Genomic DNA, 72,089 nt, shown 5'->3' on the forward strand with positions numbered 1-72,089 from the left:
GACAAAATGTTCCAGATTTGATGAAAAACATTAACTTACAGTGCCAAGAAACTCAACAAATTTCAAGATAGATGTCTGAAATTCTATCTCCCAATATCTCACTCTATGACTCTAGGAAATTTATTTCATCATTTTCTTTCAGAAAGGGATATGTGGTCTGATTTCTCAGTTAGTCAGTCATTTTTGCTACATATTCAAGGCGTGACACTTCTGAAGTGGGTTTTATCATACCCTCCTTATTATTACCCATCCCAGTCCCTTGATCTCTTAACCCTCACTGTCTTCTCCACTATCCTAGAAACAGGAACATTGTTCTTTAAGTTTGTTTAGGGACAGGAATGATGTGGAACTTTAAAAAAGTTGAACATGAGAAAGAACTAGAGATGAAATATTTAAAGAAAAATAAGAGTTCATATTGCTTTCTGTGGTTTATGGTGCTTAAGTAAGTTTTCCTTTTCTTTTTCCTGAGAATTGAGCAAGACATGCTGCCTAGATGGTCAGAAGAGGTAATTTATGCATCATATTCAGTGAGTTTAACTCTGGACTTGAGTCATTGGCTTGTTCAGAATTCACTAGAGATTCAGTTATGTTCCCATTGAGACACACTCACCTGACCACTGGTGCTTAGGAAGAAAAGGGAATCTTTTTCTTAATCCTGGGTTGCTCATTGTCTCAGGGACACCTGGGGATTGGATATATACAAGAAGGCAGCCCCACTGGAGCAGTGCTAGGGAGGGCTGGGCTGAAGAAAGCTGGGTCCTCCTCACTTACTCCTATGCATTCATTCGATCCAGCAACTATATGATGAGAAAAATCTATTCTCTCAAATGGGACAAATACCTCTGTTGTCTCTAGAGGGTGCTCAGAAACCACCGATCCAGACACAAGCAGCTTCAGCACCTAAAGTGAAGAACACTGAAGATCCCAGGAAGGAATAGTGCAAAGAAGGAGAAGAGAGAGCTATGAAATAACAGAATACAGAGCAAAATCCCCCTGCCTTTCAGGAAAGAATCAGCCATCACGGATTCTCTGGCTTGGGCCACAGTATTGCAACCAGCATTTGGACTTCATCTTCCAGTATCTTTGGGGACAGAACTTAATCTGTGCATTCCACAGCGTCAGGTGTCAGTGGTTTAGCAGCATATGAGAATGAAGCGAAGCAAATATAACTTCAATTAAATGTGCATCAATTTTGTATGTCACTCTGTTCAAAGTGCTTTACCACACATTATATCTTGCCCTGCAGCAATGCAACAGAATAAATTAAATTTTACTACATACATTTTATAGATGTGAAAGTTGAGTTGCAGAGAAGGTGAACAGCCTGCCCACAAGGAACACAGCTTTTTGGTATTAGAACAGATTCCAAATCCATGATCTCTTCAATACACCACCTAGTCCTTTTCTCAGGCTCTGGGGAAGTTCACAATTGAATTCAGCTAGCATTGATTTACATACACAAATCAAAATAGCAATGCATGATAAAAAATTTTTAAATGCAACATATAAAGGTTTATAAAATCAAAGAATTTCAAGGCTAAATGTAATCTCAGTGGCCATTTAGTCCAAAACACAAATCAGCGAGTGACTCTTCATCACATGTTAGAAGGGGCCTCTCCAGCTTTGGTTTGAATGTTTTCAATCATAGGGAAACTCCTATTTTAGAAATACATCTTCCACTGATAAACTGCTCTGTTAGAAAGATTTTCCTCATCTAACCCTAAGTGTGTTCCCTGAAACTTCCAGCCGTGTCCTAAAGCCATCCTTTGCAGCCACATAGTACACGACCATTCTTCATTTTATATAACAGCTCTTCATATATTGTGTGCCCATTAAGCAAACCCCAGCCCTAGGATTTCTTATCTCAAGGTTATAGAAATAATCCAAATTCCAGCCGGATGCTGTGGCTCATGCCTGTAATCCCAACACTTTGAGAGGCTGAGTCGGGTGGATCACCTAAAGTCAGGAATTCGAGACCAGCCTCGCCAACACAGTGAAACCCCGTCTCTAATAAAAATACAAAAATTTGCTGAGCGTGGTGGCAGGTGCCTGTGGTCCTACTAGCTGCTCGGGAGGCTGAGGCACGAGAATCGCTTGAACCCAGGAAGTGGAAGTTACAGCAAGTCAAGATTGCACCACAGCACTCCAGCTTGGGTGACTAAATAAAATAAAATAAAATAAAAATGTATTTAAAAAAGAAATAGGCCTGGCGCAGTAACTCACGCCTGTAATCCCAGGACTTTGGGAGGCTAAGGTGAGTGGATCACGAGGTCAGGAGATCAAGATCATCTTGGCCAACATGGTGAAACTCCATCTCTACTAAAAATACAAAAATTAGCCGGACATGGTGACATGTGCCTGTAGTCCCAGCTACTCAGGAGGCTGAAGCACAAGAATTGCTTGAACACGGGAGGCAGAGGTTGCAGTGAGCCGAGATCATGCCATTGCACTCCAGTCTGGGCAACAAGAGTGAAAGTTGGGCCGGGCGCGGTGGCTCACGCTTGTAATCCCATCACTTTGGGAGGCCGAGGCGGGCGGATCACGAGGTCAGGAGATCGAGACCACGGTGAAACCCCGTCTCTACTAAAAAAAAATACAAAAAATTAGCCGGGCGTGGTGGCGGGCGCCTGTAGTCCCAGCTACTTGGAGAGGCTGAGGCAGGAGAATGGCGTGAACCCGGGGGCTGGAGCTTACAGTGAGGCAAGATTGCGCCACTGCACTCCAGCCTGGGCGACAGAGCGAGACTCTGCCTCAAGAAAAAAAAAAAAAAAGAGTGAAAGTCTGTCTCAAAAAAAAAATTGAAAGCAGGATCTGTACTCGTCTTCACAGCCTCAATACAGTGCATGATACATACAGGATGCTCAATAAATGTTCCCATTCCTCCATGGTAGAGATCTTGTCTATTATTTTCACGTATGTGTACCTAGCACCTAACAAAATTCTGATTATAGCTCTCAAAAAATATTTGTTGAATGAATGCCTGAATAACTCCACATGAGGTAGGAGGCAGGCAGGACTCATCTCCAGACCAGACTGAAGACTGGCAAAAACCAGGAAGGGGTGCTGAAAGCACCTTCAATTGCTCTTGCTGCCCATCCCCGTAAGACACTACCACAGTTTACCGACACCTGGAGATGCCTGAAGTTACTACCCTTTGCCACGGCAATACCTAGAGAGTTATCACCCATTTTCTAGCTATTTCTGAATAGAACTGTCTCTTCATTAGCATGTGATTAGAAGTAGATATAAATATGACCGCAAACCACCCATATGTTGTTGCTCAGCTCACTGCCTATGTGCTAGCTTTGCTCCACAGGGAGCAGTCACAGAGACGTGACACTGCTGCCACTTCAATAAAGCTGCTTTCTTTCATCACCAGCTTGATCTTGAATTCTTTTTTTAAGTAGGGACAGGGTCTTGCTATGTTGCCCAGGCTGGTCTCAAACTTCTGGGCTCAAGCAATCTCCCTTCCTGGGCTTCCCAAAGGGCTGGGATTACAGGTGTGAGCCACCACGCCAAGCCTTGCTCTTGAGTTCTTTCCTGAGCAAAGCCAAGAATCTGCCCTGCATCGATGACGAGTCAGCCAGGAGTGAAGAGAAGATGGTGGTCAGTGATTGATGAGGCAATGATGAGAGATAATGGTTGGTGAGATAGTGAGAGATGGCAAGAGACAGCAAGCAGCGAGAGAGACAGCAGGAGGCAACGATCAGTGAGACAGCGAGAGATGGTGAGGGAATTGGTGATCAAAACTGCAATAGCAGTAACACTAATACTGTAATACCAAAGAGCCGCTAACACTGCAGAGAGGTGTAACATCAACCAAAGGCTCTTTTCAGAGCCATCATTTTCCTTCCTTCCTTCCTTCCTTCCTTCCTTCCTTCCTTCCTTCCTTCCTTCCTTCTTTCCTTTCTTTGTCTCTTTCTCTCTTTCTTTCTTTCTTTTCTTTTGAGATGGAGTCTTGTTCTGGTGCCTAGTCTGGAGTGCAGTGGTATGATCTTGGCGCACTGCAACCTGCAACCTCCGCCTCCTGGATTCTCCTGCCTCAAGTGGTTTTCCTGCCTCAGCCTCTTGAGTAGCTGGTATCACAGGCACCCACCACCAAGCCCTGCTAATTTTTGTATTTTTAGTAGAGACGAGGTTCCACGATGTTGGCCAGGCTAGTCTAGAGCTCCTGACCTCAAGTGATCCGCCCCCTTACGGCCTCCCAAAGTGTTGGGGTTACAGATGTGAGCCATCATGCCTGGCCGGAGCCGTCATTTATCCTGGCAGGCAGTGGAGCCAAGAGGACAGGCAAGTGGCCATAGCACTGCCTCATGTGGGACCTGCCACTTCAGCTGGCAGGTTGCTGGTCTCCACACTTGTTCCCCTCTAGCAGCCAAGCCCACCCAAGCTGAGGGTCACCTAAGCAGACCTTCACCCAGCTCCACAAGCCTGGCTGGCACCATTTTGGCTCCTGCAGGCAGGTGTCTCCGTTGCCGAGTAGGTTCTCTGGTGAATCAGGGCTTCCAAGTTCTCCCCTTGAGAAATGCGGTTCACCCCTTCCCTTCCTTCTGTGTTTGCTTTCTGTTTAGCCCCTCTCTGCCCAAACTAATATGCTTTCATTGCTCTCTGTAGAATTCACTCTCGTCATTCTACTACCCATTCATAGCTCATAATTGCCTTTTGTAATGCTTTGCTACCCATACTTACACCTTATTTGCAAAAAGTGAAAATTTGAAAAGAAAATGTGACTAACCTTTTCCTAGACTTAGACTAACTAAAAAACTCCTGTAGAAGTCCTTACTAGACATGGGGACAGCAGTGAGCATCCCATAGGCCTTGCCACTGGGATGTCTTTTAGGCAAGCAGAGTAAATTCAAATCAGATGATTTAAAGAAGAAAAAAAAACCCTCATTTTCAATGGCAACACTGGGTCTAATACAAATTGGGGAACCAACAAATTTGGCCTAGAGATGGCTGTTTATGTTATAATGCTATTTTACAATTAGATTTATTCTGTAAAAAGAAAGGAAAATGGGGAGAAGTTCCTTATGTGCGGGCTTTTATGGCCTTCTACCAAGATCCTGACCTAAGAGATAGCTATGGAATGTGTCTGGCTCATAACACCTCTGGCACCAAGAAACTACCCCAGATATCCTAGATTACCCCTTCCTAGCTGCTCCAGCTAGAATGCCTGCAAGCCCGCCTTGGAGCTTCCTCAGTCTTTCAGTTCTAAGAAGGTTCCCACCAGTTCTCTAGCACAGGATTCCACTCCAAGGTCATCAAGAACTTCTCCCCATTATCCAACAGATCCCAGCCTATGTCCCCTGCGGCCCAAGGAAGTAAGCCCAACCAGTACCACCAGCAGTAGGGTCCGGTATCAGCCCCTCAAATCAAACCTGTGTTCGTATCAGGAGGTAGTTCACAGAGATGGTGGAAAAATCAGAATATATGTACCTTTTCCATGTCCAATTTGGCTTTATGCAAGAAAATGTGGCCAGTTTTCAGAGGATCCTGGGAAGTTTGTACAGGAGTTTATTAAATTGGCCATGTCCTTTGACTTAAGGTGGCATGACATGCAAATATTATTATCCACTTGTTTTGCCATAGAAAAGAACAAAAGAGGCTGGGCGCGGTGGCTCATGCCTGTAATCCTAGCACTTTTGGAGGCCAAGGCAGATGGATCACCTCAGGTCAGGAGTTCAAGACCAGCCTGACCAACATGGAGAAACCCCGTCTCTACTAAAAACACAATAATTATCTGGGCATGGTGGTAGGCACCTGTAATCCCAGCTATTCAGGAGGCTGAAGCAGGAGAATTGCTTGAACCCGGGAGGCGGAGGTTGCAGTGAACCGAGATAGCGCCACTGCACTCCAGCCTGGGTGACAAGAGTGAAACTCAGTCTCAAAAAAAAAAAAAAAAAGGAAAGAAAAGAAAAAAGGCTCTAGATACTGCCCACAAACATGCAGATGAAGTAGCTACTTTTCTTTTTATTTTTTATTTTGTTATTATACTTTAAGTTTTAGGGTACATGTGCACAACATGCAGGTTTGTTACCTATATATACATGTGCCATGTTGGTGTGCTGCACCCATTAACTCATCATTTAACATTAGGTATATCTCCTAATGCTATCCCTCCCCACTCCCCCAACCCCACAACAGGCCCATAACCAAGGCCATACCATTTATTGTGTGTGGGGGGGTGAGGCAGTTCCAGATCAGCTCCTAAGATCTTGAATGCAGAAATCACATACTAACTTGTTTAATAGAAGGCATGAAAAAGTGTGTGGTCAAGCCAGTTAATTATGACAACATTAGAGAAATAACTCAGGGAAAAGATTAAAATCCTCTGACAGAAACACAATCCAGATCCTTAATTTTATGGGAAAACAAGGTGATATTGTTTGGCTGTGTCCCCACCCAAATCTCATCTTGAATTGTAGCTCCCATAATTCCCACGTGTCATGGGAAAGACCTGGTGGGAAGTAATTGAATCGTGGGGGCGGGTCTTTCTTTCCCATGCTGTTTTCATGATAATGAATCAGTCTTATCATATCTGATGGTTTTATAAAGGAGAGTTCCCCTACACAAGCTCTCTTGCCTGCTGCCGTGTAAGACATGACTTTGCTTCTCATTTGCCTTCTGCCATGAGTGAGGTCTCCCCAGCCATGTGGAACCGTGAGTTAATTAAACCTCTTTTCTTTATAAATTATCCAGTCTCAGGTATGTCTTTATTAGCAGTGTGAGAACAGACTAATATAGAAGGGTACTGGGTATCTCCCCACAAGGCCCAAATTTCTGCCCAAAGGTTGAAGTATCTGAGATGTGTGTTTACTCCTGGGACAAAGACCTTAGCCCAGGAATAGAAATAGACCATCCTGGCACTCCAGCCCACTGAGACTAAGAAACAGTTAAGTGCCTTTTGGGGAATGGCCAGATTCTGCCAGATTTGGATTCCCAGGTTTGGGATCATATCAAAACCACTCTATAAAGCTCTAAAACAGAGTGATCACAAGCCTTTGAATTGGGACAGAACCTCACAACAGGCATTCTTAACCCTAAAAGAAACGCTGGGAACATGTCCCAAACCTTTCACTCTCTATGTGACTAAAAAACAAAGGACATCTTTGGGTGTTCTAGCTCAAAGGCTCAAGAATAATCCTAAACCAGTGGCTTACTTTTTATTTTTTATTTTGTTATTATACTTTAAGTTTTAGGGTACATGTGCACAACATGCAGGTTTGTTACCTATACATACATGTGCCATGTTGGTGTGCTGCACCCATTAACTCGTCATTTAACATTAGGTATATCTCCTAATGCTATCCCTCCCCCCTCCCCCCACCCCACAACAGGCCCTGGTGTGTGATGTTCCCCTTCCTGTGTCCATGTGTTCTCATTGTTTAATTCCCACCTATGAGTGAGAACATGCAGTGTTTGGTTTTTTGTCCTTGGGATAGTTTGCTGAGAATGAGGGTTTCCAGCTTCATCCATATCCCTACAAAGGACATGAACTCATCATTTTTAATGGCTGCATAGTATTCCATGGTGTATATGTGCCACTAGTGGCTTACTTTTCTAAACAGCTAGACCAGTTGGCAGCTGGGTGGCCAGGATACTTTTGAGCTGTGCCCACCACCGCTTTGTTGGGGGGGAAAAAGGGCAGTAAATTTACCTTGGAACAACAATTAGATGTCATTACCCTTCCCCACCAAGTACAGGGGGTCCTGGAGGCAAAAGGACATCAATGGATAACAGGTAGTCAGTTGCTTAAATATCAGGGCCCTTCTGCTTGACACCACAGATGTTATCCTTAAAGTATGTCAAGTTTTAAACCCTGCTAACTCTGTTGCCAGACTTCATATCCCAAAAAGCAGATCCCCAGCTCATTCGTTCCTATGTGGAAACCACAGAACAGACCTATCCTAGCAGGTCTGACCTCAAAGATGAGCCCCTGCATAACCCTGGTATTGAGCGGTTTACAGGCAGGTGTAGCTTTATTCATGAGGGAGTAAAAAAGGCAGGTTGTGGTTGGGCGTGGTGGCTCATGCCTGTAATCCCAGCACTTTGGGAGGCTGAGGCAGCCAGATCACCTGAGGTCAGGAGTTCGAGACCAGCCTGGCCAACGTGGTGAAACCCTGTCTCTACTAAAAATACAAAAATTAGCTGGACGTGGTGGCAGGAGCCTGTAACCTCAGCTACTCTGGAGGCTGAGGCAGCTACTCTGAATCACTTGAACCCAGGAGGCGGAGGCTGCAGTGAACTGAGATCATGCCACTGCACCCCAGCCTGGGTGACGGAATGAGACTCTGTCCCCCCCAAAAAAAAAGAAAAAAGAAAGAAAGAAAAGAAAGGCAGGTTATGATGTGGTTATCCAACAAGAAGTCACGGTAGTCAAAGACTGACCTTTCCAGATTTCCACTCAAAAAGCAGACTTAATTACTCTAATTAGGGTCCTCCAATTGGGAAAAGACTTAAGAGTATATATACATGCATATATATATATATATATATATATATATATATATATAGACTTAAGAGAGTATGTGTATATATATATTTACTCTTAAGTATATAAAATTATATACCCTTTTTTTACTGCAAGAGTCAATATATTTACTAATTTCAAATGTGGGTTCCTGGTAAACCATGCTCATGTGGCCATATAAAAAAAAAAAACACGAGACTATTAACAGCCAGGATATCCTCCACACAACATCTCTCTGAGATCTTGGAACTTTTAGCTGCTGTTCAGCTCCCAAAGGAGACAGCAGTTATCTACTGCAAGGGACATCAAAAGGAGACACCTCGATTATCACAGAAAATGCTCTGGCAGACAGGGCAGCCAAGGCCACAACTGAAAAAATACCAGCATTACAGGTCACTGCATTAATACCAGGCACTCCACACGTGTCAGTGGCACCCTACAATACCCTTGAAAAAAATTAAATGGGCAGAACAGAAAGGCTTACAAAAAGACCCCTCAGGGTGGTTGCTAGAAAGCAACAAACTCTTTCTCCCTGGAGCTAAGCAATTGAAAATAATTAAATATTTCCATGACTCTTCACATTTGGGACAGGAATCTATTCAAATTGGCTTCTCAAATCTTGGGAAATAAACTGTTCTAGACCGTGGGAAAAAAAAAAGTCATCAGGGCCTGGGGACTTCGCGTCCATAACAGGCCAGGAAGCCACCCCATGCCCCCGCCCTACTCAAACCTATAGAACACCGAGAAACATACCTTGGGGAAAACAGGCAAATAGATTTCACCCAGATGCCACTTAATAGGGAACTAAAATATTTGCTAGTATTCATATGAACTTTCACTGGGTGGATAAAAGCTTTCTCTAGAAAGACCAAAAAATAAAAAAAAAAATACATAAAAGCATTAGAAATGTCGAGATTCTTACTTAAAGAGATCATCCCAAGATTTGGGTTACTAAAATATTTGCAAAGTCATAACGGACCTTCCTTCACAGCTAAGGTGACCCAGCAGTTTTCCTTAGCTTAGACATTGCCTATCATCTTCACTCTTCCTGGAGGCCTCAATACTCTGGGAAGGTAGAAAAAGCCAGCTGTATTTTTAAAAGGACATTAGCAAAACTCTCAAGAGATCTGAGAGGCCCATTTTCTCTCCTACCCATAGCCCTTTTTGCTTCAAAGGAAACCTTAAAGCTTAGTCCATTTGAAATGACTTAATGGAAGGCCCTTGTTAACTTTAGACCTCCTATTTGATGAAGAGACACATAGATTATTTACCCACATTATCAACTTAGACCAGGTTCAAAAGGCCCTTCAAGAATATGGAAATGTAGTATTGCCTCCTCCCACAGGGGAAAAAATAAACTCTCTCATTCAACTAGGAGACTTAGTCTTACTGAAACCTTATAAAGATGGATCCTCTGAGGATCAATTACAACCAAAATAGAAGGGCCACTATCAGGTGGTATTGAGTACCTGCACTACTGTTAAACTCCAGGAAATAACTGGTTGGGTACCAAGATTAGACCTGTTTCTTATGAGTCACATGTGCAAAAGGAGGATACCACAGCCTACATCTGTGAACCTTTGGAGGACCGCCGCTACCTATTTAGAAGAATCAACACTCAGCCAGAAGTGGTAATGAGATACTGTGGGTGGGAATTGTCCTTTTTTGTATCTCTTCTTCCTGACTGTAAAATTTCCTTTTTTTTTTTCTTTTTTCTTTCTGAGGCAGGGTCCCTCCCTGTCACCCAGGCTGGAGTGCAGTGGCACGATCATGGCTCACTGCAGCCTTGACCTCCCAGGCCCAAGCAATCTTCCCACCTCAACCTCCTGTGTAGCTGGGACTGCAGGTGCATCCCACCATGCCCAGCTAATTTTTTATTTTTATTTTTATTTTGTAGAGATGAGGTTCCATGATGTTGCCCAGGTTGGTCTTGAACTCCTGGGCTCAATCGATCCTTCCACCCTGGCCTCCCCAAGTGCTGGAATTATAGGCATGAGCCACTGTGCCCAGCCATAATACTTCTTTTCTAATGCTTTGTCCAACTGCCTCCTCCTGGGAAACATGTCTTTTTTCCTTGCTGGGATAGAGTTTGGATGTGTGTCCCCACCCAAATCTCATGTTGAATTATAATTCCCAATGTTGAAGATGGGACCTGGTGGGAGACGATTGGATCGTGGGGGCAGTTTCTCATAAATGGTTTAGTAGCACCCTTTCGGGACAGTCCTTGACATGGTGAGTTGACGTGAGATCTAGTCATTTAAAAGTGTGTGGCACCTTCCTCTTTGCACTCTTGCTCCTGCTTTTGCCGTGTGATGTGCTTGCTCTCACTTTGCTTTCAACTTGGTTGTAAGTTTTCTGAAGTCTCCCCAGAAGTTGAGCAGATGCCAGGATCATGCTTTCTGTACAGCCTGCAGAACTGTGAGCCAAAAACCTCTTTTCTTTATAAATTACCTAGTCTCAGGTATTTCTTTATAGCAATGTGAGAACAGCCTAACACACTAGGTGTAAAGGTTACTCCAGAGCCCAACTGGACAGCGTGCTGCCACTGTTAATCCTGTTTGCTCTCCCAATTAACTTAATCCAGTGCAGGTAGGAACAAAACTCTATAGTAAATATTTCAAAAATTATAGCATCAGGAAATCATCTTCATGGATCCTGGATTTGTCATCAACACCCCCAGGATAGACAGTCTCATTTTCTGGCTCATCAGGAAAATCTCACAGCCATCTCCCCAGACCTCCTAACTAACCATAGCAATCCCAAAATACCTAGACCCCTACATGTTGGGTGGAACTTTCCCCAACTTAATAGATTCCACCTGCCTCCCTTCCCACCACCATCACTATTACCTGGACCTGGGAAGGTGGATATCTGTATCTCCAGTGTACTCATCAGTCTACCTTTCACACTCACTGTGGTGTTAATGACACAAAGGCAGAAGTTTCCCTGTAATGCTTTGATCCTACTCTAGATGTGAACAAGGAAAGCATAGATGGTGCCTCCTCCCAGATCAGAACATATAGGGGGAAAAACAACTGCCTAATCTGAGAAGGTGGGAGTATAGCCCACTTCTGGAAAACAGGAGTTGTTCGACCACCTCCATTGGAGCAGGGAAAGAATATCTCTATAGACCCAACTTAGCAGCAAAATATAGATGTCACACCCCATAGGGCCTCTGTTTGCACCCCACCTGGGCTCATTTTCTTTGTGGCCATGAGTGAGAAAACGTCATGCCCTGTAATCACTCCTGACTCCTTGGGGAGCCACCAGTTATTTTAGAAGTTGCTTTCCCTTGTATAACAAAACCTTGGAACAGGGTGAATGTACATTGGTCACCCTTTCCCCTCCAGGGGTCACTATCTATAATTCCATAAGACCCAAGAATACCAGAAATAAATGAGCAATGGGATTAATTCTGGCAGAAATCAGGACAGCAATAGGACTAGCAGCCCCCTGGGGTGGCTTCGCCTACCACAAGTCAACCCTAAATAATTTCACTCAAACCTTAGAATCATTAGAATCATTATCCACCAACACAGGGCAGGTACTGAAGGAAATTCAAGAGCCCTTAGACCCTTTGGAAAATATAGTTTTGAAAACGGACTAGCATTGGATTATTCACTAGCTGAACAAGGTGGAGACTGTGCAGGTATTAGTAAAACCTGCTGCACATTAATGAACAACTCTAGAAAGGTTGAGGCTAACATTCAAAAGATCTATGAGCAAGATACCTGGTTACATACATATAACAGGGCACTGACTGAACCCAACTATATCTGATTGATCAACAAGAGTGTCCTCCCAAGTCTCACCTGGTTTTTATCTCTCCTAGGATCTTTTATAGTTGTCTTGTTACTACTAATTTTAGGCCCTTGCTTATTTAACCTCTTAGTAAAGTTTGTGTCTTCCAGGTTACAACAGTTCAGTGTGAGGACAATGCTGGCACAAGGCTTCCACGCTATCTTGTCTTCCGACCCAAAGCATAAAAGCATCCTGCCTTTGGGCCTCTTAGATCAGGTATCCAGAAATTTTTACTTCTCCAATGCCAGGCAGGGCCTATGCCCATAAATCAGCAGGAAGCAGTTACAGAAGATGGACCTCCACCTTTCTGCAACCCTCTGAAGATTAAGGAGAAGTTCTGATCTCTAAGTGGGGAATGAGGTAGGAAGCAGGCAGGACTCATCTCTGGACCATATTGAAGACTGGCAGAAACTGGGAAGAGGCGCCAGAAGCACCTCCAGTTGTTCTCACTGCCCAGCAGCCTAAGACGCTCCCATCGGTGCCATGGCAACACCCTGAAGTCACTGCCCATTTTCTAGCTATTTCTGAATAACCCACCCCTTAATTAGCATGTCATTAAAAGTGGGTATAAATATGACTGCAAACCACCCATATGCTGCTACTCTTGATGCACTGCCTATGGGCTAGCCCTGCTCTGCAAGGAGCAGTCACAAAGAGCTATAATACTGCTGCCGCCTCATCTGCTTTCTTTCATCACCGGCTCTCTCTCGAATCCTTTCCTGAGTGAAGCCAAGAACCTGCCCTGCATCAAACATAATATTCCAGAAAAGATATTAATTCATACACTATTTTACATGTTGAGCATATACTATATGCCTGGTATTATTCTATTCAAAGCAATACTATAAATGCAACCCAAAGTGTCATCTCATTATTTTGACAGTTCAATATGACCCAGCAGTCTAAGATGGTTTACAATGAAAACAAGGCCTTAGTCCTTTTTCAGAGTCTGCTCTTAAGCCAACCCCTTCTTCCCCTCATTATACTGTTTGGAGGTCTAGAAGCAATGTTCTAGATTTATTTCTAGTACAGTTCAACTTGTTCCTTCTGCCCTTCATGCCAGGCTATTGATAGTTTGGTGAATCCTAATTTTATTATACAATCCATTTATCCTTTCTCTCTGCCTTGGTGCATCCTCAGATTTGATTAGAGAGCCATCACTGCTCTCAAAAGAAACAATGATAAAAAGGTTGAACCGGACAAAATCAAAGCCAGGACTCCTTAACTGAGACCATTTTTCCAGGCTGACATGGGTCCATTAGTCAACAATCTCAGGACACAGCCCTTCAGTTATGATTGCACTTAGCAGTAGTGCCACCAGCATTTTGCCATTTGTTCACGGAGACATAATGAGATTTTGGTAAATGCCTCATGAAAATCCACATGCTCCATGGGTCCAGTAATCCCCTCAGTCATTCATAAATAAACAAACAAATAAATAAGGTGATTTTGGTACAATTTGTTCTTTGTAAACGTCTGATGCCTTTTTGTGAGCACTGTTTTATTTTTGAAGTCCTCATGTACCATCTTCTTGATGTTCCCGTCTAGAAACTCTCCTAGAATTTCCACCAAGCTCACCAACTTATAGCTTATGACTTCGATTTTCTTTCTCTATTTGGAAATGAAAATATTTTCCTGTATCCTGACCCTCCCCAATCTCCTCAATGTCTCTAAGACCCTCTAAGCTGTTCAAACAGGTTAAGCTCCCCTAGGACCCTTACATGTTAAGAAAAAATGTTAATAATGTGAGAGAAGTACTTACAATATCTATGACTCAAGGTAGCATGGGTGTTGTTTGTCCAACATCCTCTACTCTGAGGATCTGCACCAGACTGTGCTAGCAACTCATTACCATTCTCCCTTCTATGCTCTTCCATGTATCAAAGGGGCCAGAAACCTGTGACTGCGAGCCACATATCCCAGAATCTCTGAAAACTAGAGTCTGCCAGTGTGAGGAATTTACACAAGTTTTGGAATACCAGAATTAGATTGGTAAGTAGGAAGGTAACTAGGAAGATAGATGATTGATAGAGAATCACTGGTCCTTTGGAAACAGCAAGAAGATGTATGAACTTCAGTAGACGTGAGACTCTGAGAGGCCTCTAGGCATTTTCCTGTGACTCACTCACCACAGTACTGAAGATATCTGTCATTGCCAGCAGTTTCCTGAGGCCCTCCACCTTCCCGTTTCCTTGAAAACTAGCAGCATACAAAGATTAGTTGTGACTTTTCCGGATTTATTTCCCTCTGTCCCTTACTGTAGTTTTAGAAGCATCTAATGATCTGTTTTAAATCCCGTGCTACTTGTAAAACATGGAGTATGCTCTATTTTCCTAAGCTCTGACTTACATAGGAATCCCCACCTCTCCTCAACAACCAGCTCCACCGCCACTTTATAAAAACCTCACAGCGTGCTAAAAATCATGTTCCCTTTTGTTTCCACCCAGACCATGAGGCTGTCTGACCAGTGACTGGCCCAGAAATAATCATTGAAACTAATCAGGGAGCCCGGCACGGTGGCTCACGCCTGTAATCCCAGCACTTTGGGAGGCCGAGGCGGGCAGATCACCAGGTCACGAGATGGAGACCATCCTGGCTAACACGGTGAAACCCCGTCTCTACTAAAAAAAATACAAAAAGTTAGCCAGGCGTGGTGGCGGGCACCTGTAGTCCCAGCTACTCTGGAGGCTGAGGCAGGAGAATGGCGTGAACCCAGGAGGCCGAGCTTGCAGTGAGCCAAGATCGTGCCACTGCACTCCAGACTGGGCGACTGAGCAAAACTCCGTCTCAAAAAAAAAAAAAAAAAAGAAGAAAAAGAAAAGAAACTAATCAGGGAAAGGCAAAAGGGTACCTTAAGGTTTGATCTTAGGTGGCTGGAAAACAGCAAATCTCCCCTCCTTTTGCAGAATGTCCTGTTAAGGAGGGAGGGTTAGGAGTGCCAGTCACTATCAACCTGCTACAGTCAGAGCTCCTGCGGGAAAAGAAGGTGGATGGATCTGAAATATGGAGAGAAAGGTGGTGTCCTGCCATTCTTTAAGTCCCTAGGTCCACCATCGTCAATGTCCACCTTTGCCTGTGATCTGGAATATAAGATTGTTTTTTGGGTGCTGTCCTAGGACACCTAGTGTATTAGTTTTCTAGGGATGCCGTAACAAAATACCACAGACTGCATGACTTAAACATCAGAAGTTTGTCCACTCACAGTTCTAGAGACTGGAAGTCCACGATGGAGGTGTCAGTAGGTTTGGTTTCTCCTGAGGCCTCTCTTTATGGCTTACAGATGGTCACTTTCATGCTGTCTTCTCACACGGCCTTTTCTCTATGGGTGCATCCCTGGTATCTCTTTTTTTTTTTTTGAGACGGAGTCTCGCTCTGTTGCCAGGCTGGAGTGCAGTGGTGCGAACTTGGCTCACTGCAACCTCCGCCTCCCAGTTCAAGCAATTTTTCTGCCTCAGCGTCCCGAGTAGCTGGGACTACAGGTGTGTGCCACCATGCCCAGCTAATTTTTTTGTATTTTTAGTAAAGACAGGGTTTCACCATGTTGGCCAGGATGGTCTCAATCTCCTGACTTCGTGATTCGCCTGCCTTGACCTCCCAAAGTTCTGGGATTACAGGCATGAGCCACCGCACCCGGCCTCTTCTCTTCTTTAGAGGGACACCAGTCATATTGAATTAGGGCCTCTCCTTCATGGCCTTGTAGATTCTTTTTTTTTTTTTCTTTGAGAGGTAGTCTCACTCTATCGCCCAGGCAGGAGCGATGGAGAATGGGTTTCACCATCTTAGCCAGGCTGGTCTTGAACTCCTGACCTCGTGATCCACCCTCCTCGTCCTCCCAAAGTGCTGGGATTACAGCTGTGAGCCACCGTGCCCGGGCTGGCCTTGTAGATTCTTAGTAGGAAAATTCATATCCCCCGCTTCTCATGTCTGCATATGCTAGGACTGCAACTGGAATATTTTTGAGCTCTTTAAAGGCCCTACCTCATAATGGGGGGGTCAGAACTTCAACATGTTAATTTGGGTGGGTGAGGGGCACAATTTAGTTGGTGATATCTACTATCCCACAGATTTAAACGACACACTGCAAACATTCATCTATGTCTCCCTCAGTTCTGAACTAGGTAGAAAATGAAAATAACATTTTTCAGGACACCAAGACCCTTCACATAGACCAAGGTAAGGCATATGAATTTAATTCCAAATACAATAAGAAAATTCCAGAGTTTAAGCAGAAAAGTAACACAATGTGATTTATAAGGATTACTGTGGCCATTGTGTAGAACATTTATTTTAAATTACTAAGTCTTTTTCAAGCCTATGTGACAAGATTGTTCTAAGTGCCTTAAAATGGTATGTTTTGTCCTCACTACCACTCTATGAGATTATTATCCTCATTTTGCAGAGAAGGAAACTATGATTATTATCCTCATTTTGCAGATAAATAAACTATGATTCAGGCAAGTGAAATTACCTCCCTAAGGCCACAGAGCCACTATCTGCCAATGCCAGAGTTCACACCCACTATGTTTAACTCAGTTAAATGTGAACCTGGCATAGAAACACATTTACGCAGTTGCTTCAAAAGTAAGGGAAGATACACAAGAAACTATTAATGATATCTGTCTCTGGATGATGAGATTTTTTTAGGCATGATAATGCAGTGTGAAGAGGTAGCAAATAAAAGTTAAGAGCTTGCGTCATGGAATTTATAGATAATAACAACTAAACATGGGCATAAACACGACTATTTTCCAGGCACTATTCGGAGTGTTTCACAGGTGTGAGCTCCTTGGATTCTCAGAAGAGATCTGCCTGCCCTGGAAAGTCCATTTTTTTTTTTCTAATGAACCTTGCTGGGATAAGTTATGTTGTCCTAACAAGACAGGATAGAAATACTACTGCTACCAATTATATTAATATCAGCTATTAGCTATGAGAGAGCAGGTAGTATTATAAGCATTTAGCCTGTATTAGCTAATTTAATCCTTGCAACAGCCCATTGTCACTATTAAGATCCCCAGTTTTAGGCCAGGCGTGGTGGCTCACGCCTGTAATCCCAGCACTTTGAGAGGCTGAGGTGGGCGGATCACAAGGTCAGGAGTTCAAGACCAGCCTGACCAACATAGTGAAACCCCATCTCTACTAAAAAAAAAAATAAAATAAAAAGAAAAAAGAAAAATTAGCTGGGCGTGGTGGTGTGTGCCTGTAATCCTAGCTACTTGGGAGGCTGAGGCAGGAGAATGGCGTGAACCTGGGAGGTGGAGCTTGCAGTGAGCCAAGATCGTGCCACTGCACTCCAGCCTGGGCGATAGAGTGAGACTTCGTTTCAAAAAAAAAAAACAAAAAAAAAACCCCTAGTTTTCAGAAGAGGAGCTGAGGCATGTGGCTATATGGCTTGCCCAAAGACATAAAGTTAGTAAGTCGTAAAAGAAGATTTTGAATGAGAGTGTGGTTCTAATGTCTAAGCACACTTCAGTCTACTGGGAGAGAGGATTTGAAACTCGAGTCAGCCAAACCAGTTGGGTCCTTATCCTCTGTAACAGTTGAACCAGCTGAGGCATAGGGAGATTAAGTAACTTGTCCAAATGAGCAGGTCATAGAACAAGCTGTGCGACTCTGGGCAAGTCACCTAAGCTCTCTTGGTCTTGGGCTCATTAGTTGTAGAATGGGTAAGTGATAATATGCACACAATAAGTTTGGATGATAATTAAATGACAGGCTGGGTGCAATGGCTCACGCCTGTAATCCCAGAACTTTGGGAGGTAAAGGCAGGTGGATCACCTGAGGTCAGAAGTTCGAGACCAGCCTGACCAACATGGAGAAACCCCGTCTCTACTAAAAATACAAAATTAGCCAGGCGTGGTGGCACATGCCTGTAATCCTGGCTACTCAGGAGGCTGAGGCAGGAGAATTGCTTGAACCTGGGAGGCAGAGGTTGTGGTGAGCTGAGATCACGCCATTGCACTCCAGCCTGGGCAACGACAGTGAAATTCCATCTCAAAAAAAAAAAAAAAAGATAATTAAATGACATAAATATACATAAAGGTCTAGGCTTATGTCCTGCCATATAGTTGGTGCTCAAAATAGTTTCTATTGTTAGTTTGAGTCTTAAAATGAGCATATATTACAGGCCGGGCGCGGTGGCCCACGCCTGTAATCCCAGCACTTTGGGAGGCCGAGGCGGGCGGATCACGAGGTCAGGAGATCGAGACCATCCTGGCTAACACAGTGAAACCTCGTCTCTACTAAAAATACAAAAAATTAGCCGGGCGTGTTGGCGGGTGCCTGTAGTCCCAGCTACTTGGGAGGCTGAGGCAGGAGAATGGCGTGAACCCGGGAGGCGGAGCTTGCAGTGAGCCGAGATCGCGCCACTGCACTCCAGCCTAGGGAACAGAGAAAGACTCCGTCTCAAAAAAAAAAAAAAAAAAAAAAAAAAAAAGAGCATATATTCCTTTAAAACCTGCAAAAACAACAAAACATTTGTATTTTGAGTTGAACCCTAACACGTCATTTCTCTGAGCAATGAGACTTGAATGCATTTAATAGAGCATGACATTCTCTCACTATATCTTCATCTCTCTTGGATTTTTATTTCCTCTGACCAATCTTAACACCTGCCCTCCTGACATGATGATTGATGTTCCCGGCAGAGAAGACAGAGACAAAGAGGACTAAGGTTAGGGGTGGTGCTTCTCCTGTGGGCTTCTTGTACCAGACTAAAAATAGCTTTTTCACACATCTGTGCTGCTTGCAGGCTTTTGTTTCCTGACCCTCTTCAAAAGGACTCCAGCCTGCCTGCCCCACCTGTTCACCATTTGGACACATTCTCTTTGTGTCCTAACTCTCAGAAGAGCTCACCAAGAGAGCACATTGACCTCTTTAGACAACAACCCTCCCTGCCTCTCTCTGTCCTTCCTCACCAGGACTATTTATACCTTTTAAACAAGATTTCAGTCTTGAAAAGGGCATTTTCTGGCACTCACTGTCTATTCACTTATTTCATTCATTTAAGCAGCATGCCCCGAATGCACCCTGTGATATTTGCCAACATGACTTCCACTACTAACAATGGTAATAGTCGCTTCCATCTTGCCAGCGCATACGATGTGGCAGATGCTGTGCTATGCGCTCTATATGCATTCTCTCGTTTAATCCCCTAAAAACTCTAGGATGCAGATACTATTACTGTACTCCATAAACAATGGGGGAAAAACCTGAGACTTAACTCAGTGAAGGTTGAGTAACTTAACTGAGGTTAGGTAACTTGCTTGAAGCCATAGCAAGTGGCACAGCCATCCACTTTTCTCGATCCCACTTTTGTCTCTCTGGTTCAGGCCACCACCCATCCTCTGGACTAGTTCATCAGCCCCCAAACCGGGCTGCCAGCTCCAGCCTTGACCCACTGCAAACTATTCTCTACACAGGCACAGTAAAGTTTTAAAAACACATGTCAAGCTATTCCCTTGCTTAAAACCCTTCAATGACCCCTTCCTTCTCTAGGATAATGTGCTAAGTCCTTGTATGGCTTTGAACCCTCAGATCTCGAGCCTTCATTTATTTCCCATATTCTACGTTCCAGCTATTTTGGACTTCATTTGTCCCCAGGCCTTCCACTGTCTGTTCCCTCAGCTGTAACACTCTTCCTTGCCTTCCACTGTCATCCCTGGGAGAAAATTAAGGCATCTCTCTTGCTTCCCTGCCCCATAATTCCTCCAAAAGCACATAAATTCCTCAGTAATTTCATGCATTTATAAAGTTTCTATTACATCATTTATTTCATCACAACCCCCTACAGATGAGGGAGCTGACCTCAAGCAACCTGCCCAAAATCAGAGTTCTAGCAAGAGGCAGAGGTGGGATGCAAATGCATATGTCTCTCTGACTCCAGACACTGTGATCTTTCCTCTGATCTTCGTTGCCATGACGTTTTTTGAGGTTAAAAACAACAGTAGGTAAATGAGTCTGGAGGGGGAAATTGTCAATGAGGCTGAAATTAATCCAATCAGTGAGGGGAAGGGAATCTTATCCTATGCCTTTGGGGGTGGGAAGATCAGGAGTTGGGCTTCAGTGGCAGAGTGGGTTTCTGCTTTCCAAATTAGGGTCTTTTCCTTGCCTACCTTTGTGTGGCTATAAACATAGAAGCTGTTTTATTAACGCCCTTGGTAAAGCCCAGCAAGATGATACATCCTTAGCAACAAAGGGTTAGCTGGGGCCAGTCCTATGGAGTCAGAGGCTCACAAGGGACAGTTGCAGGAGAGCAGAAAGGAACTCCACCAAGGAAGCGGCGATCCTGAGAAACCAAGGTTCCAGAAACGGGCTTCAGAGGATTCTTACCACCTCTCCATCTCTCCTCAACCCAGCCCTCACCCATTCACTTGGGGAAATTAGGGAGGTTTGATAATAACTACAACCAGCTCCTCCTAATTAATTGTCAGGTCTCAAAAGTCACTAGCGCCTAGTGTTATAATAAAAGGCTTAGTGTCTTTTATCTGTCTTGGGCCCCACCAAGTTTAGCATTCTTTAAAGCATGCTCAACACACATCATACAGCTTGATCTTTATATAAGCCTCCTAAAAGCAGAGCTTTTTTGTTTACCTCTGCCTCACATGGAATTTTCCCCTTTGTTGTTTTTATTATCTAAGCAATACATATTTATTATGAAAGAAATAGGCCAACAGAAAAACAATGACTCAAACCACCATCAGCTTGGCATTGTGACTGATGACCAAATCTGCCACTATAGCAGAATGCCAAAAACCTCCTGCCAGATGGTAAACAACTTGAGTAGAAGAACCATGTCTGCAGCCGTGCATGGTAGGAAGGCACGGATTGGGGAGTAGCCCCAGTTTGGACTTGGACTTGGAACCAAGTTCTGCGCTGTGCGAACTGTGCAGAAATTCTTACTCAGACTGTTGGAACAATAAGGACATCTGTTGGCCCACATAGCAGGAAGCTTCAGGATTGGCTTTATCCAGTGGTCTCTGTGATGCTCCTGGCCATTCCTACCCCTGCACCAGTGTCACGCACAAGCTTATTGTGAGGTGGCTGCAGCATCCCCAGACCTCAAATCCACACACAGCAATGTCAGAGGATCAAACTGGCTCCTGCTGATGCTTTCTCCAGAGAGAGAGGACAATATCTGCAGAAGCCCCAGAAAATTTCCCCTTGCACCTTTTTTATTCAAATGGACTCTTATTTCTGAACTAATCCCTACAGCTGGCAGGATGCTCTGTACTAATTGGCTTAGCTTGAATTCTCCCACTGGAAATGGAGATGTGATTTCTGTGACTAGCTCACATTAATCAGGTCCCACCCCTGCAGATGGTGTGGGGTAGACATTGCAAAGTCAACAGCAATTGTCTGGCCTTGAACATGTTATTTAACTCCTCTGAGCATCAATGTCCCCACTTAGAAAATGGGAATAGTCAGACAGTTTTGGTGGTGGACAGTATCTGAGATAATTATGTGAAATGACAAAATTCGATGCTGAACACTTAGGGGATGAATAAGTGTGTTAGTTCACTTTGTGTTGCCATAAAGGATTCCCTGAGACTGGGTAATTTACAGAGAACAGAGGTTTATTTGGCTCACGATTCTACAGACTGTGCAAGAAGCATGCTGCTGGTATCTGTTCTGGTGAGGGCCTCAGGAATCTTATAATTATGGCAGAAGATGCAGGTGGAGCAAGTGGTGTCACATGGCAAGAGCAGGAGCAAGAAGGAGAGGAGGAGATGCCAGCCTCCTTTAAACAACCAGATCTCCAGTGAATTCTTTACTGCAGGGAGGACACGAAGCCATTCTTGAGAGATCTGCCCACATGATTCAAACACCTCCCACTCCCACTGGGCCCCACCTCCAACATTGGAGATCACATTTCAACATGAGATTTGGAGGTGGCAAACATTGAAACTATATCTGTAAGTGAATAAATGTTTGATAAAATCCATTAATTAATTAATGGTTCCTTCAGGTAGCAATAAGCAAATAAAGGTACATTTCCTCATCCCCTTCTGGCTGGACCTTTTGGCAGGGGATGACTTAAGAAGGTCCTTGAATCAGGCATGGTGGTGCATACCTGTAGTCCCAGCTAGTCACGAGGCTGAGACGGAAGATCACTTGAGCTCAGGAGTCCCAGGCTGCAGTGTGCCATGATCATTCCTATAAATAGCCACTGCACTCCTGCCTGGACAACAGAGCCAGATCCTGTCTGTTAACTTTTTTTTTTTTTTTAATTTAAAAAAGGAAGTCCTTGAAACAGAGTTAAGCATGTCAAAAGTTTGCCAGAGAAAGCCCCAACTTTAGCAACCAAACCTGGCTTGTTAGATGGTAGAGAGATGGGGCTCTGTGTTGAGATTTCCTGGGTTTGAATCCAGAACCTTCAACTTACTGGCCAGGTGACCTTTGAAATGTGACCTCCTCTCCCCAAGCCTCAGTTTTCTCCTCTGTGAAATGGGTCAATAAAAGGCAACTTTCATTAAACACAATGTATTGGACAGACATTATTTTAAACATTTCACAGGTAGAATTTTATTAAATCCTTTCCACAACCTCATCAGCTCGACAATTTTATTACCTCATTACAAAGATAAGAAAATTGGGTCATGGGGAGGTTAAGCTACTTGCCCAAATGTGGAGCCAGGACCTTAACACAAATAATGTAGCTTCAGAGCGTGCATTCATAATAATTAAATTCTACTGCCTCTCAGTAATAATAGCAGATACCTCAGGGGCTTTTTGTGGTGATAAATGACGCAATACATATGCACATATGCAATGCTCAGGAGGCTTAGCAACAGTAGTATAATTGCTAATAATAATATTAGTAATTATTATTATTATTATGTGGAGGTAAATGATATTTCCCCATAAACTCAAAACTTCCACCCCATTGTGAGAAAAATCTTCACCATAGATTTGATGTACTTACAGGATTCTACTAGTTCCCCTGTTCCCAAAGAAAAACTTCAGCTTTCCCCTGATTCATCCCCCATCCCCCATCCCCCATCCCCCATCCCCCATCCCCCATCCCCCATCCCCCATCCTTCCTGCCCCACCGTGCACAGGGATGAGGCTGCTCACCCAGGTCTCTGTGCCTCTGCTCATGTCATTACTTGTGGTAGAACAACAGCTCTTTTCCCACCGTGCCCATTGGCAAACTCCTTTTCCTTCTGCAGAAAAACCACTCCTTCTTCTATGCCCTGGGGTTACTGGGGAGAGCTCTCCACTAACTTGAGCTGTAATCACTTTCAGTTGCACGTGTCTGTCTCCTTCGTGGTGCTGGGATGGAGCACTATGTCTAGCCATTTTTCTTTCTCCAGTGCTTGATACAAAGCTGGCATATAATATAAACTCAGCGAATGTTTGTTGAATGAATCAGTGACTCACAATTAGGATGAGTACATACTGAGTACTGAGTGTATATCAGGAAGCACCCTAGGTGCCTTATGTGCTGCATTACAGTTACGGTTACAAACAGCACACATGTAATTTCGATGAAAAGAGAGGGAATCTATAGAACCATAGAACCTGATTGGTGGTTATATAGCGTTTGCTTTATAAATATGTAATGTAGTACATTTTATTCAGTCTGCCGTTTTGTTTTATTCATTTTCTGCATGCATGATGTCTCAAATTTTGCTTATTTTAATTCATTTTTCAAGCTTCAAACTAAAAAGTTGATGGCAAAAAAAAATCCCAATGAGAAAATCATAAAATTAAATAAAGCCTTTTAAAAATATTTATTTATTTTAGAGACAGGGTCTCCCTCTGGGGTACAGTGGCACAATCATAACTCATTGCAGCCTCAACTTCCTGGGCTCAAGTGATCCTTGCTCCTCAGCCTCCCTAGTAGCTAGGTCATCTGGTATGTGCCACTGTGCCCAGCTCATTTTTATAACTTTTTTTTGTAGAGACAGGGTATTGCCTTGTTTCCCAGGCTGGTCTCAAACTACCAGCCTCAAGTGATTCTCCGGTTTCAGTCTCCTGAAGTGCTGGAATTACAGGTGTGAACCACTGTGCCTGACTAAATGTAGCCTTTTAAGTGATTTTTTTTTTTTTTTTTTTTGAGACAAAGTCTCGCTTTGTAATCCAGGCTGGAGTGCAGTGGCGTGAACGTGGGTCTCTGCAGCCTCGACCTCCTGGGCTCCAGCAAGTCTCCTACCTCAGCCCTGCAAGTAGCTGGGATTACAGGTGCATGCCACCACTCCCAGCTAATTTTTGTAGAGATGGGGTTTTGCCATGTTGCTCAGGCTGCTTCCAAACTCCTGAGCTCAAGCAATCTGCCTGCCTCAGCCTCCCAAAGGGCTGGGATTACAGGCATGAGCCATTGCGGCCCAGTGTGATATTTGGAAATATTAAAATATGTCATTAAATCTTAACATTTGTTTTAATTGTGGCTTAAAATGCAAATGTCATTAATAACTGTTTTTTAAATGTTTGAAAGACATTTTGGAAGTGCTGACTGTGGTGAATCTGAGAGAGAGAGTATCATTGAAATAGGACCTGAACTCTTCGGTAATGATTTAGTCTCTTACTCTTTTGCATTAGAAGTATTTTCAGTTCAGTGGCCCCCATCGCTGCGTGTGAATGGTTTTTCTCTTAAGTATGGGGAAACTTTGGGATGAAAACCAACCCTGAATTATTCTTGCTGTCTGGGAAGAACTACATGTACATTAAAATGTTAGATCATCTGAAGAAAGTAAATTTCGACCTCTGTAATCATTTCTTACTGGCCTCTTTCTCAATAAAACTTCACTGAGATGGGAAAAATCTATCTGGTTGGTGCAAAAGTAATTGCGGTTTTTGCTATTTTTAAAAGTAATGGCGTGGCTGGGTGCAGTGGCTCACGCCTGTAATCCCAGCACTTTGGGAGGCCGAGGTGGGTGGATCACCTGAGTACAGGAGTTCAAGACCAGCCTGGGCAACATGGTGAAACCCCGTTTCTACTAATAATACAAAAATTAGCTGGGCGTGGTGGCACATGCCTGTAATCCCAGCTACTCCGGAGGCTGAGGCAGGAAAATCGTTTGAACCAGGGAGGCGGAGGTTGCAGTGAGCCGAGATCATGCCACTGCACTCCAGCCTGGGCGACAGAGCAAGATTCCGTCTCGAAAAAAGAAGAAAAAAAAAAAGGAATGGCAAAAACTGCAATTACTTTTGTACCAACCTAATGGTAACAGAATTGAATTTCCAGCTGAAGCCCACTCCCACCTGGACTCTTGTGAACTGTTCCTCATTCTGAGCTACTTGTCCAGATCATTCATTCAGGGCTTAGCAAAGGAGTTTGTGTTGTTGGTCAGCTTTTTGTTTTGTCCACCTTTTCCACTCATACTCTCACCTGCTGGAAAGTGAGTTCCTGAAGAAACCCTGTCTTTTTCCCCTCTGTATCCCCAGCCATTTCCCAGATGCCTGGACAGCAGAGGTGCCCGATCAGTGGGTGCTGATTGAACCAGACTCAATGAAGCAACGGCTGCCATAGGCCACGTCGGAATCCCTTTCTCCACCGTTAACAGCTCACATCGTTTAGGGCCTGAGAGTGAGTTTGCGGAGCTGCTTGGACAAATCAAAAGAAAGCCGGGGCCAGGAAGAAACTCAGACGTCATCTGGGCTTACATTTTAATCTTGCAACTGAGAAGAGGGAGACTCAGCGGGTAAGGGTATCATTCATTTGATGTACCTGGTAAGCAATGAAGTTGAGACTAACCCTAGTGCCACTTGGCTTCCAGCCCAGGCTCCTTCCCCTTTGTCACCAGGCTTTCCTGCTCGGAGGGAAGTATGCCAGCCACCCCTTTTATACTGGCACAGAACGTTTCCAAGCTGTGAAGCATCGTGCCACCTCCAGGAAGAGGAGCCTGCTCCCAGCCTGGCTTAGGAGAGCTTATTTTTCACTTACAGCTCCTGGCAATAAACAACTCAGGCGCAACGGGTTGTTTCTTACAAGGAGCAGCCGTGCAGTGATTGCTCCACTCTGAGGGTCTGACTCAGCCCTTCCTCAGCTTCTGGGCTTATTTTAGCCCCACGTTTCTGGAGGAGGAAACGAGAACATGATCGAGGATGCCGTGGGAAGAGCCTGGGGCCCTCCAGTTCTCTCGGGGAGCCTCGGGAAGCTCCTCACAGTTTCAGCTACTGTAGAAATTCACAGCCAAGGGCTCCTACAGAATTGGGCTGTCAGCCTGGCCAGCCTGGGGGGTGGGCCCTGCTGTAAGAAAGCCTGCCATTTGGAAATAAGAATTAGAGCAAAAGGATACATTTGAGGTTGATTATTGACCTGGGAAAGAGTTTCTTTCCTTTCTTTACTAAATGTGGGATAGTAGAAAGAACAAGTCTAGGCCAGGTGCGGTGGCTCATGCATGTAATCCCAGCACTTTGGGAGGCCGAGGCGGGTGGGTCATGAGGTCAGGAGTTCGAGACCAGCCTGGCCAACATGGTGAAACCCCGTCTCTACTAAAAATGCAAAAAAATTAGCTGGGCGTGGTAGCACATGCCTGTAATCCCAGCTACTTGGGAGGCTGAGGCAGGAGAATCGCTTGAACCCAGGAGGTGGAGGTTGTGGTGAGCGGAGATAGCACCACTGCACTCCAGCCTGGGTGACAGAGCAAAACTTTATCAAAAAAAGAAAGGAAGAAAGAGAGAGAGAGAGAAAGAAAAGGAAAGAGAAAGAAAGAAAGAAGGAAGGAAGGAAGGAAGAAGAAAGAAGAAAGAAGAAAGAAAGAAAGAAAGAAAGAAAGAAAGAAAGAAAGAAAGAAAGAGGCTGGGCACGGTGGCTCACGCTTGTAATCCCAGCACTTTGGGAGGCCGAGGCGGGCGGATCACGAGGTCAGGAGATCGAGACCACGGTGAAACCCCATCTCTACTAAAAATACAAAAAATTAGTTGGGCATGGTGGTGGGCGCCTGTAGTCCCAGCTACTCGGAGAGGCTGAGGCAGGAGAATGGCGTGAACCCGGGAGGCGGAGCTTGCAGTGAGCCGAGATCGCGCCACTGCACTCCAGCCTGAGGGACAGAGCGAGACTCCGTCTCAAAAAAAAAAAAAAAGAAAGAGAAAAAGTCTACTGAAGTCCCAGCTTCTATTTATGAGCCATGAAAGCAGGCTCGAGATGCACCTTTCTGAGACTGGGAACTGTAGGGGAGGAGCCTTGGGCTGGGTCTTGAAAGACAAGGGAGGAAGGCAGATAGGTTGTTATAGGCAGAAGAAGAGGTCTCTGCAAATGCCTGGAGATGTGAAAATGCATAACATATTCAGAGAATTGTCTGGAATGGCCTCAGCCAAGTCAGACAGGGAAGATAGATGGGATCAGTGGCAGCCTCCCTCCTCTTCCTATAGCACCTCTTGCATATTTCTGCTCACACAGTTGTGCTTAAATCACTCCCCTTACCTGAAGGCTTTCCCAGTTCTCTCCAGCTACCAACTCTTCCCATTGTCACTCGCATGTACCCCATCTCTCCAATGGAGCATTTCTTGCTGCCCTGGGCCACAAGTTCCCCTCCACAGGCCTCTATCAGCATTTACCATCAGTGCAGCTCGTTTAGCCCCTAGCCCTTGCTCTGTGTGACTAGTAATACTTTCATCTCCAACAGAAACAGAAATCATTCATGTATGAGCTTTCTTATCCTGTCTGTCTTTACTCTTGCTTTGTGTTGATTTTCTATTGCTAGGTAACAAATAATGGCAAACTTAGAGGTCCAGAGCAACTCCCACTGATTAGCTCACAGTTGTATATAGGTCAGAGGTCCAGCAACGGCATTGCTGGGTTCTGTTTGCAGGGTCTCACAAGGCTGAAATCAAGGTGTCAGCCAGCCTGTGTTTCTTTTTGGATACTCTGGGGAAAAAATCCATTTCTGTAGTAGTCTGTTTTCACGCTGCTGATAAAGACATACCTGAGACTGGGTCATTTAGAAAGAAAAAGAGGTTTAATGGACTCATGGTTCCATGTGGCTGGGGAGGCCTCACAATCATGGCAGAAGGTGAAAGGCACATCTTACACGGTGGCAGACAAGAGAGAAGTGAGGGCCAGGTGGAAAGGGTTTCCCCTTATAAGACCATCAGATCTCTTGAGACATATTCACTACCACAAGAACAGTATAAGGGAGACCACCCTCATGATTCAATTATCTCCTCTCACAACACATGGGAATTATGGGAGCTACAATTCATGATGAGATTTGGGTGGGGACACAGCCAAACCATATCAACTTCCAAAATCTTTAAAGTTGTTGGCCAAAATCAGCTCCTTGAGGTTGTAGGACTGAGGTCCCTGTTTCCTTATCGGGGCTTCTCTTACCTCCTATAGGACACCCACATTCCTTGCCACATTGTCCCCATGGACAGCTCGCAACATGGTTGTTACCTCTTCCAGCCCAGCAAGAGCACATCTCTGACTTCTTCCTCAGTGACCAACCTGAGAAACACTTCTGCTTTCAAAGAGCTCATTTGATTAGGTCAAGTGCACCTTGAATGATCTCCCTTTTTTTTTTTTTTTTTTTTTTGAGATGGAGTCTCGCTCTGCTGCCCAGGCTGGAGTGCAGTGGCCGGATCTCGGCTCACTGTAAGCTCTGCCTCCCGGGTTCACGCCATTCTCCCGCCTCAGCCTCCTGAGTAGCTGGGACTACAGGCACACGCCACCACGCCCGGCTAATTTTTTGTATTTTTAGTGGAGACGGGGTTTCACCTTGTTAGCCAGGATGGTCTCGATCTCCTGACCTCATGATCTGCCCAACTGGGCCTCCCAAAGTGCTAGAATTACAGGCATGAGCCACCGCACCCGGCCGAATGATCTCCCTTTTTAAAGTGAATGTGTCATCTCACATAACCTAATCACAGGAATAATATCCATCATGTTCACAGACCCAGGGATTATGTAAGGCATAGACACCGGGGGGCAGAGGGTGGGGAGATCCTAAGGGATGTCCAAAAATTCTGCATACCACAACCTCCAAGATCCTTTCTATGAAGGAAGAAGTTTTTTCTTTCGGGGTCTGTTTCTGACTCTCCCTTGTTATCCAGGAAATGGGCAGATTTCCACCCAGACACAGTGAGAAATGGAGCCAGATTTCCTGTCCCAAGAGATTGCAAGGTGTGGAAAGGGCTGGGAGTGCAGGCTTGTAGAAAGGAAATGGGGGTGTGAGGTGCAGTGGCTTACGCCTGTAATCCCAGCACTTTGGAAAGCCGAGGAGGACAGATCACCTGAGGTCAGGAGTTCAAGACTAGCCTGCTCAACATGGTGAAAACCCGTCTCTACTAAAAATACAAAAAAGTAGCTGGGCGAGGTGGCAGGCCCCTGTGATCCCAGCTACTCAAGAGGCTGAGGCAGAAGAATCACTTGAACATGGGAGGTGGAAGTTGGGGTGAGCCGAGATCATGCCACTGCACTCCAGCCTGGGCAACAAGAGTGAAACTCCTTCAGAAAGAAATAAAAAAATGAAAGAAGAAGGAAGGAAGGAAGGAAGGAAGGAAGGGGGGCCCAGGTGTGGTGGCTCACACCTGTAATCCCAGCACTTTGGGAGGCCAAGGTGGCCAGGTCACAAATCAAGAGATCGAGACCATCCTGGCCAACATGGTGAAACCTCGTCTCTACTAAAAATACAAAAAAAATAGCTGGGCGTGGTGGTGCGCGCCTGTAGTCCCAGCTACTTGGGAGGCTGAGGCAGGAGAATCACTTGAACCCAGGAGGCCGAGGTTGCAGTGAGTAGAGATTGCATCACTGCACTCCAGCCTGGTGACAGAGTGAGACTCCATCTCAAAAAAAAGGAAAAAAAAAAAGAGAAAGGGATTGGGGCCTGTGAGCATCAGGACTGGAGGAAGAGGAAGGAAAGGGAAACAGCTTGTGAGCAAGAGGATGGGCATGTGAGAGAGGTAGGGCTTGGCTACCATATGAATGGGAAATGGAGAGAAAGAGGCAGAAAAGAATCACAGATTTCATTTCAGGTAAACATTTGGTAGGAAAAAGAATGAGAAAGGAAATTGGAAGGAATAAAACAAAAAGATTTTAAAAGCACTGCTTTCAGTTTTAAATTGCATCCTTTGGGACATGCTTTGAAAGGAACCCACAGAAACATAAATTTGCTTTGAATAATGTTGGCTGCTTGCTGTCTTTCCTTGAATGTGACATTGTGCAGGGACTGAGCCTGGTGACGTATCTTCCTATTGCACATGTAGGTACCTTATCTGCCTGGTTAGGCTACAAGCAGGGTTGCCCTATAACGTCAACTGAAGCACCAAGCAGCAAGGTAAAAGAGAAGCATTTATTTTCATAGGAATGTGTGCCATCTAACATCGTGAGACTTCTACTTCATTTATTAAACACAATACTTAGAATCTCATTCCCAAAGACCCACGCCAATGCCAGACATCTGAGAATCGTGTCTCAGAGCCCTTCAAGGTCAGGAACTGTGTCTTGATCATATCTATTTTTCCTAGTTCCTAGCACAGAGGAGAAAAGGAGCCTTGCAATAGAACCTATTTGATTAATAAATATAATAGCATGCATTGATTACTTGCAAAATTTCAGATAACATCCTAAGATATTGTTTTTTTTTTTTTTTTTTTTTGAGTCGGAGTCTTGCTCTGTCACCCAGGCTGGAGTGCAATGGTGCTGTCTTGGCTCACTGCAAGCTCCACCTCTGGGTTCGTGCCATTCTCCTGCCTCAGCCTCCCGAGTAGCTGGGACTACAGGCACCCGCCACCGCACCCGGCTAATTTTTGTTTGTATTTTTAGTAGAGACGGGGTTTCACCGTGTTAGCCAGGATGGTCTCGATCTCCTGAACTTGTGAACCGCCCGCCTCGGCCTCCCAAAGTGCTGGGATTACAGGCATGAGCCACCGCACCTGGCCAAGATATTGTTATTTTCCCTGTTTTGATTATGAAAACTGCAACACAGAGAGGTTAAGTGACTTGCTCAAGATCACACAGCTGATAAATGCTAAATCCAGAAATTTAATATAAGCATTTAGGTGTTTAGTCCATGCACCTGCCATAAGTTATGAACATCTAGTAAGGAACGGTGAGGATAATATACTGCAGGTCTTCTACCTCCAACAGCGAAATAAGACCACGAATGAATGTGAAAGAAGTTAATGTGGGCCAAGCATGTTGACTAACACCTGTAATCTCAGCACTTTGGGAGGCTGAGGTGGGCAGATCACCTGAGGTCAGGAGTTCCAGACCAGACTCACCAACATGGAGAAATCCCATCTCTACTAAAAATAAAAAATTAGCCGGGTGTGGTAGCACATGCCTGTAATCCCAGCTACTGGGGAGGCTGAGGCAGGAGAATTGCTTGAACCTGGGAGTCTGCCTCCCAGGTGGCAGTGAGCTGAGATTGCACCATTGCACTCCAGCCTGGGCAATAAGAGCGAAACTCCGTCTCAAAAAAAAAAAAAAAAAAAAAAAATAGAAGTTAATGCAAAAGCTCCCTGGGCACTATGTATTTTCTAGAAGCACTGGAGAACAAGATGCAGTCTCTAAGCTCTTGCTACTAAATGGTGGTGGTGAACCAGCAGCATCGATTGCCAGGGAGCTAACTAAAAATGCAGAATGAATGAATCTGCGCCTAATGAATCATTCCACACCTAATGAATCAAACTCTGCTTTTTGACAAGATCACCAGGTAATATATGTACACATTAAACTTGAGTAGCACCACTCTAAAAATATTACCTAGACCAGTACAGTCCAATAAAACTTCCTGCAAGTTGGAAATGTTCTATCTTTACACTAGTAACTAGCCACATGTGGCTATTACACCCTTGGGCCACATGTGGCTATTATGCTCTTGGGCCACATGTGACCAGTACAACTGAGGAAGTGATTTCTTTATGTTATTTTGATAAACTTAGATTTATTTATTTATTTAATTTTTTACTTTTTTTTTTTTTTTTGAGATGGAGTTCCGTTCTGTCACCTAGGCTGGAGTGCAGTGGTGCAATCTCTCAGCTCACTGCAACTTCTGCCTCCTGGGTTCAAGTGATTCTCTTACCTCAGCCTCCCGAGTAGCTGGGATTACAGGCATACACCACCATGCCTGGCTAATTTTTTTTTTTTTTTTTTTTTTTTTTTAGTAGAGATGGGGTTTTGCCATGTTGGCCAGGCTGGTCTCGAACTCCTGACCTCAGGTGATCCACCCGCCTCAGCTTCCCAAAGTGCTAGGATTACAGGCGTGAGCCACCGCGCCCAGTCAAGCTTAGATTTAAATAGCCTCATGTGTCTAGTGGCTACCATTTTAGATAGTACAGATTCTAGATTTATTGTTCCCCTGTGTTTATCTGTGATCCAATAATCTCTGTAAAGTTTTATTAAGAGTCTAGTCTTGAAACAGCTGTTATGGAAATGCAGTGGAGGATTGTGTGTCTCTTCCTGACTCGGGCCAGAGCATCATAGGAAGCACAGAATCACAGCACTGAAGGCATTTCATGATCTCGCCAATCCTGTTCCCTGCCTGGTACACCCATGTGCCTCTTCAGCAATCTGCATTTTCCTATGCTTACATATTTATTCTCATCCTCTGGTTACTCAACTATATTCAATGCCAACTGCAAGCTGTCCAAGCCCACAATCAAACCTTATTAGGAAACATAATATAACCTTCAGGATGCCCTCAGCCATAAGTAAGAGGAAAGAAAACGTTCACTGGAACACGCCTTGCCCACCTTCTTATTTTAAATTAGCATCCTCGCCGGGCACGGTGGCTCAAGCCTGTAATCCCAGCACTTTGGGAGGCCAAGGCAGGCGGATCACCTGAGGTCAAGAGTTTGAGACCAGCCTGCCCTCATGGAGAAACCCTGTCTCTACTAAAAATACAAAATTAGCTGGGCATGGTGGCGCTTGTCCGTGATCCCAGCTATTTGGGAGGCTGAGGCAGGAGAATCGCTTAAACCTGGGAGGTGGAGGTTGTGGTGAGCTGAGATCACACCATTACACTCCAGCCTGGGCAACAAGAGCGAAACTCCATCTCAAAAAAATTAATTCATTCATTCATTAACTTAGCATCCTCCTCTCCCACACTCCATAGTTATTTTCCATGCCTTATTTTGCTCTGTACCATTTCACACATATTCAGAAGGATAAAAAACCTTTTTCCTCTACCCTCCTAGGTTCTCTGGCTGGGACCCTGCAAATTAGACTGACACAAAATAGATTAAGAGGAGAGAAACAGAGTTGATTAACACATGGGAGAAACCCGATGATGAGTAACTCAAAGGGGTGGTTAGAATTTGGGCTTATGTAGCATCTTAAAAAAGAACAATAAATTTGTAGAGAAATGATCAGACAAAGGATAATCTTCTAGGCCTCTTAGGCCTCCAAGGTTGGCATCTATGGAAGGTAAGCATATGGGGAAACTAACAGTGTGAATCTTGTTTATTCAGTTCCAACTTGGTTCTCACTTTCTGTCCTCTTCACGGCCATGAAACTTCCCTGGAGAAGGTGCAGTGGGGGGTGGGATTTATAACAGTCCTCATTCCTCAGAACTTTCCACTTTTAGTTAGAGAAGGCCAGCTCTAGGAGGGCTTCTTTCTGCATCTATTGAATCACAAATACCTCCAGCTCAAAGTAAGATTTGTGCCAAAAACATACTATTTTTTTATTTTTATTTTTAATTTTAATTTTAATTTTTTTTTTTGAGACGGAGTCATGCTCTGTCGCCCAGGCTGGAGTGCAGTGGCGCAATCTTGGCTCACTGTAAGCTCCGCCTCCCGGGTTCATGCCATTCTCCCGCCTCAGCCTCCCGAGTAGCTGAGACTACAGGCGCCCACCACCACGCCCGGCTAATTCTTTTTGTATTTTTAGCAGAGACGGGGTTTCACCGTGTTAGCCAGGATGGTCTCGATCTCCTGACCTCCTGATCCACCCGCCTCGGCCTCCCAAAGTGCTGGGATTACAGGCTTGAGCCACTGCGCCCGGCCTTTTTTTATTTTTTAAGTTTATTTATTTAATTTTTGAGACAGGGTCTTGCTCTGTCACCCAGACTGTTGTGTAGTGGTGTGCGATCGTAGCTCACTGCAGCCTCAAGCCTCAAGTGATCCTCCCACCTCAGCCTCCAAAGTAGCTGGGACTACAGTCATGTGCCACCACGCCTGGCTAATTTTTTTTTACTTTTGGTAAAAACAAGGTCTCACCATATTCCCAGGCTGGTATCGAACTTCTGAGCTCAAGAGATCCTCCTGCCTTGGCCTCCCAAATTGCTGGGATTGCAGGTGTAAGCCACTGTGCCTGGCTTATATATTTTCTAGCTTATTTGTATGACCTCATTTCAATAAAAGTTTTATGAAGTCAAGTGCTAAGTGTTTGAGATAGAAAAATGGACATTCCAAGGGTTTCATGTATCCAGTTACATAGTAATGGCTACCATACAATTAAGTTCTTGAGATGTATGCCAGGACCATTCAAAGGACTGGACAAACACATCATTTAATTTCCTTAACAACCCTGAGAGAGCTGTGATATTATACCTGTCGTTTTCAATGAAGAAACTGACAGTCAGAAAAAGTACAACCACTTTCCTCTTATTTGACCTCAACTGTTAATTCTTTAATTAGCTATAGCCATATTAGAAATAATTGGGATAACAAAGCTCTCTTAATAGGAGGCACTGGAGCTGATAATGCTAATATCCAGAGAAAGGGAGCTAATTATCTTGGAAAGAGGTGTCTTCAGAGGCTATTAAGATACAGCACTCTGTACTGACTTATGCTTTACTTGGGGAAAAATCAAATTAAACTTGATTGTCTCTTCTGCTGCTCCTTTTCTCCATATTAATAGTTTAATCTGCATGGTGGGTGTTGGATGTGCACCTTACAGCTGTTTATAGCAATTGGTGAAGTACTTAACATTTTAAAGAAATTAACTGTCTGGTGAAGAGGACTCCAGAGGACAGAAGGGCAAGATACAGACAGGATGTATGATAATTCTGCCATTCTGGGGGAAGGAGAATAAATGGAGTCGCTTTCTCCTGGTTCTCCTCCAGGCTTCCTGACCTCTCTCATTTTCTTTTGCTATTGTTTCTTTCTTTGCCAATCCCCTGAATGTAGATGTGCCCAAGGCTTATCCTTGGCCATCTCTTCCTCCAGTGCTGTGTTTCCTCCGGGGGCTGTCTCATCCATCTGGTGTCTCAGGAGGCAAAGTAAGGGGGCCCAGGTGAGGAGCATAAAAACCCCAAGACACCCAAGGGTGGGACTTAAACACTCACTACCTCTTTCCTTTTGGGTGTGTGTGTGGAAAATCCTCCAATTCCAGCACAAGAAGCCTCTGGGGAGTTATTTGGGCGTTCCCCAGTCTTGCCCAGATTAAAACTACAGCCAATCCTCTGCAGTAAAGAACTCAGATTTGAACATATCCAGTCATCGAGTCAATAGGCTCAGATACTTTAAAAATGCTCCAGATCAGCCGGGCCTGGTGGCTCATGCCTATAATCCCAGCACTTTGGGAGGCCGAGGTGGGCGGATCACGAGGCCACGAGATCGAGACCTTCCTGGCTAACACGGTGAAACCCCGCCTCTACTAAAAATATTAAAAAATTAGCCAGGCATGGTGGCGGGTGCCTGTAGTCCCAGCTACTCGGGAGGCTGAGGCAGGAGAATGGCCTGAACCCAGGAGGCAGAGCTTGCAGTGAGCCTAGATCGTGCCACTGCACTCCAATCTGGGTGACAGAGTGAGACTCTGTCTCAAAATAAATAAATAAATAAATAAATAAATAAATAAATAAACAAACAAACAAATGCTCCAGATCCTCCAGAAGTCTCCAAAAAGAATGAGTCCAGAAGCCCCAGAAGAGTTCCTTGGAGATACCCTGGCTTAGCCTGTCCTCTAAGTCTGGATGAACTGACGAAATGTCACGCATGAGTAACTGATGGAGGTGCAAGTTTCCATTGCTAAAAAAAAAAGGAGCCTGGATTGAACCCAACATATCAAGAGAAGCAGAGCAAAAAGAGAGTGAGATAAAGCCTTGATTACACCATTGGGACCCCTGGATCCAGCCATGCTCAAAGCAAAACTATTCTAGGATTTCCCAGTAGTATCATCAATATACTTCAAAAACCCTATTGCTATGGTGGCTCTTGCAAACTCTACAACAACTGCTATGGAAATAAGCCTAGGCTCATCTATTGGAGATATTTGGCCCAATCATCTCCATCTCCCCAGCTAACAGCCAGTACCAACTGTCAGACATATGAGTGAGACCCTCCTAAAACAACAAGTTCTCAGCTGACTTGTCAGCTGTGTGAATGAGCCAATTGGACCAGCAGAAGGACTGCCCAAGAGATCTCAAGTCAAAATGCCAACCCACAGAAACATGAGCTAATAGATTATTATTGTTTTAAACTACTAAGTGGTGGGATTGTTGTTATGTAGCAAAAAATAACTGATACACTAGCCAGTTATCCATGGCACTTCCTTTGATACATATAATAATTGTACATATTCAGCACTGTTTCAGGTTGTCTTTCAGAGCAGCTATACAAAGTACTCCTAATCTGAGACTGAGTGTTCCCAGAAGCCATGGCCAGTTTTGTATTTGCTCAGTAATGCACATAGTCTGAAGAAAGAAACTCATTAATAAGTGAATATAACACTATTGATAAGGCTCAAGGCATCTGAGATTAGTGGATTCCAAGGGCAGTCTGAACCCTGGGGAATACTCAACTGGAAAGTGTGGTCCAATATTTTGCAAAATCCCCAAGGAATTTTTTAAAAGATTTCCAAGGACCACAAGTACAAGCAACAAATATCCAAGTGCTTTTCAACTTCTGCTTGTATCATATTTACTACTGTCTCACTGATCAATACAAATCACGTGGCCAAGGTTATATTTTAGGAATGAAGAAATAACCTGCACCTTTTGATGAGAAGAGCTGTAAGGTCCCCTTGCAAAGGCGTGAGAATCCAGGGATAAGAAGAATGTATGCCAAAAATAAATGTTGGGCCGGGTGGGGTGGCTCATGCCTGTAATCCCAGCACTTTGGGAGGCCAAGGCAGGGGGATCACTTGAGGTCAGGAGTTGGAGACCAACCTGGCCAATATGGTGAAACCCCATCTCTACTAAAAATACAAACATTAGCTGGGCGTGGTGGTGCATGCCTATACTCCCAGCTACTTGGGAGGCTGAGGCAGGAGAATTGCTTGAACCTGGGAGGCAGAAGTTGCAGTGAGCCGAGATCAGACCATTGCACTCCAGCCTGGGCGACAGAATGCGACTTCGTTTCAAAAAAACAAACAAACAGGGCAGGGCATGGTGGCTCACACCTGTAATCCCAGCACTTTGGGAGGCCAAGGCGGGCGGATCACGAAGTCAGGAGATCGAGATCATCCTGGCTAACACAGTGAAACCCCGTCTCTACTAAAAATACAAAAAAATTAGCCGGGCGCGGTGGCAGGCTCCTGTAGTCCCACCTGCTCGGGAGGCGGAGGCAGGAGAATGGCATGAACCCGGGAGGCGGAGCTTACAGTGAGCCGAGATCGCGCCACTGCACTCCAGCCTGGGCGACAGAGCGAGACTCTGTCTCCAAAAAAAAAAAAAAAAAAAAGAACAAAATAAATGTTGAATGCTAAATAACTAATAATTAGCTTCATCAATTACTTCCATGTTTCCTATCTCAACTACCTTGAGAAATTGGGTGTTACATCCTTTTTTTTTTTTTGAGATGGAGTTTAGGTCTTGTCGCCCAGGCTGGAGTGCACTGGAATGACCTTGGCTCATTGCAGCCTCTGCCTTCAGGTTCAAGTGATTCTCCTGCCTCAGCCTCCAGAGTATCTGGGATTACAGGCATGCACCACCATGCCCAGCTAATTTTTGTATTGTTAGTAGAGACGGGGCTTTACCATGTTGGCCAGGCTGGTCTCAAACTCCTGACCTCACGTGATCCACCCGCCTCGGCCTCCTAAAGTGCTGGGATTACAGGCATGAGCCACCACGCCTGGCCTGGGTATTATCTCCTTTCTACAAATGGGGAAATAAAACTCAGAGGAAAACAGAGTAAGTGGGACTTGTTTCAAAAGAGCCCGTAGGTTAATTCTATGCCTAGATGCAGGAAGTAAAACCCCACAGCTGTCAAGTGAGAGCAGGATCAACGATCCTAGGGGAATGGGGGTTCCAGCTGGACTCCCATGCTCCAAAACTCACTGCTAGGAAGGTCCTGAATTAGTCATGAACACTCTGGTATCAAACACACGGGTAGGTCTATTTAAAGCTAAGGGGCTCAGGGTGAGCTGAGAACTGCAGAGGACACACTACTGGGAAGCTCAGGCACATCGCGGGGAGGAAACAATGGTTGAAGCCACATCTTATTCTCTGTGACCTCCGTGCCTAGCACAGGACCTAGCATAGATGGGGCACACAGCGAATAGTGTATATTGGGATAACTTATTCTTTCTTCTTTCATTTATTCCTTCATCATTTAATGGGCACTTTTATGCGCCTTTTATAGGCAGTGGCAATGCACAGACATGTAAAGCCTAGTGCTGTGGGTTGAATTATGTTCTCCTCCAAAAAGATATTTTTGAAGTCTTAACCCTCCCGCTACCTGTAAATAGGACCTCATTTGGAAATAGGGTCTCTGCGTATATAATCAAGTTAAAATGAAATATATTGGAGTAGGGTGGACCCTGATCCGGTGACTAGTGTCTTTATAAGAGAAATGAGAGGGAGATTTGGACAGGACACAGTGACACAGGAAAGGAAGCCACATGACAACAGAAGCAGAGGTTGAAGTGACACAGCTGCAAGCTAAGGAGCAATAAGGATTGCCAACAATCATCAGAAGCTGGAAGAAGCAGGAAGGATCCTTCCCCAGAGCCTTCAGAGGGAGCATGGCCCTGCTGACACTTTGATTTGAGCACTTCTAGCCTCCAGAACTGTGAGAGAATAAATATCTGTTGATTTAAGCCACTTTGTGGTAATTTGTTACAGCAGCCCTAGAAAAAGAATATAGACTCCGTGGAGGAGATAGATGCATGAAAAGAACGTCGTAATACGATAAACCAAGAATAATACAGTGCAAAGTGCAATGCAACGCAAAATGCTATAAGAACACAGGGGATAGGCCGGGCACTGTGACTCATTCCTGTAATCCCAGCACTTTGGGAGGCCGAGGCAGGCGGATTATGAGGTCAGGAGATCGAGACCATCCTGGCTAACATGGTGAAACCCCATCTCTATTAAAAGTACAAAAAATTAGCCGGGCATGGTGGTAGGTGCCTGTAGTCCCAGCTACTCGGGAGGCTGAGGCAGGAGAATGGCATGAACCCAGTAAGTGGAGCTTGCAGTGAGCCGAGATCCGGCCACTGCGCTCCAGGGTGGGCAACAGAGCAAGACTCCGTCTCAAAAAAAAAAAAAAAAAAAAAAAGAACACAGGAGATAGGCCGGGCACAGTGGCTCACGCCTAGAATCCCAGCACTTTGGAAGGCCAAGGCGGGAGGATCACCAGAGGTCGGGAGTTCAAGACCAGCCTGATCAACATGGAAGAAACCCTATCTCTACTAAAAAATACAAAATTAGCCGGGCGTGGTGGTGCATGCCTGTAATCCCAGCTACTCGGGAGGCTGAGGCAGGAGAATCACTTGAACTTGGGAGATGGAGGTTGCAGTGAGACGAGATCATGCCATTGCACTCCAGCCTGGGCGACAAGAATGAAACTCTGTCTCAAAAACAAATCAAAACAAACAAAAAAGAACACAGAGGAGAGAGTCATAAACTCGTCCTGAAGGAACCTCATGGATGAGGTGGTATTTCAGTACCAGGTGAAAGAATGGATGAGAAGGGCTCATTAATAAAAAAAAAAAAAAAAAAAGAAAAAAGTGGAGAAAGGCATTATGTCAGGTGGAGTTGACAGCAAATGCAAAGGACTGGACGTCTGGGCTCAAGTGGTATTGTCAGAGGATGGCAAAGAATTTTGAAAGGCTGTAGCTAAGGGTGCGCTGGATGTGAGGCTGGGAAGTTTAGCTGAGACCAGAGTGTGGCTTGTCTAGGAGCCTGATTGCCAGGGGAGCTGTTGAGAGGAGTCACAGAGGGAATTGGAGTTGAAAGGCAGGCAGGGCCCTGGTAAGAAGATCACTTAGTGCAATAGTCCATGCAAGAGATGGGGAGCCTCTAACGAGGACAGTGGAGAAGAGGGCTCCATTTGGCAAAGTAACCAGCCCTCGTCATGTTCCAGATATGCCTTTTCCTCAGCTCCTTAGCTCCCATATCAAAATGGTTATGCTGGGGCTCAGAAAATGATAACCCTGAAAGAATGGTGCTCTGGGCTCAGAAAATGATTTCCCAAAAGTACGCTCAATGCAAGCTGAGCACTTTGAACTAAAATAGGAAGGCCTTAGAAGTTCCTTAGAATAGCCAGGCGAGGTGGCTCACACCTATAATCTCAGCACTTTGGGAGACCAAGGCAGGCAGATCACCTGAGGTCAGGACTTTGAGACAAGCCTGACCAACAGGAGGCTGAGGTAGGAGAATGGCTTGAACCTGGGAGGCAGGAGGTTGAGGTGAGCCGAGATTGCACCGCTGCACTCCAGCCTGGGAGACAAGAGCAAAACTCTGTCTTAAAAAAAAAAAAAAAAAAAGAATCAAGGACTTTCTGACCACTCCTGTCAGCCCCTCCACTCCACTGCCCCCACACCCAGTGCAGAATAGAATTTTACCCTGATATTCCCTTACCTGTCTTAAGACTAGACCCACCAAAGAGAACACAATTGCCTTCCATCTCATCCCTGAAATTTGATTATCTATGGCAGGAAAGAAGACTGAGGAATGTAACCACACCTGGATGGACTTTGTTACAAGATATTGTCTCCCTCTCAGGCTCATTTAGATTCCAAAGAGAATCCTTTACAAGATAATTTCTGTCTCCTGGGTCCATTTATTTTTACTAAAATTATTTACTACCCCTCAAAATTACCTACATTCTCCCACCTCTAACTCGCCCATGAAGAAGGATATATAAGCGTTACCGGGTTTTGAGTAATCACTCTCCTGTGATTTTCCCCATGCGTGTTAAATAAATTTTATGCCTTTGTCTCCTATTAATCCGCCTATTGCCAGTTCATTTTCAGAGAAGCTTCAGAGGGCAATGGAGAAGTCTTTCTTTTTCACCTCTACAGTTACAACCATTCAGGGAAAATGTCTCCCTTATCATCAGCTTTAGATGAGCAATGAAAGTCAGACTCATTGCAGAGCTGTGCCCATGATATTCTGAAATAGAAAGTTTTAGTTACATCTTTGTCCCATTTTGCAAAGAAAGGAGCTCACTCTCCTGGGTGAAAATAAGTTCACACTTTATTTGAATGCAAATTAGTTCAACCATTGTGGAAGACAGTGTGGTGATTCCTCAAAGATCTAGAACCAGAAATACCATTTGACCCAGCAATTCCATTACTGAGTATATACCCAAAAGAATATAAACCATTCTATTATAAAGATACATGCATGCATATGTTCACTGCAGCACTATTCACAATAGCAAAGACGTGAAATCAACCCAAATGCCCATCAATGATAGACTGGATAAAGAAAATGTGGTACCTACATACCATAAGACTCTATGCAGCCATAAAAAGGAGCAAGATCATGTCCTTTGCAGGGACATGGATGGAGCTGGAAGCCATTATTCTCAGCGAACTAATACAGGAACAGAAAACCAAACGCCATGTGTTCTCACTTATAAGTCGGAGCTGAACAATGAAAACACAAGGACACAGGGAGGGGAAAAACACATACTGGGGCCTCTTGTGGGGTGGGGTGGGGTAGGGGGAGGGAAAGCATCAGGATAAATAGCTAATGCATGCAGGGCTTAATACCTAGGTAATGGGTTGATGGGTGCAGCAAACCACCATGGCACATGTTTACCTGTGTAACAAACCTGCATATCCTGCACATGTATCTTGGAACTTAAAATAAAATTAAATTTAAACTTAAAAAAGAAAAGAAAAGAAGTCCACACTTTATTTCTTCTAAGGTTAGGCAGCCAGGACATAGGCAGATCACTTGAACCCCTCCTCCCCATAGGACTTGCCCATGACTCCAAACCACCTCTACAGCCTCTGAGGAGCTGGACCTGGAGCCAATGAAACTTCCCTCCTGTATTTCTTTCTTTTTTTTTAAAAAAAATTTTTTTTTTTTTTGGCACACAAAACAATAAACATTTTCTAAAAGTACATACAAACAAAAAGATGCATATCAAACATATTAGGAAGGTTGCACATGGGAAGACGGGGAATAGAAATGTGGGGTGGGAATTAAAGAAAATAAATGAGAGAGGGACTTTGTATGGATCAATGATAATAACTCAATCCTCTATTTGACAAAGAAGAAGGAGAAGGAAGAGGAAGAAAAGGAAAGTGGGATAAAGGATCAGAAAGGGAGGAAAATAGAAAAAATTAGAGTATGACTCCAGGGTAGACCTGTTTTGTTGTCGATTGGTTGGTTGGTTGGTTTGTCAGTTATATTTTTCATATGATTCGCCATGTTGGCCAGGCTGGTCTCGAACTCCTAGCCTCAAGTGCTCAACCCGCCTCAGCCTCCCAGAGTACTGGGACTACAGGAGTCAGCCACGACGTCCAGCCCCCACATTGCTTCTGGCCTCTGTGGTAGACCTCCCAGACGGGGCGGCCAGGCAGAGGCACTCCCCACATCCCAGACGGGGCGGCCAGGCAGAGGTGCTCCTCACTTCCCAGACGCGGCAGCCGGGCAGAGACGCTCCTCACTTCCTAGAAGGGGTGGCGGCTGGGCAGAAGTGCTCCTCACTTCCCGGACGGGACGGCCGGGCAGAGGCGCTTCTCACATCCCAGACAATGGGTGGCCAGGCAGAGACGCTCCTCACTTCCCGGATGGGGTGGCGGCCGGGCAGAGGTGCTCCTCACTTCCCGGACGGGGCGGCCGGGCAGAGGCGCTCCTCACTTCCCAGACGGGGCGGCCGGGCAGAGGCGCTCCTCACTTCCCAGACGGGGCGGCCGCGCAGAGGCGCTCCTCACTTCCCAGACGGGGCGGCCGGGCAGAGGCGCTCCTCACATCCCAGAAGGGGCGGCCGCGCAGAGGCGCTCCTCACTTCCCACACGATGGGCGGCCAGGCAGAGACGTTCCTGATTTCCTAGCCGGGGTGGCGACTGGGCAGAGGCCCTCCTCACTTCTTCCCAGATGGGGCGGCCGGGCAGAGGCGCTCCTCACTTCTTCCCAGACGGGGTGGCGGCTGGGCAGAGTCGCTCCTCACATCCCAGACGATGGGCGGCCAGGCAGAGGCGCTCCTCACATCCCAGACGATGGGCAGCCGGGCAGAGGCGCTCCTCCTATCCCAGACGATGGGCGGCCAGGCAGAGACGTTCCTCATTTCCTAGACGGGGTGGCGACTGGGCAGAGGCGCTCCTCACCTCCCAGACAGGGCTGCCGGGCAGAGGAGCTCCTCATAACCCAGACGATGGGCGGCCAGGCAGAGACGCTCCCCACCTCCCAGACGGGGTGGCAGCTGGGCAGAGGCTGCAATCCCAGCACCCTGGGAGGCCAAGGCAGGCGGCTGGGAGGCGGAGGCTGCATCAAGCCAAGACCACGCCACCGCACTGCAGCCCGGGCAACACCGAGCACTGAGTGAGCGAGCCTCCGTCTGCAGTCCCAGCACCTCTAGAGGCGGAGGCAGGCAGACCACCGGAGGTCAGGAGCTGGAGAGCAGCCTGGCCGAGATGGCGAAACCGCGCCTCCAGCGACACCGCGCCGGGCAGGAGAATCACGGGAGCCGGACGCAGGGAGTCTGCAGTGAGCCGAGTGTACTCCAGCCTGGGAAGAAAAGAAAAAGGAAGAAAAGAAAAAGGAAAGAAAAAGGAAGGAAGGGAGGAAGGAAGGAAGGGAGGAAGGAAGGAAGGAAGGAAGGAAGGAAGCTAGCTGTATTTCTTAATTTGCTGAAGAAAATAGAAAAAAAAAAAAACAACCCCTGGAGATTCTACACAGTCTTATTAAGGATTTAGAAGAAGAGCATAGGCCAGGCATGGTGGTTCACGCCTGTAATCCCAGCACTTTGGGAGGCTGAGGCAGGTGGATCATGAGGTCAGGAGTTTGAGACCAGCCTGACAAACATGGTGAAACCCTGTCTCTACTAAAAATACAAAAATTAGCTAGGCGTAGTGGTGGGTGCCTGTAATCCCAACTACTCAAGAGGCTGAGGCAGGAGAATGGCTTGAAGTCACGAGGCAGAGGTTGCAATGAGCCAAGAACGCACTACTGCACTCCAGCCTGGGTGACAGAGTGAGACTCCATCTCAAAAAAAAAAAAAAAAGCAAATAAAGAACGAAGAAGAAGAACATGAAGACTATTTCTGCTAGGGACTCAGGAAGCTGGATTCTGTGAGATTAGATTCTGAAAATGAAACTCTATAGTGGACAGTGGAAGGAAAATAATATTAAAGGGACAGAGGAGATAAAGAAATTAACTTTGAACCTCTATGAGGTGCCAGGCAACTGTAAACACATCAAATCACTAAACTCTCACAATGAATCTCCAGGATCAGTATTACCATTTTCACTTTACAGATGTAGAAGTAAAGGTTCAGAGAGACTAAGTCACCTTTCACACTGCCCTGAAGGGGCAGAGCTGGGATTTCCGTCTGTGTCTATCTGACTCAAAGTCTTTTCGCTTTACCATGCTATCATCTAGAGCCTGGCCCAGACCAAGGATAGGATGTCTCTTTTTATATTTATTTATTTATTTATTTATTTATTTATTTGAGATGGAGTCTTGCTTTGTCACCCAGGCTGGAGTGCAGTGGCGTGATCTCGGCTCACTGCAACCTCTGCCTCCTGGCTTCAAGCCATTTTCCTGCCTCAGCCTCCTGAGTAGCTGAGATTACAGGTGCCTGCCACCACACTGGCTAATCTTTGTATTTTTAGTAAAGACAAGGTTTCACCATGTTGGTCAGCCTGGTCTTGAACTCCTGACCTCAAGTAATCCACCCACCTCGGCCTCCCAAAGTGCTAGGATTACAGTCGTGAACCACTGCCCCGGCCCAAGGATGGGATGTCTCTGATCTGGTCTCCCCCAGCTGGACACACCTGGGTTCCCTTCTAGGCATCAAATATATAGACCTGCGGCAGAGTCAGAGGAGAGAGATCTGATGCCGGACATAATTGTCATGTGAGAAATGATAGCAGGAACTGGAGTTGATCGGCTTGGGGAAGAGAAAACTCTAGGGATATGGCAATCGTCTTCGAATATTTGAAGGGCTGTCATGAGGAAGAGAGATTATGCTTATCCTGAAAGGCCTCCAAGGGTTAGAAATAAAGATGATGGATGGCAATGACAGGCTGACAAATGTCAGCTCTATAAAAGGGAGATTTCTACCAGGACTGGAAAGAGGGCTGCCTTGGGAAGAAGAGAGGCTCCCTATCACCAGGTGTCCAAGAAGAGGCAAATTGACTATATGGTACCAATGCTTTGGAAAGAATTCAAGGATTGGTAAGCAAGAGAACTCAATTTCCTTAAAGGCCTTTGACAGCTCAGGCAATCTAATTTTGTGGTCTATTTATACTGTCACTGCCTAAATCAGACTTGAAATAACTATGCAATAGGAACTCTAACCCCATGGTTACATTCTGTGTCCCCAAATAATTTTGTTGGAAGTAAAACTCATGGTCTTTACAATGTCCTACAAAGCCCTACATGCTGTGGCCCCATTGCTATCACTCCACTCCAGACACATCAGCTTCCTTGCTGTGCTTTGAAAGTTCAGACACATTCCCAACTTAGAAGTTTTCCGGTGCTACTCTCTCTGCCAGGCACCCTCTTCCTCCAAAATAACCCTGTGGTTATCTTGCGACCTCCTCCAAGCAAGTGCCCAGTGCTCTATTCTCAGTAAGACCCTCCTGGAGAATTCTGTTTAAATTATTGCCCAACCCCGCATCTCACACCTCCCATCCCCCTCAGTCTGCTCATTTTTTTTCAGTGCTTATAATTTTCTAACATAGTGAATAATGTGCTTATTTATGATTATTTATTGTCCAAGTCACCCCACTAAGATGGAAGCTCCATGAGGGCAGGAATTTATTTTTAATTTTGTTATTTATTTATTTATTTATTGAGACGGAGTCTTGCTCTGTCACCTAGGCTGGACCGCAGTGGCGCGATCTCGGCTATCTGCAACCTCTGCCTCCCGGGTTCAAGCAATTCCCTGCCTCAGCCTCCTGAGTAGCTGGGATTACAAGTGACCGCCACCACACCTGGCCAATTTTTGTATTTTTAGTAGAGATGGGGTTTCACCACCATCTTGGCCAGGCTGGTCTTGAACTCTGAGGGCAGGAATTTTTTTTTATCATTTCATTCTCTGTTGACTCCTAAGCACATAAACAGTAACAGACACAAAGTAAGTGCTCAGTAAGTATTTGTGGAATGAATAAATGGATAAATGGATGAGACTTCATTTCACTCACAGTCCCCTTCTTAAGAGGAAGTTCTTCTGTAAGGCTACATAAAGAAGCAGAAAAAGGTCAGGCATGGTGGCTCATACCTGTAATCCTAGCATTTGAGAGACCAAGGCGGGAAGATCTCTTGAGCCCAGGAGTTCAAGACCAGCCTGGGCAACATAGTGAGACCCCATCTCTATAAAAAATTTAAAAATTAGCTGAATGTGGTGCACATGCCTGTAGTCCCAGCTGCTCAGGAGGCTGAGGTGGCAGGATCCCTTGAGCCCAGGAGTTCAAAGTTGCAGTGTGCTATGATCATGCCACTGCACTCCAGCTTGAGTGACAAAGACAGACCTTGTTTCAAAAAAAAAAGGCCAGGCGTGGTGGCTCACACCTGTAATCTCAGCACTTTGGGAGGCCAAGGTGGGCAGATCACAAGGTTAGGAAATGGAGACCATCCTGGCTAACACGGTGAAACCTGTCTCTACTAAAGAATACAAAAATATTAGCCAGGCATGGCAGCGGGTGCCTGTAGTCCCAGCTACTCAGGAGGCTGAGGCAGGTGAATGACATGAACCCAGGAGGCGGAGCTTGCAGTGAGCCAAGATTGCGCCACTGCACTCCAGCCTGGGCGACAGAGTGAGACTCCGCGTCAAAAAACCAGACAAATAAATAAATAAATAAATAATTAGAAGAAGCAGAAACAAACTAGCATGGTAACACATCTAAATTCAGCTGGGAGGTGGATTTTGTGGTCAAAGTCAGCAAGAAGAGTTGTCTTAACAGATACTCTGTTCTGAAGAAAATGAAAGACTTACTGTCTCCTCCAGTGATTAATTGGATCTGGAGTTGTAATGACCTAGTTTGAAACCAGGATACTGTTGGAACCCAGAGGAACTCATGAGGAAGTAGATGGAAAAGAATCACGAAAAGAGGGAAATTCCGGCCGGGCGCGGTGGCTCACGCTTGTAATCCCAGCACTTTGGGAGGCCGAGGCGGGCGGATCACGAGGTCAGGAGATCGAGACCATGGTGAAACCCCGTCTCTACTAAAAATACAAAAAATTAGCCTGGCGTGGTGGCGGGCGCCTGTAGTCCCAGCTACTCGGAGAGACTGAGGCCGGAGAATGGCGTGAACCCGGGAGGCAGAGCTTGCAGTGAGCCGAGATTGCGCCACTGCACTCCAGCCTGGGCGACAGAGCGAGACTCCGTCTCAAAAAAAAAAAAAAAAAAAAAAGAGGGAAATTCCCAGAAGCTCATCCATGGGGGACTCAGCATGGATGATAACAATTGCTAACCATTTATTGAGAACTGAACATGCACCAGGCACTCTTTTAAATGCTTTCTAAGGATTATCTCACGCTGTGATTAACCTTGTGAAATAGGTCCCACTATTATCCCCATTTTCCAGATGAGAAAAATGAGAGATGGCAAGTTAATGTCCTCAAATTCTTACAAGTACTAAATTCTAAACCTTAAATTCTCTAAAAGTCGGGGATTCAATACCCTAGGCTCTTAAGCCTGTACTCTTAAGTTCCACTCCTAAAAAACAAACAAAAGTATGATTAAGTACTAGTGTCTGGATTTTGTGTGCAACTGATTGGCTAATAGTGGGACATCTCTCTGGTACTGACTGAGCCTACACATGCTCTGCCAGTAGCACGGGCCTCCCTGACAACATGGCAAAGCCATCCTGCTTCCTATGACACGGATACTTTCTGAATGGTGTGGCATTCAGCCCGAGACAGATTTCCTACTGGCACAGACAAGATAAAAACACTAACATTTGGACTGTGTTTTAAAACCTATGAATGGAAATATTTTTATTTGATCCTCACAGCAAATATGTGGAGTATTATAAGCTGTCTTTTTTGAAGAAGGGAAATCTAACACACACAGCTAATGAGCTGTGGCGTGGGGACTACAACCCCAGTCATTTGGCCCCAGGTGCAGTGCTTTTTCCACGATGCCATGCTGCCGTAGACTATAGAAGGTTGTCTAGACCCCTCCAACCTCTAGTATCCCCTCTAGTCTATTAAAAATTGGATATCATCTCTGTGTCATTGATCCTAGATTAGAGAATGGTTGAGTACGTTGCAACTATATTTAGGTCTTAATTTCTGGGTTTCAGATGTAAAGTTGGGGTATATATCAATGATGTGTGTGTGTGTGTTAGGCCCGTGCTGTCCAATACAGTAGCTACTCTGGCTACGTGTGGCTTTTAAACAGAGTTGATCTATGACTAGTGTTACTGAGAAATTAAATTTTTATTTTATTTTATTTTATCGAGATAAGAGTTTCACTCTTTTGCCCAGGCTGGAGCACAGTGGCACGATCTCGGCTCACTGCAACTTCCACCTCCTAATTCAAGTGATTCTCCTGTCTCAGCCTCCCGAGTAGCTGGGATTACAGGCATGTGCCACCAAGCCCAGCTAATTTTTGTATTTTTAGTAGAGATGGGGTTTCGCCCTGTTGACCAGGCTGATCTCAAACTCTTGACCGCAGCTGATCCACCTGCCTTGGCCTCCCAAAGTGCTGGGATTACAGATCTGAGCCACCATGCCCAGCCTAAAATTTGTATTACTAATTTAGATTTAAATTTTAAAATGGAAACAACATAAAATACTTTTCTATTAAACTGAACACTATTGTTTTGATTGAACTCTACCTCACTTTAGCCTTTGCATGGCCTCACATAGCAGTGCTGTATACTAATGCACTTTTCGGATACACATGTTGCTTCCACTATTATGCACAAGTACATCACTGATCCAGTCAGTGTGGATGGATTGATTCAATTTAAATGTTTTTTTCCTACACAGCAATGCAATATTGCAACATGTACTTTTGAATATTTTATATTAACAACTCCAATTACTGTGGTAACTACGTGAATCTTAATTGGTAATTAAATTGAAGAACTTGTTATTATTTTAATTATAATACAATTAAATTATTTTTTAGTATAAAAATAAACATGGACAAATTTTTCTACTTAAAGTAATAGAGATGCAGAAACTAATACTATGATTAGAATGGAAAAAAATAAGAGAGAGGAAGAAAGCATATTGTAAACTTTACAATGAATGATAATTGCAATTTACTGCAGCAGAACAAATCTAAGAGACCCTCTGTTTTGAAAAGCAAAAAAGAAAGAAACAAAACAGAAAGAAAAATGTAATAGACAGTATTGAGACATTTATGGCAAATACTTAGTGAATTCGATAAGTTCCTCCTGAACAATTAAAAAATGATTAACTGAACTAGCCACCTGGCATCAGAATTAATCAGTCAAAAAATTTAAATGATTTTTAACAGAATCCAAGCTTGTAGTAAGGAAAAGACTAAAAATGATATTTTACAAAAAGTAGGGCTGGGTATGGTGGCTCACGCCTGTAATCCCAGCACTTTGGGAGGCCAAGGCAGGCTGATCACAAGGTCAGGAGATCGAGACCGTCCTGGCCAATATGGTGAAACTCTGTCTCTACTAAAAATGCAAAAATTAGCTGGGTGTGGTGGCATGCGCCTGTAATCCCAGCTACTCGGGAGGCTGAGGCAGGAGAATAGCTTGAACCTGGGAGGCAGAGGTTGCAATGAGCCAAGATCACACCACTGCACTCTAGCCTGGTGACAGAGAGAGACTCTGTCTCAAAAAAAAAAAAAAAGTAGAAGACCTTCAGTTATGTCACGAAACAATTGTCCATACAATTGAAGACTTTTCTAACAATATCAAAGATACATTTATTCAAATTTGAAATACTTGAAAGGACTTCATTTTACCTTTAAATGAGCTGAAAATAATAGAGACACTACCCAATTAATACTTTGCGGACAGGTTATCTCAAAATGCTTGCAAATTTAGAAGACAAAAATCTGTTATCAACCCATGACCTAAAATATGGAACTCGTAGCAAAGTTATTTTAAACTCTTTTATATCTGCCAAAGAAGAATTTTACTTAGATGTGGGAAAAAAAAATTTCTATCATGGTGGATGGTGTTCAAACTATTTTAGATTTTTTTTTAAATCCAGATTTATTGGAATTTAAAACAACAGACTGATACTATCTTTATTGCTTCATTTCACTAAGTACTATGAAAATATTTGTACTCTGAAGCATATTTTTCTGAAGCATATTCTATGAAAGGCCTCATGTGCACAGGTGTTAAAATTCTTCAGTATAAACATATAAAAGTTGTGAATCACTGTCAGTTATGGATCTATTGAACAAAATAGAAGACAATTAACTTAATGATCTTGTGATGTTTGCCAGTGTTCATCAGTTGTGTGGTGGAACAGTTATACAAAAAATTACTGTATTATTAACTTCAAGACTTGCTTGAAGCAAAATTCACCAAATCAAAGACAAAAAATGACATTGTGATTTACATTCCTAGACAATATCACACTCATATAAACAAGCTAAATTTGAAGTTTCATGGAAAGAAAAGGTTGATTCGTGACCCAGTAAGACCAGTATGAGAATTTGCTGAAATTATAATTTTCATTATACAAATCAACAATAATTATATTACACATTTTTCTAATGTGAATTAATATGCAGAAGATTGTAATTGACAGTATTATGTACATTGGCTGCAAAAATGACAAGACAAATTTGAAGAACATTGTATTGATATTAGTAAATTTAGAGCTGCTTTCCAATTTTTGCAATACCCTTTTGAACCCAATGTTGATACTGAGTTGACATAAGAGTTAGTGAATTTACTGTGGACAGACATGATTTTGAAATGAATATGCTTTGGCTTCAAAGCATATTCAAAGTCAAATTGATTGTTCTAAAATGATGAACCAGTTTTGTCAATATAGATTTAAAAATTAAATGAAAATGATGCTTTGGTATTCCATTCTGTTTTTAGAAAACTTTTAAGTTTGTTTCAAACAGCTTGAGCATGTGATTCTACTGTTTATTTTTTTATTTTTCTTTGAGATGGAGTCTCGCTCTGTCACCCAGGCTGGAGTGCAGTGGCGCAATCTCGGCTCACTGCAAGCTCCGCCTCCCGGGTTCACGCCATTCTCCTGCCTCAGCCTCTCCGAGTAGCTGGGACTACAGGCGCCCGCCACCACGCCCAGCTAATTTTTTGTATTTTTAGTAGAGACGGGGTTTCACCATGGTCTCGATCTCCTGACCTCGTGATCCGCCCGCCTCGGCCTCCCAAAGTGCTGGGATTACAAGCGTGAGCTACCGCACCCAGCCAGCTAAGGGTTTTAAGTAGAGCACTCAGGCAGTAAACCCTGTAAACTCTATTGCCAGGAGGTTTTCCTTTCCCAATCTGTTTCACTGTGGAAGTGGGAGTACTGATCATTTTCATTGCTTGATTGAACTGAGTCAGTGGCAGGGACCTTTCTCGAGAGATGACCTCTTACATTGTGTGGAAGCTGGTTTCGTGTCACTAGAGACAGTCCTCCCTCATTCAACACACTTCGAATTCACAAAGCTGATTAATTTAGCCTTAAATCTCAGCATTTATTTATTCCACTGATCACTATCTGATATAATATTACATATTTTTTCATGGTTCAGACTTTCCCCTACTGAAATGTAAGCTGAGTGAAACAGAGACTCTTGTCAGTTCATGACTGTATCCTTAGAGACTTTCATATAGCAAGTGCTCAGTGAGTACTTTTGAACGAATAATCACATTAGATAAGATAGTGACACCTACTGACAATGTGTAGTATTGTAATCTAGCTCTGCTGCACTCTGTAATTACTTGGATATGACACCTAAGGAAGACAAATTCCATCAGCAGGGAGTCCCTATCTCTGAATGATGCTGACTTAACTGGCCCAAAATTACAACAAATGAAAAGTCAAGGAAGGCAAATGCATACCTAGGAAGGAAGGCAGCCTAGCATAATGAAAGAACAGAGATTTAAGACTCACGTTGACATGTGTTTTCCTCCCCGCCTCAGGCATTTACTTGCTGTGTGACACTGGGCAAAGTAATTCACATCTCTAAGCCTTAATTTCCTCATTCATAAGAAGGGGCAATAAAACCAACAGTGTTTTGATATTAGAAATGATATATTTAGAGTGTCTACTGTAAATGGTAGTTTATTTTTTTATTTTTATTTTATTTTATTTTTTTGAGACGGAGTCTTCACTGTGTCACCCAGGCTGGAGTGCAGTGGCATGATCTCAGCTCACTGCAAGCTCCGCCTCCTGGATTCATGCCATTCTCCTGCCTCAGCCTCCCAAGTAGCTGGGACTACAGGCGCCCGCCACCACACCCAGCTAATTCTTTTTGTATTTTTAGTAGAGACGGGGTTTCACTGTGTTAGCCAGGATGGTCTTGATCTCCTGACCTCGTGATCCGCCTGCCTCGGCCTCCCCAGGTAGTTTATTAAGTATTAGTTTCTGTATAAGGCTTTACGGAGGGGAGGAAACTTGTCTGTTGCTAACTATCTCTCCTTCATTGTGGTCCGGAAGGAGCCTTGCAATCATTCCCAGGCATTTGGTTTTTCAGAGAAGGTATTTCTTTGCTCATTTCATTGCAGGCCATTTCCTGGCCTTGCACAGTGAGTGAATAAGTAAATGCATAGATTGCTCTGACTTCTGAGATCAGAAACCTCTCTCAGGAGATTTTCCAGGCACAAGAAAATCAATATCAGATGTCAAGCAGCTTCAAAGCTGATTATCTTGAAATGAATGGTCACACCTCCTTTCCAGCCAGGTCTCCATCTTTCTCTTGTTCAAGGATCAGCTGCAACACATTAGATCCCTAATTAAGAAAGAAGATGATCAGCAAATGACTCCTCTGAGCAGAATGCTAAACAACCGGAAGGGTCTTGGAACAGATCTGCTGGCATCTGCACAGAGGAAGAACATGTAGATAGAATTGAAGCTGCCTTAATTGGTAGTGGTGTAGGGATTGTATTTCACTGCTCTGCTGGGAGTAATAAAGGCCAACATTATAATCAGTGTGGCAGTAGAGAAATGGAAACTTAGAATCTGAGCTGCTCTGCTATTCAACTAGAGCCAGTGAAAAGGAAATGGATACTCTTGGCTGGTTGAAAATGTAGAGCCTCCACCAAATAATTAAAATACCCTTGGCAGGGTAAAACTAGACCCTACACCTAATAATAATAATAATAACAACAACAATAACAACAATAATATCTATGGAGTGAAGCTGACCTCGATTTAAATTCTTTGTCTATTACCCATTTAGCCTAAAGAATATTGCTTAGCCTCCCTGAATCTCCCTGAATCTTATCATTTATAAAATGGGATCATGAAAAATGTTAAATAATTAATCTATCATAACTGGCAGAGTTCCCAGCACAGAGAATGCTTGCAGACAATGAAAAGCTCTTTCTCCCTTCCCTTTCCCTATGTGCTATTCAAAGTGTCTTTATATTTGTCAGATGTTCCCAGTCTAGGTTCTGGATAGATATGAGGGTAGAAGGCTACAAAACCTCTGGTATTTTATGCAAAATGTTATATGAATGTGGTCTTTTCTGATGAGCATGTCCATAGTTTTCAGCAGATTCTCAAAAAGGGTTACTCTCTCAAAAAGGTTGAAAAAAATCCCTGGTATATATTATCTTTCTTTTATGACTTGGCCCCTGCTTCCCCCTGCACCCCTATTGCCTACTGTTTTCTTCCTCATCACTGTATTCCAGCTACTGTGACTCCCTCTGTTCCTCAAAGATGCCATGCTCATTCCTGCCTCAGTCTTTCACTTATCATTCTTTCTCCTCCCTAGGTCTTCACATGCAAAACTTAGCTCACAGGTTACTTCTGGAGATGGTCCTTCCCTGACATCCTAATCCAAAGAATCTTCTCCATTTACTTTCTATTGTGTCTGTATTAATCTGTTCAGGCAGCTATAGATTGCTGCATAGACTGGGTGATTTAAACAACAGACATTTATTTCTCACAGTTCTGGAGGCTCGGAAGTCCAAGATCAAGGTAATCCAGCTAATTCAGTTCCTGGTTAAGTTTCTCTTCCTGACTAGTAGATGGCCACTTTCTCATTATGCTGTCACATGGCAAAAAGAGAGTGATTACCTTCAAAAGGCCCTATGTCCACATACCTCACACTGGGGAATAGGGATCCAACATACGAATTCTGAGGCAAAACAGTTCAGTCCAGAATTATGTGCCAATTACTATAAGAGTGCGTGGATGGAGGGATGGATGGATGGATAGAGGGATGGATGGATGGATGGATGGAAGACAGACAGATGACCGGATGGATGGATGGATGGATGACTTCTGAGTGCATCCCTGTAAGGTATAGAAGAAAAGTTTATTTTCCGATTTTACAGATGGGTAAACTGAACTGAGGGTTCAGTGCCTCGGAAAAGGCTTATGGACAGAGTTGAATTCTCTGCCTGAATTCAAATCCCAGCTTTGCCACTTATAAATTATGTAACTTTGGGCAAGTTACTTAATCTCCCTGTTCTTCAGTGTCCTCATCTGCAAAATGCTGCTAATAATTATATATTATATTAGTCATTAGAGCTGTTCACCAGTATTCTGATTCTTCCACTTCTAGGCACATAAGCCATGTGTTCCATGCCCATGCGAAGTCAGGTCTGGATATGAAATGCGAGCTGAAGTGACTGTGTGATCCACTTGTGGAAGATTTTAAGAGCCAATGTGAGATTTGCCCCTTCCCATTCTCTGACATAAAATCTGAAACATTCTGTATGAAGGTCATTTTCTTAGCCTGCATCCTGGGATGAAGACAGAGTGGAATGGAATTCCCATGAACCTACAACGAACAAAGAGCATAAGTGAGAAACAAACTACTGAGATTTGGTGGTTGTTTGTTATCACAGCATAACCTAGCTAAGCTTGACAAATACACATATATACTAACTTACTGAGCTCTTGTGAGAATTAAATGAGGTGATGCAAGTAACATGATTCGAAAACATCTGGCACATAGTAGACACTACATAAGTGCTTGCAATAATTATTACTCAATGAATGTCAAAGCTAAGACTAAAACTCATGTTTCCTGGGGCTATAATTATAAAACAAATTTTACTGCACTTTTAAATTATTAAATCTACAAAAGAACACTTGAGAGGAAGAGGGGAGGATCTACAGAAGCCTTCCCTCCACATGCCTGCCACCTCTGTCTCTAAGAAAGCCAGCACTGGGAGGCAATGAGGACAAGTTCCTGAGCACATGCAAGAGGACAGTCCCCCTGAGGACAGCTGTCTTGTGCTCTGCCAGGCCAATGATGCCATTATCAGAGAAAAGAGCCATGGTCAATTTTCATGGGTTTTGCCCTCAACAGATCATTCCTGTTCATCTTTTCCTTCCTTCTTCTTTTCTTGGGGCTCAGAGTAAAATTATGTCTTAAGGGGAAAGTTCCAAGCAGTACTACTTGCTAGGTTCTTCTAAGCAGAATGGACAAGTCATTTATTGCCAACCAACTTTGTAAGGAAACTAGAGTTTCCTTAAACGAACTAGGTTGGTACCTCTGAAAAGCTTAGAGACACTTGAAAGCAAATAATAGAGTGTGATCCAGTCTAGTCTATCTTATCAGTAACATAGCAGTGAGGGGTTAATAGGCATCAAAAATAATAAAATTTGTAGGTAATAAGAATGATAACTAGATGGCCGGGTGTGGTGGCTCACACCTGCAATCCCAGCACTTTGGGAGGTCAAGATGGGCGGATCACGAGGTCAGGAGATCGAGACCATCCTGGCTAACACAATGAAACCCCGTCTGTACTGAAAATACAAAAAATTAGCCGGGCTTGGTGGCAGGTGCCTGCAGTCCCAGCTACTCGGGAGGCTGAGGCAGGAGAATGGCGTGAACCCAGGAGGCGGAGCTTGCAGTGAGCTGAGATCACACCACTGCCCTCCAGCCTGGGCGACAGAGTGAATCTGTCTAAAAAAAAAAAAATAGAATGATAACTAGATATCATGGAGACTTATGCCAGGCACCGCTGCCTCTAAGGGCTTTATGTACCTTAATCATTTAACCATCACACTACACTGCTAGGGAGTTACTAGTATTACCATCCTCATGGCATAGATGAGAAACTGAGGCACAAGAAGCTAAGGAACTCACCACTGACACCAAGTAGAGCCAGGTTCAAGCCCAGGCCATCCAGCTCCAGCATCCACGCTTGTAGTTAGTGTGCTGTGCTGTCTCTCACCTGTTTAAGGTGTTACGCAGTTTCACACTTCCATGCCTTTGCACGTGATGTTTTCCCTCACATTTTAAAACTTAGATCAAGAAATATCTCATCTGTGGAGCTTGCCCTGACCTCGTCTCTAACCCTCTCCTTTGAGGCAGTCACTTACTTTTCTGTGACCCTCTCTGCCTTTATTACAACAAATTTCACACTAAGTCATGAGTAGTTTAGGGGCAGAGACTGCATCTTAATAATCTTAGCATCTCTGGTGTCTTGCACAGTCCCTGGCACAAAATAAAGGCTAATTCAATGTTATTAAATTGATTTGTAGGGATTCGAAAAACATGAGTACATAGAGGGCGATACAATATAGTGACAGATAGCATTGGTTGTGTAGTCAGACTGCCTGGCTTCAAATCCTGGACAGTAATTTTCATAACTAACTGGTATGACCATGGACATTATTAACTTATTTTTCTGTGCCTCGATGTTTTCCTCCTATACAATGGGTATAATAACAGTACATGTTGTAATGGATTATTACATGGATTAAATTAGGTAATGTAGCAAAGAACTTAACCTGGGTCCTGGCACATAGTAAGTGCTCAATAAATGTTGGCTCCTACTGCCTGAGCTTCCTGGTACATTTCTCACTAAAGATGTGTTATAGCTATGCCTATCACTGACTAATGAGGAAAGAGCCTGATATGAATATGGCTAAATGATGACAACTTGGCAGACTTAGAGGTGTAAACCAAATTATCTGTAAAGCTGCAGGACTCTAGGTAATGTAGTCCATGACCAACAGCAATCAGCAAAAGCACTCAGAATTTTTTTTCCATTCAGATGGATGGAGGCAAAGCAGTCAAAACTAGGGAAAGAGAAATCACTTGAGAAAATTGATTACACCATTACCAGTTATTTTCTGGGACAATACTAATGTAGCTTTCATTATTTTTTTTATGCCAGTCTTCTACTGCAAATTGCAAATAGCACATGCAGTTCAGATTTCACTCAAAAGGAGACTAGTTTTGAAAAAAAAAAAGGAAACTAAACAGTGGTGGGTAAACACCTTCATCCTAGATGGGCATGAACTACAGATTATTATACTCAGTGTATAAGTGAAATGTAAAGCGAAGAATGTTCAGTATTAAAATTTAGACTAACGATGAAATGAACCTTAAACTGCACCATCACAATTATTTTAATAACTGAATTAGAGGTGAAGACAGTAAACCAAAAAGCATAAAATGTTCTAATCCCTGTGTTAAGATGATCAGGTAAAATATGCCTAATATATGTTTAGGATCTACATGCTAATTGTACTGATTGGAAAAGGCATGGACAAATATCCCTTCTCTTTCTATCCCCTCAAGGAAAAAAGATTGAAATGCTGGAAATGCATCTCATTTTATTGTGAGGCTGTTATAGCTCAGTATTAAAGAAAGACTTGATCACTTATAGAAAATGCCCCTTTCATATCCAATCTGCTCTCTAAATTACTAACATTAGGGAATCCAAATATTGAGAAGCAATAAAATGGCGTCTTATTTAGATTTACTAGTCTTATAAAGCCTAAATAAGAGCCCAGATTTCTAGACAGCCTAGGTTTAAATCTGAGTGCCAAAATTACTATATGACTCTGGGGTAGTTACTTAGGCCCTCTATGAGGTTCCTCACTTTATAATGGGAATAATAATAGTACCTAGATGATGTACTATTGTAAGTAATTAGTAAATTAGTATGTCTGTACATAATAAGCACTCAATAACTTTAATCACTATTATGTAACTTGTATGTACTATTCCTAAATCTCCTTTTGAAAAGGAATGCAAATGAGGAGTAATAATAATAATAACAATAATACATAGCACTCACACTGTTGCAGGTTCAGTTTTGAGCATTTCTTGTGTATTAACTCTTTGGATCCTCATAACAACCCTTTGAGATAGTCTTACTAGGTAGAAGTGACATGACTTGCTCAGGGTCACACAGCCAGTGAGTAGTACAACCCCGATAGGAACCCTGGCAGTCTGATTCCAGAGACCTCCCACTTGAGCATTAAATATGTATCCAATTCTTTGAGCATTGTGACTGAATTTATTCACTATTCACTAAAAAAAAAAAAAATCCATTGAGAATGAACTCTGGGTCAAGTAACATCCCAGCTCTTAAGATACAAGGCTAAAGAAGGAAGAGCCTCTCTCTCAAAAAGTTACAATTTCTATAGTTATATGGCTTATCTTAAGCTTATTTGTGTTTATTTTGTTTATAGACATATGGATAAACACTATTGGACAGATCTGTAGGCTTTTATGAAATCTAACTCTTTCTCTTTTACCTTTCCCTCTTCCAGCTGAAATATTCACACTTGAAATCTGAAGGACTTGTATAATGCAATTCAGCACCACGGACAGCAGGAAAAAATCCCATTGACAGAATAAATCTGAAGTTTTCCTTTCAGTATTCATGAAAATCTGGTGCTTCAAAACAGATACACACACATCCAATTAGGTACTCAAAAATATCTTCAGAAGAATCCTAGAAATTACAAAACACAAGTCCTTGGAACAGAGAATGAAAATGGCAGCCACAAGGCCACATAGCTGAAGCCAAGAACTAAGTTCCTAGAGCTAATCTACTTATCATAAATCCCATCACAAATATACTGTTACCATCAAGCAGAATTGTGTGTATCTTCAGTGACATGAGTGTGGTTTACTGTGGCACTTTCTCAAATAGGAATTAAGGAAGAAGTCAGGTATTCTGATTTAAGTGCCAGAGAAATGTCTTATCCAATCAGTTAGGGAGACTTATTTCCTAACACTATAACTTATTATTTCCTGTTTCCTAATATTTTTGAAATCATGGGTTGAAAGTGAGTTTCAAGGTCAGGTAAAGGAGAAATAGATTCAAGTTACTACTGCCCTTGCCTTAGACAATGAATTTCTTTGACCTTGTTGAATACATTAGAATTCTTTCCAGTCTATCAATGTTTATTAGATTTGATACTGCCTAATTCTGACATCCCAAAGGAAGGTGACTCACTCACAGTAAATGTGTTATCATTCTCTAAGGATATGTCTAATCTGCATGACATCATCTTATCTGGAAGATACATTTTAGGTGGATAGTCCCCCGAGCTCATGAAAGGAAAATTTTCCATTTGTTATGTTTCTCTAATCCTATTCAATTATAACAGCTATGAGAAGCATCTTTGAAGGGGAAGGAATGTGATACTGTGAAGGAAAATAGAATTATAGATTTAATTACTCAAGACCGTATTCACTATAATAGTCAGTGCAAAGCTTTTCAAAGAAGTCTTCATTGAGTAAATAAGAATTGTCATAAATCTTTCTCCTCCAAGATCCTTTCAACAATTATTCAGGTTCTACCACCTACTAGCTATGTAATTATGGAAAGTTACTAACATTCTCCAAGCCTCAGTCCCCTTATGTATACAATGAGGGCTGTTTTACTTAGGATTCCTCACTGGGGCATTGAAGAATAATGAGACAATTTCTCACCACACGGTGTAGAATTGTAGGAAACAGAAGCAGAGGAAATGAGGCACAGGTGACTGATTCATCTAAGGAAGATCAAATACATTTTTTGATAAAACGAATTAAGTAAATCCTCCTACAGATAGACATAGGATTTTCTTTGTCACTACTATGAAATTCTTCAACTATTTTAAAGTTAAAAGACCATGGTACTTGCAATAAGAAGATCTGGACTTGATTCTAACTCTATCACATAATAGCTACCATAGCTCCTTCCCTACCAAGCCTTTACCTAGCTACAGAAACATAGCTATTTCACTGAAATGGTGGCTATCACTATCCCTTGGTAAAGAATCCAATTAGCTACTTGGATTAAAAGAGAGAAGCAGGTGTTGCATAGTGGTTAATGGTGCAGGCTATAACACTGGTATGTATTTAAATCTTGGTTCCAACACTCATTGCCTGAGTAACTTTGGCCAAGTTACATAAGCTCTCTAAGCTTGGAATTCCTCATCAGCAAAATGTAGATAACATGAATAACTATCACATGCCTATGTTATGATGATTTTAAATGTTAACATGTGTAAAGCACTTAGAACAGTATCCGGTACAGAATAAAAACTCAATAAATGTCAAATATATAGAGAACATGCTGGATTAAAGTAATCCAGGCCCCTGGGGCAAGGACCCCCTTCACTTACTTCCCAGATATAAGACTAAAGACAAAGGACCCTTTCTCTTCTGTAGATCTGCTTATTATGGAACTATGAATTTTTTCTTTTTTCTTTTTTGTTTGTTTGTTAGTTTGTTTGTTTCTGAGATGGAGTCTCACTCTGTCGCCCAGGCTGGAGTGCAGTGGTGTGATCTCGGCTCACTGCATCCTCCTGGTTCAAGCGATTCTCCGGCCTCAGCCTCCCGAGTAGCTGGGACTACAGGCACGCGGCACCACACTTGGCTAACTTTTGTATTTTTAGTAGAGACGAGGTTTCACCATGTTGGCCAGGGTGGTCTGGAACTCCTGACCTCAAGTGATCTGCCCACCTTGGCCCCCCAAAGTGCTGGGATTACAGGCGTGAGCCACCATGCCCAGCTGGAACAATACTTTTATATATTTATTTTTCTTAAGGCAATTCCTTGCTCAGATCATGACTCACATTGAGGTCATGATTATGGGGGAAAATCATATCAAAGGTACTTTATTGCAACTCATGACAATGTATGAATGAGTGGAATTCTATAGAGGAGAAAGGTGGGAAGCGGTCCCGGTGAAGGAATAGGTGATCCTGGCCATAAAGAGGAAGAGTGAGGAGGGAGACACAAAGCTAAGCCACATGTTCTCCTCCTGACATTTACAAGTGCTGAGCTAGATCTCAGCTGATTCAGCCAGTCACGCTGCTTTCCTGTTGACATCAGTCCAGAGCATAGAAACACAATATGAATCACCAGAATGAGCAGATAATAAGCCCGGACGAGTTTAAGGGGAAAAGGAGAGAGTGAGAGCCAGGAAGGAAGCTTCCAGTTAGGAAAGGTAGGAGATGTGGATGCCCTCATGCTGCCATGGGAGGATTATAGGAATGGTATTACTTACAGTCACTGTCTGCAGGGCTGTGGTCTGGAGTACAGATGATAACCCCAAACATACATGTGAAGGAGGTAAGGTTTATTAGCATGTATATGTTCTCGGCTACCAAATTCTCTACCTCACTCATATTAATGCAATTTTCTTTTTACTTGGTTAGCAATCAGTGATGTTTTGGCTTGCTATCCCAATCTGTAGGGTTTTGTGATATAAATTCAAAAGAATATGAAGAATGTGAATGGGAAGACAGGCTCAGAGATCCAAAAGGAATGCCAAAAGGAAATAAAAATAAAAGTTGCAGTGTTGGGTGTTAGAGAGAGTGGAGGAGACTTTATGAGGAGTGGGCTCTAGAGCATCTAAGAGGTGGGAGAGAATGGAGGGAAAGCTTAAGGAGGAGTTTAGAAAATTGTTCTAGGTTATAAAATGGATTCCATGTATTGGTCTTCAAGAGAGCCCGGCATAGCCTAAAACTCCTTTAAAATTCCTTTTGATTGGTAGATTGAACTTTTAAAACATGATTTTTAATATTCAGAGGCTGGTCCAGGGTTCAATAATCAGGGTTATGTGTGTGCACACAGATCCTTCAAACTTCAGCCGCAGAGATGGATTGGGACCTGCAAGACCCTTTATTGTACTAAAGAGTTGTTTATGAAGGCAAATGAGAAAATGTCTGCAAAGTTTATTTAAACTTTAGGAATGAAGTTTAAAGTACGTCAAACAAAATCCTCTGTCTTTTCCCGAAAAGAAATAGAAGGCATTTCACCACTACCCTATCCCCTATTGGGGAAAAGAATCGGTCAAGAGAAGACCTGTTTAAATTGGATGAGAGGTGACATGATGTTCCGATCATCAGGGAAATTATGAACTGTAATGATAGGAAATGTATATCCCTTGAGACGGCCGCAGGAAAAACTGGTTTTCTCCCTTGCCTAGAAATGTCTGTGCTGAGCATTATTAACAGGTGGTGCAGCTGGAATGAAGGCCAGCCCTGGGGTTTCATAGGCCAGTGTTTGACAGCCAGGACTATGAACAACCTTCATTGGCATGAGCTGGACCGGAGAATGGATGAGAAAAGGTCTTCAGGCTATGCCCTGTGGCCTGGGGTGGGTGATGCTGAGTTTGGATTTAGACTTGGGAGAGAGAGTCAGAATTGGCTTAATGAGAGAATGAGATTGTGCCAAGCTGAGAAGTGCTCTATCACTGACCCACACTAGCCCACCACCCACCAATCCAGGCTATGTATCAGTATCTTCACAGAATATTTTTAGAAATATACATTGTGGTGGGCCAGGCGCGGTGGCTCACGCTTGTAATCCCAGCACTTTGGGAGGCCGAGGCGGGCGGATCCCGAGGTCAGGAGATCGAGACCACGGTGAAACCCCGTCTCTACTAAAAATACAAAAAATTAGCCAGGAGTGGTGGCGGGCGCCTGTAGTCCCAGCTACTCGGAGAGGCTGAGGCAGGAGAATGGCGTGAACCCGGGAGGCGGAGCTTGCAGTGAGCCGAGATCGTGCCACTGCACTCTAGCCTGGGCGACAGAGAGAGACTCCGTCTCAAAAAAAAAAAAAGAAATATACATTGTGGTACTTTACCTTTGGAGCCCTGATTCAGTAAATCTCAGATGAGGCCTGAACATCACTTTTTTATAAGCTCCCCAGATGATTGTGGTGAAGTTTATCCACCAGCAGGAATTTGAAAACCACCAGTTAAGTCAATCACAACTATCTTGTCTCCTGATCAGCCAGCTAAGAAAATGATTCCCCTCGCCATGAACCAGTCAATCAGGGCCTTTTTATTCTTTTTCATTTCCCTGGAAAATCCTATCCAGGACAAAATGAAGAAAAGTGCTCTAGCCTCTCTTAAAATATCACGCAGACATCTCCTCCTCCTCCCCCACCTCCTCCTCCTTCTCCTCCTCCTCTTCTTCTTCTTTTTAATTTGCACATCAAAAATAAAACAGAGCTTAACTGTGTACACAGCCTACATTAAAACAGAAATGTGTTTTGCCTTATAGACATTCTGGAGCAGATCTCGAGAGACAGCCTTGTGGACCCAGGGATGTGATGGTGTACCATGAGGGAGGAGTACGTTCTGTATGGGGAGGGCAAGGAGGTGGAAACCAGAAGCAAACAACCCACTTGGTGTCCAGTAAAGTGATGGTTCCCATCAGGGTTTGGGCTATAAAGGACCTGTAGTGCTCCCAGCTGCATTTAGAGGATCAAAACAAGATCAGAAACGGCCGGATAGTAGCTCCAGATCAGAGAATCCAGAGGCTTGATAGCCCCAAGTGGGAAGAGTCAGGAACAGCCAGTGTAGGAAGGCTGGGGCCTTGGTCTCTGTAGGCCAATTAAAGAGAGCTCATCTCTGATTGGCAGCACAGCAGTTCCCAAACGTGGGCCCCCGGACATCAGAAGTAATCAAGTAACTAGTTTACAATACAGATTCATAGGCCCTTCCCAATTTCTGATCCTTGCCACTTTCTGTCTTATTTATTATGCTCGTCATTCCACCAGTCCATAAACATGTATTAATATAAAGTACCCTCTACATGCTTGCTGGTCTGTTAACTGTGTGAGAACAGGGGCTCCATGTGTCTTGTTCAGCCTCAATGTGTAGTAAAACGCCTGAAAACAATATCCATTTATTCATTTAAAAAAGGAGCATGTGCCTATTATCTGTCCGGCTTATCTAGGCACTGGGATACAGTGATCAATAAATGTGCCTCCTGGCTGGGTGCGGTGGCTCAGGCTTGTAATCCCAGCACTTTGGGAGGCCGAGGCAGGCAGATCACGAGGTCAGGAGATCAAGACCACGGTGAAACCCCGTCTCTACTAAAAATACAAAAAAATTAGCCTGGTGTGGTGGCGGGCGCCTGTAGTCCCAGCTACTCGGAGAGGCTGAGGCGGGACCTGGGAGGCGGAGCTTGCAGTGAGCCGAGATTGCGCCACTGCAGTCCAGTTGGGGCGACAGAGTGAGACTCCGTCTCAAACAAATAAATAAATAAATAAATAAATAAATAAATAAATAAATGTGCCTCCTACAACAAAAATTTCAGAGTCTAGTGGAGGAGACAGCCCAGGAGTCAATACATCACAGCATCATGACACACACTTTAACAACATGTATAAACATCTCCTACCTACTGAATCCACTTTCACACAGGAGCCAGAGAGATCATCCCAAAACTCAAATCCAGCCACTGTATTTCTTAAAGACAACCCATAAATATCTTCATAGCCTGTGGCTCCTCTTCCCAAAGAGGGGTCTGTAGAATCCAGGTACGTAAGTGTCTGGGAAAGAAGTTTTCATGGTCAAGAACCTTTGGAAGACTCTGGGTTAAACTAAATGAAATCAATCAAGTTTCTTTAATGCAGGATTTGTCAGAGGCTGCATGATACCAACATGTCTTGCAAATCTCCAAAAGGGGAGGAAGTAGCATTCACTACTTTCTCATTCTTATTCGATGTTGGCTTTTTTAATTTTTTTATTTATTTTTTTGGCATGTGTTGAAGGACTAGTGTTTAGAAAACAGACTTTGGAAATTCTGGCTGATCACATCACGCCCCGCTCTCCACGACTGCCTGCCAAGCCTCTGCTCCCACTCTTGTTCTGTTCTTGCACTTTAAGAAACCCAAACTACTTTTTACTTTCGAGCCTTTGCTCATGCTGTTCACCCTTCCTGCACATTTCCCCAAGTCCTATAACTTCTGCCAGAACACACAAAATGTGCCTGGAACACTCAAACATGTTCTCGAAGATTCCCCTCAGACACCACCTCCGCCAGAAGCCTCAGCTGTTCAGGTGCCTCTTCTCTATGTTCTCACAGTCCCTTCCCCTGCACAGCACTTAGTGTGCTATGCTCTCACGGTTGCACAGAACAAGAGCTTTTGGAGGGGAGGGGTCATTACAAGGCTTTGTTTATCTCTGTTCCATTACCAGGGCTTTCCAGTTTGATGCTATTGATATTGGGGCTGGATAATTCTTTGTTATGGGGGCTGTGCTGGTTGCTGTAGGATTTTAGCAGCATCACTTGCCTCTATCCACTAGATGCCAGTAGCACCACCACCACCACCTTCTCTAACCCACCCCACAAGCTGTGAGAACCAAAGATATCCCTAGACATTGCCTGATATCCCCAGAGGGATCGAAGTCATCTCTGGTTGCAAACCATTGTTCTATACATAGCACAGTGTCCGGCATTCATTAAACAAATATTTACTGAATGTGTACTAGACCCCTGGCCCAGTGCCAAGCACAGGTAATACAAATGTAAACCAAACACACACTGGGCATTTAAGATGCTTGCAGGAATTGCAGGTCCTTGCAGAAATTGAGAAATAAACAGACATTATTAAGAATGTAATAACAGGCCAGGCGCGGTGGCTCATGCTTGTAATCTCAGCACTTTCGGAGGCCGAGGTGGGTGGATCACCTGAGGTCAGGAGTTCGAGACCAGTCTGACCAACATGGAGAAACCCCGTCTACTAAAGATACAAAATTAGCGGGGCGTGATGGTGCATACCTGTAATCCCAGCTACTGGGGAGGCTGAGGCAGGCGAATAGTTTGAACCTGGGAGGCGGAGGTTGCAGTGAGCCAAGATCACGCCATTGCACTCCAGCCTGGGCAACAAGGGCAAAACTCCGTCTCAAAAAAAAAAAAAAAAGAATGTAATAACAGTCATAGTTGCATGAAGGCAGAGAGACATTTACCTATTTTTTTGATTTTTTTTTATATGTAGAGCCCCTAGGGCAGTGCCTAGTGCATGCAATGTATTGAATAAATATTTGTTGATGGATCATATTAGCTAAAATTTACAGAGTACTTACAGTGTACCAGAAAGTATTCTAAGCACTTTATGCATATGAAATTGTTTTAGCTCATAATGAACCTAGTAGGTTCTATTATTACACTCATTTTACAGATAAGGAAACAAAAGCCTGGAAATTGTAAGTAACTTGACAGTGATGGTGTGGTAAGTATGAGGCAGAGCTGAGACTTGAGCCCAGGCAGCCCAGTTTCAGAGTCTTAAGTTCAAGAGCCCCAAGTGTTATCTCCAATGATGGCCAACATTTACAGAACTTTCCTTTGTGCTTTAATTCTCATACTTAACATCATTTTATTTGAGAAAACGTGACACAGACACGTTTAAGTAATCTCCATTCTCCCATAAGTAGTAACTGGCTGAGCTGAACCCTGAGCTCTGTCTGGCTGTGAGTGCCTGAATCTTTAATCACTCTGCTTCATTGCCTCCATTATGGAAGTGAAATAAAGCATTGCTAGATGGCAGAGTGAGGAATGGCATCTAAATGGCTTCTGCATCCCTCACACAGCAAGCAGGGAGTCTAATACATCGACAGTGCCACACACATGACTTGAAATGATGGCGATGAGGTATAAGGGATGAAACACTAGACTAGGACTGGGAGATCCAACTTGTCCTCCTGGCTCTGCCACAGAGTTTCTTTGTAACCTTGTGGACTTCACACTCACACAAACAGGCCTCCACTTAACCAACAAAAATGAGAGGTTTCTAGTTTCCTGGGTTCCCTCCAGCTCTGATGTGGATCCCAGCAGCCACAGCCCTGAGTCCACCCAGAGAGCCCCTTTTCCATCTTGGAGGCCAACCAGGTAAAGCTTTTCCTTCAAGTGTTTTGATTGGTTTGTTCACCTCCTGAGGCAGGTGCTGTTTTGGTTGCCTGGCAACACAGTGATGGAGACTACCAATTCCCAGAGGAGCAATGAATGAATGAGCAGAGATAGTCACTCTGGGAGCAGTGGCCACAGCCAGAGGAGTACATTACAGAATTCCTAACTCTATCTGTCATTTATTTTTATTTATTTATTTTTTTGAGACAGAGTCTTGCTCTGTCACCCAGGCTGGAGTGCAGTGGTGCCATCTTGGCTCACTGCAAGCTCCACCTCCTGGGTCCACGCCATTCTCCTGCCTCAGCCTCCCGAGTAGCTGGGACTACAGGCACCCGCCACCACACCCAGCTAATTTTTTGTATTTTTAGTAGAGACGGGATTTCACCATGTTAGCCAGGATGGTCTCGATCTCCTGACCTCGGGATCCGCCCGCCTCGGCCTCCCAAAGTGCTGGGATTACAGACGTGAGCCACCGCACCTGGCCCCAACTCTATCTGTCTTGAATGTGCTTTGCCCATCCTGCTAGTATAGCAGCGTAATGGAGATATTTGGGGGAAAGAAGAAGAATTTCCATTTCCAAGGTGGTAAAAATCTTTATGCACAATCTCAAGGGATTAAAATGCTACCTGCCCATAATGAGGTGACCCAATCACAAAAATCACAACCACAGGTGTGCTTTAGTATTAATAATAAAAGATTTCCCTCCATGTAAAAACCCACGGTTTTCTCTGTTCCACTTGCTTTTAATGATACATTCCAGGTTCTGGATGACAGGACAGAACATATAAATTGGTCCAATTGATCCCCATGATCATCTCACAAGACAGGAAGAACTGAACTTCAGTAGATAGAAAAGTCTTTTTTTTTTTTTTTTTTTGAGACAGTCTCGCATTGTCGCCCGGGCTGGAGTGCAGTGATATGATCTCAGCTCACTGCAACCTCTGCCTACCAGGTTCAAGCGATTCTCTTGCCTCAGCTTCCTGAGTAGCTGGGATTACAGGTGCCCGCCACCATGCCTCGCTAATTTTTTGTATTTTTAGTAGAGACAGGGTTTCACTATTTGGCCAGGCTGGTCTCGAACTCCTGACCTCGTGATCCATTCGCCTTGGCCTCCCAAACTGCTGGGATTACAGGCGTGAGCCACTGCGCCTGGCCTCAGAAAAGTCTTTAGAATGGTTAAAAGCAATGCTTTTCAAAGAATGTGGATGTGGATCTGGGTTCAACTCCTGACCCTCGCACTCTTAGAGTGTGTGACTTTAGTAAGTTTCTTAGCTTCTCTGATTCCGTACGACTCCATCTTTAAAGTGGAGGTATTAATACCCATCTTAAAGTGTCACTGAAAGAATTCAATAAGAAAATGAAGGTTAAACACTTAGCACAGAGGCTGGTGCACAAGTGTATTATTATTAATTATTATTATAATAATGCTTAAGATCACACACACTATTTAAGTGGTAAAGCCAGGATTTGAACCCAGATCTCTAGTAATGCCAAGGTAAATTTTTACCATTATCTCGTTTCTTCTTTGAAAGGAAAAGCCATAAGAATGTATTCTTTCAATGACTATTTTTCAGCCACTATGTGATACAGCATTTTATAGACCAAGCGGTGCTTTCAAATGCCTTCTTTCACTGAGTATGGTATGCTTACTCCTCTGAGTCCAGATGGAGATGGTTTTGAAGAAAGCAATGATCTGCTTCTGGAAGTTAAGCTCTGCTCTCCTTCCAGGGGCTTGACAACCAGGAGAGGGAGCCCCTCTCCCAGTGTAGCGGAGCCAGTCCAAGCAGAAGGTGACCAGGAATGCTGCTGAACTCAGCATCCAGTCTCACAGGGCCTGAAGAAAGGCCAGTCAGCTGGTCCTCCTCTCATGCCTGTTCTGCTCGACACAAAGGACTGGAAGCATCAGTGTGTCTCTGGAGTCCAGCATGGAGGTACCGATGTGTGGCCGGATGGCTGGAGTTCAGGCTGAATCTGTTCTTGCCGATGGCAAGTTAGAGATATTCCAGCCAGGTGCTTCTCCACTGCCTCCCCGCAGCACACACGGTACAATTTAAATCCAGTCGTCTAGCTTCTGTTGCTACTTTCCTCTGCTTAGAATAGCTGAGCCGAATGGATCTTAGAAATCTCTCTCTTTTGCATGTCAATCATATCTGAATAAAGTGGTTCTTTTACAAAAGAAGATCTTTTCCCTCTCTCTCTTTTTCTCTCTCCCTCTTTCTTCTCCTTCAATTCTTTTCTTCTTCCTTCTCTCTCTCCTTTTAACTGTCTTTGTATTTGTCTTTATTTCTCTATCTCTGTCTCTCCACGCCTCACCGCCCCCTGCCCCAAACACACGCACATACACTTTGCAATGGCACCTGAGCCACCTCTGGCAAATCCTGGGGCACTGGAAAGTAATTAGAAAACCATTGACTAGGCCCAAAGCCCTCATTCTACAGAGGAGGAACAGAGGCCCAGAGGAGGGACGTGACTTGCCTGAGGTCACACAGTCGAATGCCCTGACTCCCAGTCTCATGCGCTTCCTTTTTTATGGCACTGAATACAGAACCCTTTTTCAAGTTTCCATTCTAAAAACCTCCCATTTAAAAGTATTGTACCGGCCGGGCGCGGTGGCTCACGCTTGTAATCCCAGCACTTTGGGAGGCCGAGGCGGGCGGATCACGAGGTCAGGAGATCGAGACCACAGTGAAACCCCCTCTCTACTAAAAATACAAAAAATTAGCCGGGCGTGGTGGCGGGCGCCTGTAGTCCCAGCTACTCGGAGAGGCTGAGGCAGGAGAATGGCGTGAACCCGGGAGGCGGAGCTTGCAGTGAGCCGAGATTGCGCCACTGCACTCCAGCCTGGGCGACAGAGCGAGACTCCGTCTCAAAAAAAATAAAAAAATAAAATAAAAAAATAAAAGTATTGTACTGCGTTGTTCAAATAAAAAAAGAAATTGCAAGAGTTTGGATTTTTAATTAAATTTTAATTACTGTATATCCATAATAATTATAACATCATAAAAATTTAACATAATGGAAAAGGCTAAAGCCCTCTTTGGAATCCACCCACAAAAATACACATATAATGAGGTTCTATCCTTGCTGCCCTTAGAGATAATTGTTAGCAATTTTTGTGTTTTATTTTATTTTATTTTTCTGAGATGGAGTTTTCACTCTTGTCCAGGCTGGAGTGCAATGGCACAATCTCGGCTCACCGCAACCTCCGTCTCCCAGGTTCAGGCAATTCTCCTGCCTCAGTCTCCTGAGTAGCTGGGATTACAGGCATGCGTCACCACACTTGGCTAATTTTTGTATTTTTAGTAGAGACAGGGTTTCTCCATGTTGGCCAGGCTGGTCTCGAACTCCAGACCTCAGGTGGGCCACCCACTTTGGCCTCCCAAAGTGCTGGGATTACAGGCGTGAGCCACCGCGCCTGGCCCTTTTTGTGATCTTAGAGTAGATGTGTATGTATATGTATGTGTGTGTATACACATGCTATATCCAATTTTCTTCAATTTGCCTTATTCATTTAGCAATAATGTTTAGCCATTAGAACACATATGGATCTGCCACATTCTTTTTAATGCTTTGTAATATTCCACGTGTATGGCCCTGCCATTGTATACTTACCCATTCCTTATTGAAGAACTGTTGGATGATTTCAGACAATGCTACAATGGGTATCGTCATATTGTGCCCTCCTCCTTCAGCAAATGAGGGAACCTGTCATTAGGGACAGTCCCTAGAGGTAAAGCAGCTGATTTGTGGCATATGAGCATTTTAAATGTTGAGACAACCTCATCTCCTTTCTCTTGATGCACATTGTCGCTTGAGGGTTACTGCTGCCGAATTATTCCTTCCACACCAAAGAGGAAATGAGACAAAATATTTTCTTAATTAAATAACACCACATGCACGGGAACAGATGGGTCTAGAAAATAGATTATGCACAGAAGGGATAAGCTGATGTGTAAATGGAAGAATTTGAAAGGTGTCCAGAGTCCCGTGACAAAGCACAACCCCTGTCAACCTGCAGCCATACCTGAGAGTTCCCTTATTAATGGTCCTGCATTGGAGAAAAAGCATTCAGTCTCCAGAAGGCTCTCGTAAGAATATAAATACACTATTTCAGAAGGGTGACACACAATGCATGGATTAATCAATCAGTTTAACCAACAAAGAAGTGCTAAAAACTTGAACAAACCAGTTCCCTTCTCTAAGCAACAATAGTACTAACTTTAGAGAGTTTTGTGAAACCTAAGTAAAATAAAAATATGCAAATACTATTGAAAGGGCTTGACAAATAGTACATACTCAATATAATGTAGTTTTTAGGATTGGCTTAGAGTTATAAAGGACAAAATAGATACATTTCAAGCTGGATACGTGATTGTGATTGGAAAATGTTTGGTGAGGAAATGTCCTAAATTGGTCTGGTGTAGTTAGCCCCTAACATCAGAAGGCACTTGAATGGTTCATACCCATTGTTCCATGGTCCCTCCAGCCCTAAACCTTCTCAACTCTGAGAAGCAGCTATTATTATGAAGTAGTTGAGGTATAAAGAGTGTCTCACAGCTAGGAAGTTCAGAGTTGGGACCCAAACCAAGGTGTATATGGTTTCAAAG

General features: G+C 43.9%; 1 long non-coding RNA gene across 1 annotated transcript; it reads left to right on the forward strand.

Moving 5' to 3' along the window:
- The first annotated feature begins 16,321 nt into the window (after window positions 1–16,321).
- Window positions 16,322–59,336, forward strand: LOC129467816 (uncharacterized). Its single transcript, XR_008652483.2, has 4 exons — window positions 16,322–16,444; window positions 25,661–25,917; window positions 55,151–55,254; window positions 59,110–59,336. It is a non-coding gene; the product is annotated as an uncharacterized lncRNA (long non-coding RNA).
- The last annotated feature ends 12,753 nt before the right edge of the window (window positions 59,337–72,089 follow it).

Source organism: Symphalangus syndactylus, chromosome 18, assembly GCF_028878055.3.
Source record: "Symphalangus syndactylus isolate Jambi chromosome 18, NHGRI_mSymSyn1-v2.1_pri, whole genome shotgun sequence".
Lineage (NCBI taxonomy): Eukaryota > Metazoa > Chordata > Mammalia > Primates > Hylobatidae > Symphalangus > Symphalangus syndactylus.